The sequence below is a fragment of the Pongo pygmaeus genome, chromosome 4, assembly GCF_028885625.2.
Source record: "Pongo pygmaeus isolate AG05252 chromosome 4, NHGRI_mPonPyg2-v2.0_pri, whole genome shotgun sequence".
Taxonomy (NCBI): Eukaryota; Metazoa; Chordata; class Mammalia; order Primates; family Hominidae; genus Pongo; species Pongo pygmaeus.
In genome coordinates, this window is record NC_072377.2 from 168310550 (window position 1) to 168382638 (window position 72089).

A 72089-nucleotide genomic window follows, 5' to 3' on the forward strand; every position below is an offset into this window, starting at 1 on the left:
ATACATATATTATAATATATATAATATATATACATATACGTATATTATAATATATATAATATATATACATATACGTATATTATAATATATATAATATATATACATATTTCCAAAAGTCTTACTAGCATAGTGGAAAGCCCAAAAAGATCCTTTTCCTTTTTCTCTCTCTTTTTTTGTTCTTTCTATTGCTCTCCATTTTCCACCTACCAAATACTAACCAAATTACACTGTGACCAACTGTTTTGAATCCTCTTCCCTAAAGAGCTTACCGTTTCCACCTGTTTTTTACCAAAGATCCTTTTAAATTATATGCTTTGACGGATACTAAGCTGGAAATTTTGGCTCTTTGTAGTCCTGAATCCTACATGCAATTATCAAAGGGCTTATGGATTATTATTTTTCACCTAAAGCAGATGAGGAGATGTGCTGTGGCATCACAAATGCTAGGACATAAACGTTCTGAACCCTAAAGCTTGCAGTTTAACATTTATTGTACCAAGTACAATACCGAGTTTATCTTTGTATAAGGTTTTAGAAAAGGAGCAATTCTATGTACTTGGAGACTAAAGATTGGTTTACAATTTGTATTAAAACAAAAAGCTGCTGGTCCCAAATCCTTTCTCCTTCCTGGCCCCAATAAATCTGATTCTTGCCTCCAACAGAGGATGCCTTCCCTGCCCCTATCCTGTGGTTAGAGAGACAACTGCACTGTCATGGGGCTTATATTTGCCTGACCTTTTGCATACTCACATTAGGCAATGATGACTATTTCAGGACTGCAGAATACTAAGTGAAGAACAGATAGATTATATAGTGTGCCTCCTAAGTGGCCTGTTGCTATGGTTTCCCACTGAAAGAACAGAATTCTCGCTATTAGGTTATCTGAAATCTGCAGGACTGCACCAAAATGTTTCTGCAGAGAAGAGGACTGTCCATTAAACACAGCTCCATCTGATCAAATCCAGTCTCAGATCAGCAGGGAGCACAATAAGTTTTTGGAAGCATGACTTCAGCAGTAGGATTTGCAGGACATTTGTGGGACTGAAACTGAGGCATTGCCCTCTGTTGATGAGTGACCTTTCCTATATTTGTTATCTATGTCCTCTATGCCAAAAAGTTATTGAATCTGAACCACCTGGGCATGAAAATGGGAACACAATGCTCCTGTACTTAAAACCCTCCAAAGGCTTTCCATTGCTCTTAAGAGAAAAATCCAAATCCTCTTGAGTGCCTTGCAGTTCTTTGCATGGTCAGACCCCAACTGCTTCTTTATCCTCATCTCACCCCACTCCATTTATGCCTTCTGACAGGACTCTCCATTTTCGTTTTATAGCACTTATCGACATTTGAAATTAACTGTAGGTTTTTGTGCTTCTTTAATATATATCTACCCCATTAAAATAGAACTTTAAAGTCATGGGCTATGTCTTTGTTATCTTTGCTATATCCCCAACACCTACTATAAAACTTGGCACATTCTATCCTCATTTAATTAGCAATTAGAGGACTGAATGTCTACTTATTCATTGAACAAGTAATAAACTGAAAAAAAATTTAAAAGAAGACTTGCCCTTAGATAGCTTATGAATACAGTACAAGGAAATATGTCTGGGTAAACAAATAGCTATATACCAATGAAACAGCAATTTCTTGTTATCTCCTGGAGACCTGGTGCTGACCATGATGGGTAAGTAGTGCCCATGCATTTAACACAGGTGTGCTAGACACATGTCTGAAGGACATGCTAAAAGGTAACTCAACCAGTCTAGTAGTAACTCTTAGCTCATCAAAAATCTTCAACCACAATAAAAGAAGCCCAGAGATTCCATCAGGAAGACAGCAAATACTTTGAAGGGTATTTATAGGGATAGAGTGACATTTATCCCCTCTCTCTCCTCAAGCCACCTGAAAGGTTGGCAAGAGAATTCCTTAGGGAGATGGGAGGAGAGAAACCCAGAGTGTGTGGAGAGAAGAGGAGGTAGGTACTCACACAGAAAGGTAGCTGGACCAGAGTCCTCTTAAAAAGACCCTTGCTCTAGGATGAAGGGAAGCCAGCAGTGTACTGCCAATAGGCAGGAGCTATGGGAAAGTCAAGAGCCTAAGAGGGCAGAATGTTCTCCTTATTGGGTACTCAAAGAGTTCTTATAAGTGCCCCATGTCAGGAAGAGCCAGAAGTTTGCCTTGTCATGAAAGAAACCACTGGCAATCAAATAAACCAGCATCAGGCAAACAATACTTGCCCTTTCTTTGTAAATTTAGCACACATACTTGATATACACATATACATGCTCTCTCGCGTGCACTCTTTCTCATTCTCTCTCTCTCTCTCTTTCTGTCTCTCTCACACACATGCTCAATGTTTTACTCTAGAGGAGCCAGACCACAGACGAATTGGGGAGAAGAGGCGGAGAAGGTAGAGCAGAGAATGAGTCCATGGCCCTTCCCCACTGGTGGACTGAGGAATCGGTGGCAGGCCTAGGAGGAAGGTTGGCCAGACAGAAACATTGACTTGAATGAGAGATTAGAGTTTTGATCAAGGTTGAACTGAAATTCTTAACACCTAATGATGAGATTGTACTAATACCTGAAGGCATATAAGATTTGCCTAAGAAATCTTTTGCCATACGGAAGGAGAACCCAGAGGATGTAGGTGAAGGTAGTGCTTAGAAAATAATGAAGCTACAGAGACAGAAACTAGATAAGTGATTGCCTGGAGCCAGAGTGTAGGAGAGAGGATGGGGGGAGGACAGAAATGAGAAATGACTACTCATTGTTATTGAGTTCCTTTTCAAGCTAATGAAAATGTTCTAAAATTGATTGTGGTGACAGTTGTACAATTCTGTGAACATACTAAGCACCATAGAAGTGTACACTTTAAATGGGTGAATTGTATGATACCTGACTTGTATTTCAATAAAGCTGTTTTAAAAAAATAATAATGAAGCAGACTCCTCATTGCACCTTCTCACATCCAGTCTGTACAATAAACTAACTTCATAAAATAGAAAATAATAAGTTTAATGAGAAGAGTAAAAGTAAAGTACAGTAGGATTTCCAAGTTGAGGTAATCAGCTCAAAACCTTCTCTGCTTAGGAAATTACTTGATTTACCAACCAATGTTCTAGGAATATTTGGAATAATAGAATCATGCTTGTACTTATTAAATATGCAAGATGCATTCCTATTTTTCTCCTCCTTTAGCAAAAATTATTCCTGAAAAAGATAAATTTCTCATCAACTCCCAGGAGAATTGTGTATCCTGCAACCGTAGATAATTCATTAAGTCTTGTGACTATAAAAGGATGATATCTTATATCTGAATATATTATTGCATGCAAAGAACTTTTCAAGGACAAATGTTTCTCATTCAATCATAACCACACTGAATGATTGGTAGAGGAATTATATCTGCATTTTACACACAAGGAATGTTAAGACTAAAACAGGAGTCTGAAAATTATGGCCCACTGGCCAAATTCACTCTGTCACCTGTATTTGCATAGCCCATGAGATAAGAATAATTTTTACATGTTTAAGTCATTGAAAAAAAACAAAAGAAACATAATATCTCATGAATACTGAAAATAATATGAAATTCAAATTTCAGTATTCATAAACTTTTATCAAAACACAGCAAATGCTCATTTATTCACATATTGTGTCATGCTTTCATGCTGCAATGACAGAGATGAGTCTTTGTATGACAGAGATTGTATGGCTGGCAATGCCTAAAATATTTAGTATTTGTCTTTTAAGAAAAAGTTTGCTGACTTCTTCTCTAAAAGGTTGAATGACCTCTCATTTCACATGCTTAGTTAGCTGTAGAAAGAGACATAAGATCACTAATTAAGGTCATAAATCATAATATCCTGTTCCCTATACAATAACAATAATATTTGTAGTATTTATATGTTCATTTCCCTCTTCTGTTGGGCCACCAAACTTTCTTTTGGAAATGAAATCTTACAAAACTATTATTATTATCACTATCATTATTATTATTATTATTAAGACAGTGTCTCACTCTGTCACCCAGGCTGGAGTGCAGTGCCGCAATCTCGGATCACTGCAACTTCCATCTCCCAGGTTCAAGAGATTCTCCTGCCACAGCCTCCCGAGTAGATGGGATTACAGGCACCTGTCACCATGCCCGGCTAATTTTTGTATTTTTAGTAGAGATGGGGTTTCACCATGTTGGCCAGGCTGGTCTCGAGCTCCTGGCCTCAAGTGATCTGCCTGCCTCGGTTTCCCACAGTGCTGGGATTACAGACGTGAACCACCGCACCTGGCCCAAAACTATTACTGTGCTTGGAAGGCCCTTCCCCCATTTCTGACTTCCTTAACTCTTAAAAATCCCCTATGTCTCAAATTATAATACCACATCCTCAGATATCCATCATGTTAATCTAAAATAAGTTCTGTAGTCATCCAACAGTTTTTTTCTGCCTGCTGCACAGACAAAAACCAATTCACTGAGACAACAATATTGCAGTACAGAAAAAATATAATTAATGTGAGGCCGGCCACTTGGGAGCTCTGGAGTTCTCATGCAAATCAGTCTCATGGAGGCTCAGAGGTTAGGGTTTTTCTTTTTTTTGAGACTGAATCTCGCTCTGTTGCCCAGGCTGGAGTGCAGTGGTGCGATCTTGGCTCACTGCAACCTCCGCCCCTCCAGGTTTAAGCAATTCTCTGCCTCAGCCTCCGGAGTAGATAGGATTACAGGCACATGCTACCACACCGGGCTAATTTTTTGTATTTTTAGTAGAGATGGGGGTTTCACCATCTTGGCCAGGCTGGTCTTGAACTTCTGACCTCATGATCCACCCACCTAGGCCTCCCAAAGTGCTGGGATTACAGGCATGAGCCACCACACCCGGCCTAGTGATTTTCAAGAATAGTTTGCTGGGCAGGATGCTAGGGAATGGGAAGTGTTGATTAGTTGGGGATGAAATCATAGGTGTATGGAAAACAGTTCTTGTGCCCTGAGCAGCTTCTGGATGGGAGTCACAAGACTGGTTGAGTCATGAGTCATGGGACCGAGTAGAGTCAGCTGGTCATCAGAAAGGCAAAAGTCTGAAAACCATCTCAAAAGGCCAATCTTGGGTTCTATCATAGTGATGTTATCTGTATGAACAATTATAAATTTTGTGACCCTGGAACAAGGCCGGTTATCACTTAACCATGCCTACATCTTGGCAGAATTCAGACCCCTCTCATATTCCTAACCTTGGGGGCTTTCATTAGTTTTTACAAAGGTGGTTTAGTTTGGGGAAAGGTTATTATCATTCTTGCCTTAAGGGTAAATTGTAAACTAAATTCTTCCCTAAGTTAGCTTGGCCTATAGCCAGGAATGACCAAGGACAGCTTGGAGGTTAGAAGCAAGATACAGTCAACTATGTCAGATTCTCTTACTGTCATAATTTTGCAAAAGCAGTTTCAGTTCCATTTTATACTCTCTGACAGGACCTTGCAGTCAACTATAGAGTGCTATGAACCAGGAAGAACCTTAACAACCATATAATTCAGAAGTCAGCGAACTTTTTCTGTAAGGGCCAAATAATATTTTAGCTTTGCAGGCCATACTGTCTCTGCAATAACTACTCAATTCTGTCATCATAGCACAAAAGCAACTATAGATAATACCTAAATGAATGTCATTCCAATAAACCCTTATTTAGAAAAACAGACAGATGGCTGGATTTGGCCCATGAACTGTAGTTCGTCAAACCCTGATACAGCCTATAACTTTATCTTACATGTTGTGAAGCTGAGTATGAAGAGAGTACAATAGCATGAAGGTTTATGTCCCCTCAAATTCATACATTAAAATCTAACCCCCAATGTAATGATATTAGGATGTGGAGCCTTGGAAGGTAATTAGGTCATGTGTGTGGAATCTTCATGATTGGGATTAATACCCTTATAAAGGGACCATAGAGAGATCTCCACATACCTTTCCACCATGTGACCTCACTGTGAAAGGAAAGCTATCTATGAGGAAGTAGGTCCTCACCAGACACTGAATCTGCTGGCTCCTTGGTCTGGAACTTCCCAACCTCCAGAATTGTAAAAAATAATTTTGTTGTTGATAAACCACTCAATCTATGGTATTTTGTTATACAGACCAAATAGACTAAGACAAGGAAAGTGACTTGAGAATTAGAATCCATCTTCCTGACCCACAGCCTAGTCCAATGTGTTGCTACTGAGAGGTGACAGCGTGCTGGCAGCCCTCGCCGCCCTCGCTCGCTCTCAGCGCCTCCACTGCCTGGGCGCCCACTCTGGCCACACTTGAGGAGCCCTTCAGCCCCCCACTGCACTGTGGGAGCCCCTTCCTGGGCTGGCTGAGGCCAGAGCCAGTTCCCTCAGCTTGCAGGGAAGTGTGGAGAGAGAGGCGTGGGCGGGAACCGGGGCTGCACGTGGTGCTTGTGGGCCAGCGCGCGTTCCAGGTGGGCGTGGGCTCGGCAGGCCCCACACTCGGAGTGGCCAGCCGGCCCTGCAGGCCCCCGGCAGTGAGGGGCTTAGCACCTGGGCCAGCAGCTGCTGTGCTCGACTTCTTGCCAGGCCTTAGCTGCCTCTCTGCAGCAGGGCTTGGGACCTGCAGCCTGCCATGCCTGAGCCTCCCCCTCTCCCCAGCCTGTGGGCTCCTGGGCAGACCGATCCTCCCCAACCAGTGCTGCCCCCTGCTCCACAGCCCCAGTCCCATCAACCACCCAAGGGCTGACAAGTATGGGCGCATGGCGCGGGACTGGCAGGCAGCTCCACCTGCGGCCCCCATGTGGGATCCACTGGGTGAAGCCAGCTGGGCTCCTGAGTCTGGTGGGGACTTGGAGAATCTTTATGTCTAGCTAAGGGATTGTAAATACACCAATCAGCACTCTCTATCTAGCTCAAGGTTTGTAAACACACCAATCAGCACCCTATGTCTAGCTCAGGGTTTGTGAATGCACCAATCGACACTCTGTATCTAGCTACTCTGGTGGGGACTTGGAGAACGTTTGTATTGACACTCTGTATCTAGCTAATCTAGTGGGGAGGTGGAGAACATTTGTGTCTAGCTCAGGGATTATAAACACACCAATCAGCACCCTGTCAAAACGGACCAATCAGCTGTCTGTAAAACAGACCAATCGGCTCTCTGTAAAATGGACCAATCAGCAGGGTGTGGGTGGGGCCAGATAAGGGAATAAAAGCAGGCTGCCCCAACCAGCAGTGGCAACCCACCCGGGTCCCCTTATACGCTGTGGAAGCTTTGTTCTTTCGCTCTTTGCAATAAATCTTGCTGCTGCTCGCTCTTTGGGTCCACACTGCCTTTATGAGCTGTAACACTCACCGCAAAGGTCTGCAGCTTCACTCCTGAAGCCAGCGAGACCAAGAACCCACCGGGAGGAACGAACAACTCCAGACGTGCCGCCTTAAGGGCTGTAACACTCATTGTGAAAGTCTGCAGCTTCACTCCTGAGCCAGCGAGACCACGAACCCACCAGAAGGAAGAAACTCCGAACACGTCTGAACATCAGAAGGAACAAACTCCGGACACACTGCCTTTAAGAACTGTAACACTCACCGTGAGGGTCCGCGGCTTCATTCTTGAAGTCAGTGAGATCAAGAACCCACCAGTTCCAGACACACTACAACTTGACATTGTCCTAAAAAAAAGCTTAAACTGACGAATCTAAGATACTCAAAAACCCAAAGAAATTAATGGAGCCTCTAAATCTTTGGAAATTAGAGGGGGATATAATTTCATTTCTTTTTTGAAACATGCAGGAATAGGTAAGAATAAATACTGCTTTTGCAAAGCCAATCTTCCTTGCAAATAGCACAAATGTTACTATCTTGAGCATAGCTTTCCTATGAAACTGAACACAGGGATAAATATTGAAAAGAGCTTGCCTTCTCCAAGAAATTTTTGTGGTACACATGATTTTGAAGACAAATGTATTTTAAAATACCAGATCAATTAAAAATGCAATCAATTGCATTTGTTGAGCACCCACCATGTCAAAGCACAATGCCTAAAACTTCTTCATACCTAAAAAGACTGTCTGACCCTCAACAAGTAAAATTCACCACTTGTTCCTGCAATTCCATTCCCTTTTCATCACATTAAAGATAACTTTATTGTAAGGTGTTATAGGTTGAATTGTGTCCCCCTAAAATTAAAATGTTGAGGTTCTAAACTCCAGTCCTTGAGAATGTGACCTTTCTGGGAAATAGAATAGTTGTGTATATGATTAGTTAAGATAGTCATTACGGCAGGTCGTAACGCAATATTACTAGTCTCTTTTGAAAGGAGAGCATTTAGACAGACACATGCACGCAGATAGAATGCCATGTGAAGATGAAGTTTGAGATACAAGTGACACTTCTCCAACCAAAGAATACCAAAGATGGCCAGAAAACCATAAGAAGCTAGGAAACACAAATTAAATGGATTCTATTTCAGAGCCCTCAGAAAGAACCAACCCTGACAACACCCTGATCTCAGATTTCTAGTTCCAAAACTGTGAGACAATACATTTCTGTTGGTTAAGCCACCCAGTTTTCAGTACCTTGTTACAGCAGCCCTAGAAAATTGATACAAAAAGGTTTACACGTCTATATCTAGCCCCTAGAACAGAGGTCCCCAACCCACAGATCATGGCCTGTTAGGAGCCTGGCCGCACAGCAGGAGGTGAGTGGTGGGTGAGCGAGCAAAGCTTCATCTGTATTTATAGCCACTGCCCATTGCTTACATTACCACCTGAGCGCCACTTCTTCTCAGATCAGCGGTGGCATCAGAGTCTGACAGGAGCGCGAACCCTATTGTGAACTGAACATGCAAGGGATCTATGTTGCATACTCCTTATAAGAATCTAATCCCTGATGATCTGTCACTGCCTCCTGTCACCTCTAAATGGGACTGTCCAGTTGCAAGAAAATAAGCTCAGGGCTCCCACTGATTCTACATTATGGTGAGTTGTGTAATTATTTTATTATATATTACAATGTAATAATAATAGAGATAAAGTGCACGATAAACACAATGTGCTTGAATTGTCCCGAAAATATCCCCCACTGTCACCTTGTCCATGGAAAAATTATCTTCCATTAAACCAGTCCCTGGAGCCAAAAAGGCTAGAGACCGCTGCCCTAGAATATAAATGCTTTAGAACAGATATGTTCTTTTTATTTATTCATCCATTTGTTCCAAAACGCTTTTTACTAAATGCCAGATTCTGTGATTATTCATTGTTTTTATGTCCCAGAACTTATCACAAAACCTGACTTACTGCAGACATTTGATAAATATTTGATGGATAAATGAATAAAGGTAGATATAAGGTTTGGCTGTGTTTCCACCCAAATCCCATCTTGAATTGTAGTTCCCACAATCCCTATGTGTTCTGGGAGCGACCTGGTAGAAGGTAATTGAATCATAGGGGCAGTTACCTTCATACTGTTCTTGTGATAGTGAGAGAGTTCTCATGAGCTCTGATGGTTTTATAAGTGGCTTCCCCCCTCCCCCACTTTTGCTTGACACTTCTTCTTGCTACCACCATATCAAGAAGGACATGTTTGCTTCTCCTTCTGCCATAATTGTAAGTTTCCTGAGGTCTCCCCAACCATGCTGAACTGTGAGTCAATTAAATAGTTTTCCTTTATAAATTACCTGGTCCCTGTCCTTGTAGCAGAATGAGAGCAAAGTAATACAGTATACCAGGAGTGGGGCACTGCTGTAAAGATACCTGAAAATGTGTAAGTGACTTAGGAACTGGGTAATAGGCGGAGGCTGGAACAGTTTGGAGGGCTCAGAAGAAGATAGGAAAATGTGGGAAAGTTTGCAACTTCCTAGAGATTTGGAGGGCTCAGAAGACAGGAAGATGTGGGAAAGTTTGGAACTTAGATTGGGAAAGTTTGGAACTTCCTAAAGACTTGTTTAATGGCTTTGACCAAAATGCTGATAGTGATAATGGACAATGACATCCAGGCTAAGGTAGTCTCAGATGGAGATGAGGAACTTATTGGGAACTGGAGTGAAGGTTACTCTTTCTATGCAAAAAGACTGACGGCATATTGCCCCTGCCCCAGAGATCTGTGGAACTTTGAACTTGAGAGAGATGATTTAGGTTATCTGGTGGAAGAAATTTCTAAGTGGAAAGCATTAAAGAGGAAGCAGAGCATAAAAGTTTGGAAAATTTGGAGCCTGATGATGCAAAAGAAAAGAAAAGCCTATTTTCTGGGGAGAAATTCAGGCTTGTTGCAGAAATTTCCATAAGTAACAAGGAGCTGAATGTTGATAACCAAGAAAATGGGGAACATGTCTCCAGGACATGTAACAGACCTTCATGACAGCTCCTCCCAATACAGACCTGGAGGCCTAGGAAGGATAGTGGTCTCCTGGGCTGAGTTCAGGGCCTTCCTTGCTGTGTGAAGCCTTGCAACTTGGTGCCCTACACCCCAGCCACTCCAGCCATGGCTAAAAGGAGCCAATGTATAGCTCAGGCCATTGCTTCAGAGGGTGAAAGCCCCAAGCCTTGGCAGCTTCTACGTGGTGTTGGGCCTGCAGGTGTGCAGAAGTCAAGAAGTGAGGCTTGGGAACCTCTGCCTAGATTTCACAGGATGTATGGAAACACCTGGATGTCCAGGCAAAAGATAGCTGCAGGGGTGGAGCCTCATGGAGAACCTCTGCTAGAGCAGTGCAGAAAGAAAATGTGGAGTTGAGACCCCACACAGAGTCCCTACTGGGACACTGCCTAGTGGAGCTGTGAGAAGAGGACTGCCATCCTCTAGACCCCAGAATGGTACATCCACCAAAAGTTTGCACCATGTGCCTGGAAAAGCCACAGACACTCAACACCAGCCCATGAAAGCAGCCAGCATGGGGGCTGTACCCTGCAAAGCCAAAGGGCAGAGCTGCCCAAGGCCATGGGAGGCTAGCTCATGCATCAGCGTGACCTGGATGTGAGACATGGAGTCAAAGGAGATCATTTTGGAACTTTAAGGCACAATGACCGCTATAGTAGGTTTCATACTTGCATGGGGCTTGTAGCACCTTTGTTTTGGCCAATTTCTCCCATTTGGAACAGGTGTATTTACCCAATGCCTGCACCCCCACTGTATCTGGGAAGTAACTAACTTGCTTTTGATTTTACAGACTCATAGGTGGAAGGGACTTGCCTTGTCTCAGATGAGACTTTGGACTTGGACATTTGAGTTAATGCTGGAATGAGTTAAGACTTTGGGGGACTGTTGGGTAGGCATGACTGTGTTTTGAAATTTTTGAAATTTCGGAAGGGCCAGGGGGTAGAATGATATGGTTTGGCTGTGTCCCCACCCAAATCTCATCTTGTAATTCCCATAATCTCCACATGTCATAGGAGGGACCTGGTGGGAGGTAATTGAATCATGGGGACAGTGACTTCCATGCTGTTCTCATAAGATCTGATAGTGAGTGAGTTCTCACAAGATCTGATGGTTTTATAAGGGACTTTTTCCCCTTTTGCTCGGCACTTCTCCTTGCTGCTGCTTGGCACAGAAGGACATGTTTGCTTCCCTTTCTGCAATGATTGTAAGTTTCCTGAGTTCTCCCCAGCCATACTGAACTGTGAGTCAATTAAACCTGTTTCCTTTATAAATTACCCAGTCTCATGTATGTCCTTATAGCAGCATAAAAAGGAACTAACACAGGAGACAAAAAGGAAGGGAGAAATGGAAGAAGGAAAAAATACAAGTGAATGTACTCAAAGTTCTTTTCTTGAAAGTGCTCAAAGTAGTGTTAGGGAGACAAACCTTAGACATGTGAAAATGTCTTGTATTGCTAAGCAGTATGGAATAAATGGCCCAGATATTGAGTACCATCTGAACTCAGGAGACATCATAGGTAAAGTCAGATGTGAGGTGTGTATTAAAGTTTATTGTTTGTTTTTGTTTTGGAGTGTTTTATTTAGCAGCATTAATCAAATTTGAATTTGATGAAGAGACTCATCACATACGCATAAAAATCACTGTTTTTAAAAAGCACATTGATCTTCTTATAAAACAAGAAATGCTTAAGTAATGCATATAACCATTATCTAGTCATTGTTAGAGCTAGGATTTTTTAATGTTAGGTTTTCTTAATTCATGGCATATTTTTGTTTGAAGCAGCAAAATTCCGAAGTAGGATTTTGCTTAGGCCAGTGGTTTTCAAATTTTAGAGTGCCCAAGAATTACATGGAGAAATATGAAGCATGATGGACGTCCTGGGCCCCGCACTAGTCCATCTCAACTAGCATCTCTAGGGCAGAACCAGAGAATTTGCCTCTTAAATATTCATCCCTCATGTAATTTCTCTACAAGTGGTGTGTGGAGAACATGGCCTTAGGCCTTTGTTGTCCTGAAAACTGAACTTCTGTTTAATGGTAAAGACATTATAATTTTATTTAAAAATACTTTGCCAAGAGCAGTGGCTCACGCCTGTAAACCCAGCACTTTGGGAGGCCCAGGTGGGCGGATGGCCTGAGCTCAGGAGTTTGAGACCACCCTGGACAACATGGTAAAACCCTGTCTCTACAAAAAATACAAAAACTAGCTTGGCATGGTGGCAGTCACCCGTACTCCCAGCTACTTGGAGGGATGAGGTAGGATTGCTTGGGCCTAAGAGGTTGATGATGCAGTGAGTCAAGGTTGCACCACTGCACTCCAGCCTGGGCAACAGAGTGAGACCCTGTATCCACAAAACAAACAAACAAACCTCTATAGTAGAGAGTAAATAAATGTAAATATCTCAAAAACCATTGATTGTAGTTTGGGATTTTTTGTTTTTGTTTTCATTCTGAGTTTGGGTTCTTCTTTTGTTTTGGGGGGTTTTTTGCTGATTTTTTTCGAAGTCTGTATTTTTTCCAGTATCTTCCAGATACTAATCACCTTCCAAGATTGCAAGTTTTTTGTCTTCAACTAACAATTAATTCATTAATTTAAGGGAGAACTATGGCTTGGTTAATATCATCTGCCTTTTTTTTTTTAGATTTCTCAATGCATTAACTATGCCTCTAAAAATTAGAAAGTTTAAACATACACCAACTATTCTATGAAGTTGCAGAAAGGTTGAATGTTGTTTTGTTTTGAAGCCAATTTTATAATCTTGAAAAATCAAACTACTTCTTAAAATACACATAGTATCATAAATTCAAAACATCTCCCTAATCTGTATTTGGTACCCCAAGTTGATGACAGGGTCCACTGACCATTATTATCAATGAGTGTGTGCCAGCCATCAACAGACAGCACAGTATTTAAAACCTTAACAATTTTCATTCTTCCTACTCTCTGAGAAAATGTTTCCTGTAGAAGGACATTTACAATCATCAGGCTAGCAAGTCTCGATCACTGGACTGAACTATTAGCATATATAAAGTCAAATATGCCTTTGCAGATGCTCATAAACAAAATATCCATTCCTTTGCCCTCCTCACTGAAAAACACTATTTTTATATTGTTATGTGAAAAGATTTGGAGCCATGCTGATAAAAGCTAATTAACTGAGCACTTACTATTTACTAGGCACTATGATAAGCACTTCAAATTCAAATATCAATTTATCATCATGACAGCCTGTGATAGAGGTTTCATTATTATTCTCATTTTACAATTTAGAAAACTGGTGATTAACTGGCTGAGATCTAACAGTTATTAAGTAACAGAGATGAGGTTTGAATTTGTGGTCATCTGACTTCAACTCCTGTGCTACAAGTTTTCCTCCAAATTATCAGATTCTGGTGAAGTAGAATGAGAACTGGGCTGAGATCCAAGAGATAAAAACGTTCTTCTCTCAGCTGTGATACAAAGTAACTGGGTAGTTCTGACCATGATATTTACCCTCTTTGGGTTTCCGTTTCCTCTTCTATAAAGAGTGGTAATTGGACCACTAGATGAATAATAAAATTGCTTCCAACACTAATATACCATGATTTAAGAGCAGCCTCTTTGCACAAAAAGAGGACTAGAAAGACAATGGGAGCCATCTGGATGTGCAAATGATGAATGGCAAAAGCTTTTGGAGGGGATAGTCTCGGATTAGCATTCAGTGCCTTGGGGCCCACACACCACATTGCGAGTCCTACAAATTGCCTGCAGCTGCACTGACCTAGCCTCTTACACTGCAGAACCCTTGACAAATTGTTCAAGGTATTTAGCCTTGGGTTTCCCTAAGAACCCATCTAACCCATAAAAATTAGAGGTCTTGTAATTTTGCCAATTATGCTGTTAGAAGTGTAACAAAGCTTTTTTGTCTGAACTAAATTATCCCTTCATTCCAGATAGCAAGAATGCCTTTGCAAATTCTTTCTCGAGTAGCTGATAGTAGAGGATTTTCACATCAGCGAAAAAATGAAAACCATCTAAAGAAACAATCATAATGATATCATGATGGAAGAAAAGCTGTGTTAATCTCAGGAGCTATGTGTCTGTATCCACTTTTATAGGGCCATGCCTCAAAAATTCACAACCTCAATCCATAATGCCCAAGATTTCTACAGAATTTTAGGGATTTATAGTCTCATTGTTACTACTCACTCTTATTTAGAAATCCTTCTTAAGTCTCAGTCTCACTCATGCTAGCCTCCCATTATTTTCTTTCTACCCTACGTGAACCCAAACATCTTCCAAATTATGATTCCCACAGGGCAGCAATGGTGATGACAAAAGAGGATCTCTTCATAGCATACAGAGCAAACAGTCCTAAATCTAATATTACAAATCTCTGTTCTTAAAAATTTCAAAGCCATCTTTGCCATTGGGAATTTTTCAATGGCTATATTTTGTCTTGAAGTCCTGGCATCTCTCTTCAGGTTGCTTGGCCCTGTCTTCATCTCCCTGGACCCTTGGGATACTCTCTCAAAGTCATATATCCAAAATGTTTTTATGCAGAAATGCTGGCTACTTCTCTTGCATTATCCTTCCAGACCATGTCTAGTGCCTATTTCTTCATACCCAAAAAGAACTCTACTACTGGCATGCCAATTTCCAGTAAATTACTTTTAACTACATTGTCTGCTACCCAATCTTTGTACAATTATGTTATCGGAATATAAGTGGGATCTTTATGGCCCAGTCTCACCACAGTGTATTATTCAAACAAAGAAAAAGCAATTCTGATTCCGACTCTTCAAGTTAACTAAGAGATTTGATTTAAAACAAAATAATACTTCACTGCTTCACACTGATAGTGGCAGGAGGCAGACAAATGCCTAGGCAGATAGGGGTGGGTCCTCGGTGAAACCCCACCTTCAAACCAAAGACAGTGTAAAGCCTGAAAGCCAAGCTACAAGTCTTGAATAAATCCATGGACCAGATTAAGAGCCTCTCTTCCTATCTGGCATGCTTTCCTATCATTGATCCCTACCCCTTCACCTATTTACATATACTTACTCTTCCCTAATTTTTTTTTAACACTGTTGTGTCCATCTTTGAGTGGTGCCTTTGTTTTAGCCTTTTTTGCATACTCACAAACCAATCAGCATGCACTCACCCATTCTGAGCCAATAAAAGCCCTGGGCTCAGCCACACTTGGAGACTGCTCACCTTTGGGCACCTGACTTCAGAGAGGAGGCTGCCCTCTTGGATCCCCTCCCCACTGAGAGCTGTCACTCAATAAAACTCCCTTCATACTTCAGTTGTCAGTGTACCCTCATTATTCTTTGATGTGGGACAAGAACTCGGGACCTGCTGAATGTGGGTACAAAGAAAGACTGGAACACTGTAGCCCTCTGCCCTTCACTGGCAGAGGGCAGCTGCCCCACATGATGGGAAGCAGCACTGAGATGGAAGGAGCAGCAGGGCCAGTCCCCAGAGCTACAAGCCGGAGTGGGACAATGGGACTAAAAGAGCTTGGCATGCTGTAACACCCCCTATAGGGATTTGGGGTCACTGGCATCCCTGTTCAGGTGCCACTGTGTTCTCCTCATCCAGACACCACTGCCCAAGGCAAAAAACAGGTCATGTACACCCAGCCCAACTGCAGGTTGAGTGCAGATCCTGCAGCAAGCATTAGATACGGGCAGGAGCGCAAGCCAAGTGCTTCCTGCTGGGCCAAGTAGGTGGGATACCTCCTGCGGGAAGCCTGGGCCAGAGCAAGGCCTGGGCAGGGGTGTCACCAGCCACAGAGGTCTCCAGCTGGAAAAGCAGCTCTGAGAGAAATCCTGTGTCAACACCTTAAAATTCTTCTTCTCCCATTTCTCTCCACTGCCAACTTTCATGTTAACTGCCCAAAATTGTTCTCCCCATTCTTCACTCTTCATTTTTGAAAAAAAAAAAATATTACCCAATATGCTTATCTTCACAGACACTCCTATTTTCTCATTCCCCTCTAGAACCCCCTTTTGTAGTGGCATAACACTTTTTGTTAATTTTTTTTGCATTTTTAAATTTTGCAATACCTCTCAGCCCATTTTGAAATAAACCACTCCTCATTCTTAGTTCATTCATTGGTCTAATCAACATAACAGGTAAACGGAGAGATAGCATGGGTAGGAACAACATTTTCATCAAGTAGTGGAAAAGAAAAGGGCAGTGTGTGTACTTATGCATTTTTATTTTTGTCCCTTTTACAAATAAATTAACATTTTTGAATGAACGGAAAAACCAAAACAAATGAATTGCAGTAGACTCATGCAGTGACAATTGCCATGTCTGGAGTTCTTAGGATTTACAGAGATAACATGGCAGAAATAAATTAAAGTTCTTTTTGACATAATAAAAGGCACCTTGAAAAGAGGTTTAACTTGAGAACTGTACCTGGAAAATGACAGCTGTGAATTAATTTGAATGCAGCAACATATATTAAAGGAAACCAAAAACAACTATTTACTACACATACAAAAGAATCTTCTGTAGATCTAGGCAACATTCAGGCAACAGAACAAAACAGAACCCAAAATAAAGAAGTCCAGTCCAACTGAGTATTGACATCAAAATCCATATGCAAGAGGCCAGGCGCGGTGGCTCATGCCTGTAATCCCAGCACTTTGGGAGGCTGAGGCGGGCGATTCACGAGGTCAGGAGATCGAGATCGTCCTGGCTAACATGGTGAAACCCCATCTCTATTAAAAATACAAAAAATTAGTCGGGCGTTTTGCAGGCACCTGTAGTCCCAGCTACTAGGGAGGCTGAGGCGGGAGAATGGCCTGAACCCAGGAGGTGGAGCTTGCAGTGAGCCGAGATCGCACCACTGCACTCCAGCCTGGGCAACAGAGTGAGACTCCATCTCAAAAAAAAAAAAAAAAAAATCCATATGCAACAAAGCTCCTTAACCTGTTAAAGTTTATTGATTGCAAACAAAATAAATGATCCTGACTAATTTAAACAGAATAGAATATCATTATAAAAAATATGAAGGAATGCAAAGAATAGAGAGAAAGATTTAAATCTGGCTATCTCTCTCCCCTGCTGGAAATGCTTAAATAAATTTCTTCTAAGTATAATTAAGATCAAGACCAAACCATCAACATTGCCTACAAATTGTGAATGACCTGCCTCCTTCTTCCCACTCCAGCAGTTTATTCTACCTCTCTCTCCATGTTACTTTGTACAGTGTACTTCACACTGGCCACTTTGTGGTTCCTTATCTATCATTGTCCCCTAGCCACAGGGCCTTTGCACACGTCCTTCCCTCTTTCTAGATGCTCTTCCCTCCCACCTCCCCCACTTCTCGTCTACTCATCCTACAGGCAAAAGATAAAGCTGCACTTCTCAGGTTAATGAGTTTGGATGTTGATATCTACATAAAAGTCTAAATAAAACAACCAAACAAAATTATTAACTCCAACAGGGAACAAAGAGTGAAATAAAAGAAAAACAATTATTGTATACCACATGAGTAAGGCATGAATAGTGTTTACGGACATCAGTCATATTGCTGAACACTGAATTTTCTGACCAAAATTATGATATAACTCTATTGGGTGTGAGGTGTTGGTGCAGGAAAACAGGACAGTAATTACAAGTATTATTGGACTACTAGATGAATAATAAAATTGCTTTTATTTTAGGGGGAAACAGGGAGGGGGTGATCAGGAAGTGGAGGGGGAGAAAGCTAAATCTCTTCTTCCACAATGGAAAGGTCTCAAAACTGTGCCTTAAACTGAAAAAATAGCTGGAAGAGTTCAGTCTTTGCAGCTGGAGGATCACAGATGGGGGAAAGTAGAAAATAGCATATAAAGATGCTGCTGTGTTAAAATAAATCTTAAGAAATTATTGATTCTTAAAGCCAGGTATATATATAATTTTATTTTTAAAATGACACTATTTTCTAAAAGCTAAAGGGAAATTAAAATAGGAAAGAAACAAGAAAGGTAGGTGAGAGGCTAATGCATGTTGTCAAAACTTGTGCATCTGCTAGAGATGTGCCAACAATTTGACCATGTCTAATAATGTATTTTCTGAGAAAACTTTTAGGTAAAACTTATTATCAAAGAAATAGAAATCTTGGCTGTGCCTGGTGGCTCATGCCTGTAATCCCAGCACTTTGGGAGGCCAATGAGGGCAGATCACTTGAGACCAGGAGTTCGAGACCAGCCTGGCCAACATGGTGAGACTCTATCTCTAATAAAATACAAAAATTAGCCAGGCCTGGTGGTTCATGCCTGTAATCCACGCCACTCTGGAGCCTGAGGTGGGAGGATTGCTTGAGCCCTGGAGGCGGAGGTTGCAGTGAGCCAAGATCGCACGACTCTACTCCAGTCTGGGTGACAGAGCCAGACCCTGTCTGGAAAAAAAAAAAAAAAGGAAAGAAAAGAAATATAAATCTCTATGATTGCAATTAGCACCTTGTGTCCAATAATGTGTTCTTATTTGAAATTGTTTATTGACAAACTACTGGTAGAGTTTCCAGAAGTGGTAGGTCTCTGGGGAAGGTTTACCTAGAAGAATTTCTTCCCCTAAATGCATCAGGACCACAAGTGACATTTTTTTCAAGATGAAAAATTATGTTTAATGGCCCACATATGTTGTAAGACAATTATTTCTGATATGGAAAATAACAAGAAAGTCATGTGAGAAGCAAAGAAACCATATGCTCAGGAATCAGGAGAACTGAACTTTGGATTTTTCTATAGTTTGGATGTTTGACCCCTCCAAACCTCATATTGAAACTTGATCTCCAATGTTGGAGGTAGATCCTAATGGGAAGCATTTAGGTCAATACTCATGTGTTGACACCCTCCCATGGGGGTGAGTGAGTTCTCTCTCTCTTAGTTCCCCCAGAGCTGGTTGTTAAAAAGAGCCTGGCACCTTTCCTCTCTCTTGCTTCTTCTCTTGTCATGTGACCTCTGTGATCTTTGCACACATGGGCTCCCTTTCACCTTCTGCCATGAGTGGAAGCAGACTGAGGCCCTCAACAGAAGCAGATGTCTGTGCCATGCTTCTTGTACAGCCTGAAGAACTGTAAGCCAAATAAACCTCTTTTCTTTATCAATTGCCCAGCCCCAGATATTCCTTTATAGCAACATTATATGGACCAAAATACACCCGTATTGTCCAAAACAGTAGTCATTTGTCACATGTGGCTATTGAGTATCTGTAATGTTGTTAGTCCAAATTAAAATGTGCTGTAAACATGAAATATACAAAGGGTTACTAGAAAATTTAAAATCACATCTGTGGTTTGTATTATGTTTCTGTTGGACAATACTGCTTATTCTCAGTTCTGTCATTAGTGGTTGCATGGTAGTGATATGAATGTGAGTCATTTAACTTTATTGGCCCTTGATTTTCTTAAGTGGAAAATTGGTTGGGGGAGGCGGTTAGAAAGATGGCCTCCAAAGCCCCTTTTCATTCAGAAATGTTACAAAGAATCCCAAGGTGTGACACAAATTAATGACTTGAAAAGCCAGCATATTGTTCCTTCAAATGGCTCAACTCCATCATGGTGAGCTTCCCTCTCTGCCCCTGTCAACCCCAGCCAGACATCTTTACCAAATACTGTTCTCAACAGTCACTACTCTATGTCCTGTGCTGAATGCTTTACAAGTATTTCATTACATACTTACCCCTGCACTATGAAATCAGTAGTATTACACTGTTTCACAGACGAGGAAACTGAAACCTGAAACTGTTAACTGACTTTGAAAGGCTTCAGAGCCAGGATTTAGAGGAGTCAGGATCCATATTCCTCTGAATCCAAAACCTGAGCTCCTTATCAGTGTGCTCTGCTTTTCTTTACAGAAGCCAAATTGGTTTTCCTCTGGAACCTAAACTGTATTACCAACTTTTTGAGTCAGTACAACTTTTTTGTCTTGTTTTTCATCCCTGGATCCTCAGCACATAAAAAGGATGATTAATAAGCAGTACAGTATGATTAATACAGGATGATTAATAAATAGGACCATAATATTCTGAATTTCTGTGTCAGTTGGTTAAAAATTAAGATTACATTTAAGGTATGCCTGTAAAATAATGTGACATTGTTGGGTTTTTAAGAATATATATACATATCAGCCGTATCTAGAATGTAGTACATAAATGACCATCATCTACTTCAGAGGAGAAACTTTGAACAGTTATTTCAACATTGTTTACTTAGTGTTTTTTAATGCTCTTTATAAATTATCCTCAGAGCCCAGAATATATTTTCTTTGAATGTCTGAGGCACAAATTTAATCTCTTCTTTCATATACTGTTTATGTTAGGCCAGAGAACAAGATATCAAAAGTACTTGAGAGCCGACTTGGAAAGTCTCCTAATGGCCTACAATGGGACAAATTTGAGCATCAAAAAACAATAATAATAGTATCTGATTGAAATATAGCAGATAATTTTTAAAATATTTTTAAAAACCTATTGGTTGTCACCAGAATTTGCTGTGTCATCAACCCATTATTATAAAAAATGACAAATATATTGAATGTATTGAGCATTTAATTCCACTTTTCTGCATAAGTTATATTTCAGTATAACCAATTGTTGCTGAGGAAAAGGTCTTATGCAGAACATTTCTAGCAAATAAATACAGAAACAATGATAAAGTAAGAAAATCACCATTTGCAACCCCTAAGAAAATAATGGGTCAAGGCAATAATCATCATAGATGCTAAAACCATTAGTTAAAATTTGATGAGAAACTTTAAAAGGAAGAAATCATGCTGACTGCATTTGAAAGTAGAACATCCAAAATTATGTTTCACCTCATGTGATGCAATAAAAAGTACAAAGCATTTGCTTTTTAAAAAAGAAAGAAAGCTGAATGTAACCAAGCCTTCAGAGTTCTAACTTCCCATTTACAAGAAGTATAAAGGCTAGAAAAAAGTGAAACAACACAACACTAGAAGAAACCAATCAGCCATATCTAGGATGCAGTACATCCTGCAGGACAATAAGCTTTGTGTATTCAATAAATGGATGACGTTCTTTAACAAAAATTTTAAAAGGGTGAGAGTGGCATCAGCAAGATGGCAGAAAGGAGTTCTCTGGCTCCACTCCCTCCTCCACAGATGCCCAACTTGCAACTATCCAAGGGCAAAAATACCTTCATGAATATCCCAGAACTCTGGAGTGAAGCTGAGACATCCCCTTCAATTGCACAACTGAGAAAACCCAAGATAAAAGGTCCTCCCCAGGCCAGGAGGCAACTAAAGGTTACATTTACCTGCAGAAAGAGCATCTAGTCCCTCTGAACCCCAGCAGCTAAGAGGTGATCCAACTAAGACCGGGACAGGAGGCAATTGCAGGTTAGTGAGTACTCACCTGGCCCTGCTCAACTTCAAATGCAAGTCTCAGTGCTCTGCTAAAGCCTGTCCTAGGCCAGGAGGCAAGCCTACATACATGTATATCTGTGGAGCATAGCCTCTGGCCCTACCCAACTCAAGTGGCCAAGCAGCAACCTCAGAGACCTCATCCAGCCTGAGAACCCAGCATCCAAACCTGCCCAACTAGATTCAAAACAACAATACTGTCCAACCAGGGAAGAAACCTGTAATCCTGCCTAACCAGAGATGATTGCAAAGCTCCACCTGATGGCAGCATCCATCCAGTGGTCTCACCAGACCATGGAGCACAGCCAGCACTACCCATTTGACCACAGAGAGCAGGAAGCCACCTAGCCCATCTAGACAGCCTGATACCAAAACCTGCCTTTCCAGGTTTGCTACCAGCTTGCCCATCCAGGATTCTAGGCCAGACTAAATAGTAAAGATCTACCACCATCAAAGTATGCCTGCAAAGGCTGGAAGAAGTAGCTATCTCCTCAAATGTATAGGCATCAATGTAAGAACACAAAGATTATTATAAATCAAGGAAATATGATACCACCAAAAGAAACTAATAAACTTCAATAATTGACCCAGAAGAAAAGGAAAGCTATATAATGATTGACAAAGAATTTAGAATAATCCTTTTAAAGTTCAGGGAACTCCAAAAAATATTAATAGAAAATTAAATGAAATTTGGAAAACTCAAACATAAAAAATGAGTCTGACAAAGAAATATAACAAAAAATAGAAAACCTAGAGATAAAAAATACAATAACTAAATGGAAAATTTTCAGTAGAAACCTTCAACAGCAGAGTGATCAAATGGAAGAAACAATCAGTGAGCTAAAAAATAGGACATCTGAAATCATTCAACTAGAAGAGCAAAAAGAAAAAAGAATGAAAAAAATAAAGAGGGCCCATGGCAATCATGAGACACCATTAAGGGAACTAACTTTCACATAATAGAAATTGAGGAGAAGAAGAGAGAGAGAGAGAAAAAAAAAAAACCTACAAACCATATTTAAGTAAATAACGGCTGAAATTTTCCCAAATCTGGGGCAAGACAGCAACATCCAGGTACAGGGAGCTCAGAATCACCAACCAAATTCAAACCTAAGAGGAGTTCACCAAAGCACATTGTAATAAAATTATTAAAAATTTAAGACAAAGAATACAGAAAGCAGCAAAAGATAAGAAGCACATCATATTCAAAAAGCTCTAATACACTTTTCAGCAGATTTCTCAGCAGAAACTTTGCAGGCCAGAGAAGAATGGAATGATATATTCAAAGTGCTGGGAAAAACAACTGCCAATCAAGGATATTTTAACCAGCAAAACTGTCCTTCAGAAATGAGTGAGAAATAAAAACTTTCCCAGGAAAACAAAACCTAACAGAGTTCACCATCATTAGGCCTGTGCTATAGGAATTGCTAAAATACATTTTTAGGCTGAAATAAAAGCTAATTAATAACAAAAAGACACACAAAAGTAAAAAGCTCAATAATACAAGTAATACATAGTCATAGTCAGCATTGTCAAATACTGTTACAGTGATGTGGAAAGCATTTGTATCCCTACTATGTGAGTTAAAAGACAAAACTATTAAAAACAACTGTATCTAAAATAAATTATTAAATAATTATATATATAATTATATATATAATTATAAATTATTAAAGAATACAAATTACCAAACAAAGGTAAATCTTGACATCAAAATTATAAAAAGTGGGAGGTGAGTGTATAAGTGTAGAGTTTCTGTATGTGAGTAAAGTTAAGTTATCAGCCTAAAGTAGCCTGTTATAAGGATAAGATGTTTTATGTAAACATAAACATGGTAGCCACGAAGCAAAAACCTATAGTAGTTGTGCAAAATACAAAAAGGAGGGATTGAAAGTATACCACCGCAGAAAACCATAAAACTGTTCCTGAACCAAACTGAGGGTCAGGCTTCTATTTCTCGTGGCCCAATAACGAGATGCAGATGAACTGGAGAGGAAGAGAGTTTTTATTTCTGTAACTGGTTATAGGGACAAGGCCTGGAAAATATCACCAGACCAACTCAAAATTACAAAGTCTTCCAGAGCTTATATAACTTCTAAGCTATATGTCGATGTGTAAGTGTGCATTCATCTAAAGACATAAGTGATTAACTTCTTTTAATCTATAACTAAGATCTGAGTCCTGAAGACCTTCCACTGGAGCCTCAGTAAATTGCCTGATGGGTAAGTTTACTCAGTATATTTACTAAATGGGTCCGAGTGCTGAAGTGATTACACTTATCTTGTCTCCTGCTAAATCATGGAGATTTGGGGAGTTTCTACAGACCCCCAATAAAACTTGTTTAATCTTAAACAGATCCTGTTAAGAATTGCTTTATTTTTTCATCCTTTAAGACCCAGAAAAGGCCTAGGCAAAACTCTTAGTGAGCTTTTATTACATTCCAGCCTTTGTATAAGGGCGCTGTCCCTTTCAGATTTTAATATTTAACTTAAGCACTCAGTCAGTACTGAAACAGTTGTTACGGAGTTCTGTGTTATAGTGAGACCTGGCCTGTCACAAAACCACAAACAAAGACAGCAAGAGAGGAAGAAAGAAATGGAAGACATGCAAAACAGTCAAACACATTACTCACAATAGCCAAGACAGGGAATCAACCTAAGTGTCCATTAACAAATGAATGGATACAGAAAATCTGGTATATGTACACAATGGAATACCGTTCGGCCTTAAAAAAAAAATTCTGTTATCTGTGACAACATGAATGAATCCAGGGGACATTAAGCTAAGTGAAATAAGCTAGGCACAGAAAACAAATATCACATGATCAGCTTAGATGGGGAATCTTAAAAAGCTGAACTCATAGAAGCACAGAGTAGAATGATGCTTACCAGAGGCTGGCAGAGGGTGAAAGGCAGCAGGGGAAGGGGGTGTAACAAGTCAGTGAGGGAGCAAATGGAGAACTGTTGATCAAAGGGTACAAACTTTTAGATAGGGAGGAGAAATAGGTTGTAAGATCTGTTGCACAGCAGAGTAACTATAGTCAATAATAATGTATTATATATTTCAAAATTAATAAGAGAGTACATTTCAAATGTCTCACCATAAAAAAGATAGGTAAACAAGGTGATGAATATGTTGATTAGCTTGATTTAATCATGCCACATTGCATACAGATATCATAACATCACACTGTACCTTATAAATGTATACAATGGATTTGTCAATCAATAATATTGACAAAATAAATGAGAAAAGATAACAAAATTAAAAGAGACTATTATAGATTAAAAGGGTTAAGAATATAAATGCCAAATGCAATGTGAACACCTTGTTTGGACACTGATTCAAACAAACTAACTTTAAAAAAGTCTTTCTGAAGTAATCAAGGAAATGGAATATGAACTGGGTATAAAATAATGTTAAGAAAGTATTGTTCATTTCGTTAGTACAATAACGGCAGTGTGATTGTGTTTTTTAAAATGTCCTTATAAGTCAGGGATGCATAATAAACTAGTAACATAAGTTAGATGACATGATATTAGGACTCTAAAATATAAGATGTACCAGCAAAATTTAACACTACCACCAGCAGTAGTAGCAATGGTAGTTGTAGTGGAGATGAAAAATAAAGTGAACAAAATATTTATAATGTGGAAACTGTAAAATATGTATATTAAGGTTCACTTTCTTTTTCTCTCTACTTCTGTAATGTTTGAAAATTTCCATAATAACAAATAATTTAAGCCTCAAATAATTTGGAAGCATGTCTCATGAGTTAGGTGGTGATTAAAATGTGTTATTCTATTTCGGTCAAAAACAATGCCTGTCTCTACTATAATAAGCAGTTTTCCTGTGTGTTATTGAAGGCAATTTCAGAAGAGAAGAACTGGGTTTGAATTATCATTCTGGGTGATCTTGTGTGCAGAGATCTGTGTCTCTGCATACCTTGTTTTCCTTATAGGTTAACTAAGGAAGTTAAATTATTGGATCACCAAAGTCTTTTCCAGCACATTTCTAGAGCTGTTTTACTTAATGACAGATTATTAGACAAGGGAATAGCTTTTTATGGCCATAATAATCCTTTGAATATGTAAGTATTCATTTTCAAAATAATTTTTAAAAACAGCTTCATTACCTGTAATAATAACTATATTTAATATTTGATCACAGCAATTATACAAGGTCAGAAATATTCAAAACCAATTAATTCCATGAACAACAGCATATGAGAAAACTGCTTCAATTTATTGTATTCCAGTCAGAGTGAACCTATAATCCCTGGAAATTCTTACCTGCTAATAGTTATCTAATTCTGATTGTCTGCATGGCTCAGGTCACCAGATAACAGCTTAATTTACTACAGTGAATAGACTGCTTACCCTGTTACATCTCAAAGATTCTCCAAAACAGATATCTGGTACTGAATAAATTAAAAGAAACAATTTGGAGGTTTTCTGCTCTTCAAACAGTTATACTGATGACGTATAGTGTACTTAACCTTGTGAATCAGATATTTGACAGTAAATTAAACTAGCCATTATACCCCACTTTCCAAACACACAGAGGTGAAGTGAAGCTATCGGGATAATCCATTATTGGATTTTATATGGTTTGGCTGGGTCCCCATCCAAATCTCATCTTGAATTGTAGTTCCCATAATTCCCACGTGTTGTGGGAGGGACCCAGTGGGAGGCAGTTGAATCATGGGTCTGTTTCTTCCATATTGTTCTCACGGTAGTAAATAAATCTCACGAGATCTGATGGTTTTATAAGGGGAAACCCCTTTCACTTGGTTCTCATTCTCTCTCTTGCCTGCTGCCATGTAAGACGTGCCTTTCACCTTCCGCCATGATTGTGAGGCCTCTCCAGCCATGTGGAACTGTGGTCCATTAAACCTCTTTTTCCTTAGAAATTACCAAGTCTCAGGTATGTCTTTAACAGCAAACAAACTGATGCAGTTTTTTGTTTTGTTTTTTTGTTTGTTTTGTTTTTCATTCCTTGCCACCCTTTTTTTCCACAATTCCATTCTATACTTCATCAGTTCCTAGGAACTTTTCCAATATAGTCAAACAAAACACTCCTTAAGAGTAATGTTTCTATACCCTTTCTTTGATAATTTTACATAATTCAATTGCTAAAATACCACTGGCAGAACTTTATTCTTAAACTATTTTTATAATGCACAGCTATTGTTAGTATCTGGTGTCGTCCCTTTTTACTTAAGCTGATTATAAAACTAGAAGTCACTGTTTTTTAACATGGGAGGAAATATAACTTGCAATCACTAAAGTAATTAAATATTTGTATTGGGACATGGCAGATGTAATTAACCTCGACTCCAAATAGATTTAAAGCTAAAATATTTGTGTAATGACTAATTACCTTAAAAAATAAAATTGCAATTATCTGACTCGATTACTCAATATGAGTACTTTTCCCGCTTAATTGCAAATAATGAACTAACCTGTCAATAATTGTACATATTAAAAGATGTCAGATCTGGAAGAGAGTTGAATTTCATACTGAAGTTTTTAACTTTTTAGAAGTATCTCTGTTTTCTTGCTCCAACTTAGGAAGAACATAATCACATTCGGATTTAGAATTTTGAGAAAGTTTAGGCAATTGCCTTTTGTTTAAGCCTTTTCAAGGTAAAACTATTTATTGTGTTCAGGAAATTAGAGGTCTGATGAATTTGAAACAAAGCATTGCTTTTGAATTCCTTCATGCATTTCATATCAGAGTATAAAATTCCTACTAGATAATCCTGCATTTAAATGTGTAAACTTTCCTTGAAATAAACTTCCCAATACAAGCTATCATTATCGCTTTCAAAAGCCCTTTGGGACACAGCTTGAAATTTTTGTATACTTTAATTGCTCAACCAAAAAAATATATACTTCAACCTCCAGCAGGCCACCACATTGCCTATCTTCAAGCAACATAATGGCATTCGGCACCTAGAAATGATGTTCCTAGGGCTGTGCTGCATGGCTGTGTGCAGTGCCCCTCACTTCAGGCAAACGCATGCTCCATTTAATCAAAATGCTCTACCAAGAGGCAACACTCAACAGATATTTGTTAATTCACTAGTAGTGCCTATAGCAGTAGGTTATTTGAATATTGGTGGAATCTTAGAAGACTTAGATACCAGAATTTCTTAATAATAAAAAGTGTGAAGTGGGTAGATATTTGACAATCTTTGAATTCATTTCTTAGGGAAAGATTACCAAACGAGATTTGTAATTCAAATCCACAGCGTGATAGTAGGCATTGATCATGCAAATACAATAAATACCAAAATTCTGTTTTGCTCTTGGAGAAAGACTGAATTAATAACCACTTCAATGCCTAGCACAAAAGAAAGCTTTCTGCAAGTGCCTTCCTCTTAACAAAATATCGTCATAGACATCTTAATCTTTTCTTTCTCCTTTTACAATAATTTGGTATTATTATCAATATTGTTATTTTTTATGATGATTATACATTGGATTTGGAGACATCCAATAGCTTGACCAGGTCACAGCAAGTGGTAGCCCCAAAACTGATATCCATGCCTTCTAATTCCAAGACTTGAGCACGTTCTATCCCAAACCTCAAATTCCATTTGAGTCATTCTTTAATTCTATAACCTGATTTCTAGTCACTTGAAAGTAAGAGCACAATGAAAAGAGAACTAGGTTACTTAAAACAATTGTGATAAAGAAAACTGCCAAAAATAAAGATATGCAAGTCTTTTTTCCCACCTACTGATTTGAACTTTTATAAAACGAAGGGCATGAAACAAGGAACCTACAGGTTGGCCTTTCTCATTAACAAACTTTTTCCCCTTCAGTGACTGGCAACAGTTTGTGGAGAAATAGAATAGTAGAACTGGAAGCATTCTTTAGAGTTGAAACTTATTCCAAAAACCTGAGTTCTCACCTCTGGGTCCCCCTTAAACTCCTCTACCCTTCACCTTCTCAGATCTCCTCCTGGGCTGAGATTCCCATGCCACAGCCTTCCCTAAGGAGGGGCTCTAGCACATGAGAGCTCAGAGACACAGCGGGCAGAAAGAAGGCACAGGGCTGTGGCCGGATGTGCCAGCAGGTTGGTGTTTAGGAAAAGAGGAGGCTGAGGGAAAGCACTGTTTTCCCAGGGAGCAGGCACCAGCCCTGCTTCCTAGATTCCTCTTCCCTAAGTCCCTCCTGGCAACCCTTCAGTTTAGCACCCTCTTTATTCTCAGATCCTCCCACTCTCTAGATTTCATCCCTTCCATCCCTGGGCCCAAACTCTTTTTCAAAAGAAGTGCCAGAAAGCCCAGCTCTGTCTGCCTCTCCCCTGTTCCCACAAACACTTTATTTTCCTGAACCCCCAGCCTGAGAACCGCATCCTCTGCCCTGGCCTCTCCACAGGCTGCACCTTATGCTTTCCTGGCCATTGCATTCACCACTGACTTGCATTCCTCATATACTTACCTCAGTTAAAAGGAAAGAGAGGGAGAGCCTTTTTAAAAAATATTAGCTTAGAAATAAACAAATATTATGCCACATCTATAATAATGGAATATGACCAAAAAATGAAAGATATGCACATAACTGAAGTCAGGAAACATTGAACTAATCTGTCTTCTTTGGAAATGAGAAAACTTAAAATCTAGTGATGCTACAGGAATTGCTCAAAGTCACAAAAGGGATTAGTACCAGAGGCTGAGCTATCCTTAGCATTTTTGCAGTGTGTCTCTGAAAGCAGAAATGCATTCAGAATAGCTGTGTTTATTCAACACAAAAAGACACAGCATGCCTATTATAAAGAGACCCAGTTTCCCGCTCATTTGGACATACTTTAATGTCCTTTGTTTAAAGACTTCCTAGCTGCTTCGATTCTCCCATTTTCAATCACAGCTTCAAACTGTAGAAAAGCTATTGTTAAAATGTGGGGAAAGACCCCAGGGACACAGGCAGGTGAACAACACATACTGGGGCCTGTCACGGGGTGCAGTGGGAGGGAAAGCATCAGGAAAAATAGCTAACGCATGCTGGGCTTAATACCTAGGTGATCGGTTGATAGGTGCAGCAAACCTCTGTGGCACACGTTTACCTATGTAACAAACTTGCACGTCATGTATATGTACCCCAGAATTTAAAATAAAATTAAATTAAATTTTAAAAAAGGATTTGGGGAAAGAAACGTGGCTAGCAAAATATTACCTTCAGTAGGCCCTATTAGTATCTTTTGAATTTACACACACACACAACACACACACACACAACACACACACACACAACACACACACACACACACACGACTCAGAGAGTTACCTCATTGATAGATTTAAGTAAGAAAAGAAAACTGCATCTTTTTTCTTGTGGTGAGAAGGAACTGAAATGGGGACTAAATCATAATGGGGCTCTTCAAAAATGCTGAACAACAATATTTGGAATTTTTATGCAGACCTCCAAATGCTGCAATCATTCCACTGTAAAAACGTAGTCAATTTTTTTTTTTCTAAGAAGGAAAGTAAAGATAATAAAGACCTGTTACCTAATTCTGAGCTGAGGCTGAGTCACTGTGTAAACACACTTCAACTACTGGCCTGCTTTCTCAAGGGTGAATCAATTGCTTTGAACAATGAATGTACTGAGTTCTTTCCAATTTTATCCTGCAGAATAGTACCACTCATCATTGTTCTATGAAAGCGTGAATATAAAGAGTCAATATCTTCTGGGTTTGTTGGCTATCATCTGTTTTGGAATTTGAATTTGTCCAGCAGGCCTAAAAAATGAGCAACAAAGAGAAAAGGAGAGTTCACATGGTGCCATGAAGGCACAAACGATAAGAGACTCGGAGACCTGGACTCCCTCTGTGGCCAAAACCACATAAAATCCCAAAGGCCATGGAAAAAGAAAATTTACCAACTTATTCACACACACAAAAAAGCAACGAGCTGGCCGGGCAAGGTGGCTCATGCCTGTAATCCCAGCACTTTGGGAGGCCAAGGCAGGGGGATCACCTGAGGTCAGGAGTTCGAGACCAGCCTGGCCAACATGGTGAAACCCCGTCCCTACTAAAAATACAAAAATTCGCTGGGCGTGGTGGCAGGCACCTGTAATCTCAGCTACTCAGGAGGCTGAGGCAGGAGGATCGCTTGAACCCGGGAGGCGAAGGTTGAAGTGAGCCAAGACCACGCCATTGCTCTCCAGCCTTGGTGACAGAGTGAGACCCCATCCATCAGGACATAGGCATGGGCAAGGACTTCATGTCTAAAACACCTAAAGCAATGGCAACAAAAGCCAAAATTGACAAATGGGATCTAATTAAACTAAAGAGCTTCTGCACAGCGAAAGAAACTACCATCAGAATGAACAGGCAACCTACAGAATGGGAGAAAACTTTTGCAATCTACTCATCTGACAAAGGGCTAATACCCAGAATCTACAATGAACCCAAACAAATTTACAAGAAAAAAACAAACAACCCCATCAACAAGTGGGTGAAGGATATGAACAGACACTTCTCAAAAGAAGACATTTATGCACCCAAAAGACACATGAAAAAATGTTCATCATCACTGGCCATCAGAGAAATGCAAATCAAAACCACAATGAGATACCATCTCACACCAGTTAGAATGGTGATCACTGAAAAGTCAGGAAACAACAGGTGCTGGAGAAGACGTAGAGAAATAGGAACACTTTTACACTGTTGGTGGGACTATAAACTAGTTCAACCATTGTGGAAGTCAGTGTGGCGATTCCTCAAGGATCTAGAACTAGAAATACCATTTGATCCAGCAATCCCATTACTGTGTATATACCCAAAGGATTATAAATCATGCTGCTATGAAGACACATGCACATGTATGTTTATTGTGGCACTATTCACAATAGCAAAGACTTGGAACCAACCCAAATGTCCAACAATGATAGACTGGATTAAGAAAATGTGGCACATATACACCATGGAATACTATGCAGCCATAAAAAAATGATGGGTTCATGTCCTTTGTAGGGACATGGATGAAGCTGGAAACCATCATTCCAGTTTCCGATAGCAAACTATCTCAAGGACAAAAAACCAAACACCGCATGTTCTCACTCATAGGTGGGAATTGGACAATGAGAACACATGGACACAGGAAGGGGAACATCACACACTGGGGCCTGTTGTGTGGTGGGCAGAGTGGGGAGGGATAGCATTAGGAGATATACCTAATGTTAAATGATGAGTTACTGGGTGCAGCACACCAACATGGCACATGTATACATATGTAACTAACCTGCACGTTGTGCACATGTACACTAAAACTTAAAGTATAATAAAAAAATGCAATGAACTAATTTCACAGCCTTTCTTTTTCAACAAAACTCTGCTTTCAGGAAAAAACTAGAGCACTACTGTTCCACTGTCCCCTCAATCACTTAGTAACCAGCCTTAGGCAACTCATTTAAGCTTTATCAACTGCATCTTCCCCCCACGCACCTGTAAAATAAGATTGTGCTACTGTCACCTACTGTTCATATGAGAATTAGATGAGATAATACATCTAAAGCATTTAGCAATATGCCTGGCATGAAGTAAGATCTCAAAAAATGACATCTATTACTTTGAGTATATGACAATGACGTGTTGCTGAAAGATGGCTTGAAAATTAAATCAGCTTACATGTGGTGAGACATAAAGGGAAAGGTAAAAAGGTTTTTTTTTAAAAAAAAAAAAAAAAAAAACCAGGGAACATTCCCCTTTCTTTAGGATTTTGCTGAAGAATGATTCCAGGTTTACAAATAGTCCGTAGCTAAGGCCAAAGGGTGTTTTCTTAACTATTCTCATAAAACTCAATCATTCCTCATACTCATGAATCCTTTATTGACCTAAGTAGACTAGGGTTACCTTTGGCAAATAAATATTCTGGAGGCCCAATTAAATTTGAATTTCAGGTAAACAATTTTTTTTAGTACAGGTACAGTATTCCATTAAATAGCTGAAACATATCTTTACTAAAAAATTATTAGTTATATATCTGAAATACAAATAAAATTGGGAATCTTGTATTTTATCTGAGAATCCCAATGAACACCTGGACTCCAAAAACCAGGAAAATCTAGATGGTGCACCCACAGCAACCCTCAAAGACCACAAGCGTGAGCCTGGGGGCTGATGAGAATACTTTTTTAAATTAGAATATCACATATACCTTCACTGGCTTGAGTGAGTTTTTTCCTTGTAATCAAAAGGCTTGACTGCCAAAACACGTGTCTGTTTCAGTTTTTCTGTCTTAAAAGATGGAGGCGTAATACTCACCAGGCTCTTGTAAAGAGAAAATAGATACTAAATGTGAAAGTACTTTATAAACTAGGTTTTGGGGACTTCCAGGTAAAAATACTAGATTGAACACATGCTCCCTCCAGAAACCTTGCTAAAATAACAGGATAGAAATTGTTTAAGGCATGAACCCAAAAGGAAAGAGAACAAAACCCAAAAGGACAGAGAGGATACACCAGCAACAGCAACCCTCCCAAGGAGCAAGGCAGGTGAATGAAGCTGTCTTGGACCTTTTAGACCAGACCAGCTAAATACCACTGAGTGACCATCAAACAACAGGTGAAGAGGAGCAAGCCCCCAGCTAAGTTCTATTCAAACCTTTAACAAAGAAGATGATGAGATAATAAAATAGTGCTTGTCTTAACCCATTAATTTTGGGTGAATTATTACACAACACTGGAACACACAACAGAAGGCAGAATGGAATAGATGTCATTAAGACACAGGGCTATATAGGACACAGGTGGAGACCCATTGTTAACTAAACAAATTAAAGAAGAGTTTACAAAGATAGTGGTATCTCAGCTGGTCTTAAAGAATAAATAGGCTGGGCGTGGTGGCTCACGCCTGTAATCCCAACACTTTTGGAGGCCAAGGCAGGAGGATCACTTGAGGTCAGGAGTTTGGGACCAGCCTGATCAATATAGTGAAACCCCATCTCTACTAAAAAATACAAAAATTAGCCGGGTGTGGTGGCAGGCACCTGTAGTCCCAGCTACTCAGGAGGCTAAGACAGGAGAATTGCTTGAACCCAGGAGGCAAAGGTTGCAGTGAGCCGAGATCGCACCACTGCACTCCAGCCTGGACAATAAGAGCAAAACTCCGTCTCGAAAAAAAAAAAAAAGAAGAAAAGAAAAGTGAAAGTTTCGCCAGGTGCAGTGGCTCACGCTTGTTATTCCAGTACTTTGGGAGGCCGAATTGGGCAGATCACCCGAGGTCAGGAGTTCAAGACAAGCTTGGCCAACATGGCGAAACCCCGTCTCTACTAAAAATACAGAAATTAGCTAGATACGGTGGCATGCGCCTGTTGTCCCAGCTACTTGGGAGGCTGAGGCTGGAGAATCACTTGAACCCGGGAGGTGGAGGTTGCAGTGAGCTGAGATCACACCACTGCACTCCAGCCTGGGCGACAAGAGCGAGACTCCATCTAAAAACACAAAGAAAGAAAAGAAAAGAAAGGAAGGAAGGAGGGAAGGAAGGAAGAAAGGAAGGAAGGACAGAAAGGAAGGAGGGAGGAGAGGGACGAAGGGAGGGAGAAGGAAGGAAGGAAGGAAGGAAGGGAGGGAGAAAGTTTCTTTCCCCCAATCCCTCCTTATTAGTATTTAAAATCCCAGGGAAAGCCTCTGACTGGCTAACTTGTCCATGTCCCCTCCCTTAGACCAATCATTGTTACCAGCTGATAGGGTAATATTATTGGCCAGTGCCCAAAAACTGAGTTAATATAATCTACAGTCCCAACAGAATCACTTGTTATGAAGGAATGACAGTTCCTACTAACGATGAAGGAACAGTGCTGTAAATCAGAATCAGGATGAAAGTATTATAGAGCCGATTAAAAATAAAACAAAACAGGCCAGGTGCAGTGACTCATGCCTGTAACCTCAACACTTTGGGAAGCCAGGGCAGGAGGACTGCTTGAGGCCAGAAGTTCATGACCAGCCTGCTCAAGATAGCAAGACCCCTCTCTACAAAAAATTAAAAATTAGCCGGGCATGGTGGTGCACACCTGTAGTCCTAGCTACTTGGGTGGCTGAGGTGGGAGGATCACTTGATCCCAGAAGTTCAAGGTTGTAGTGAGCTATGATTGTGCCACAGCTCTCTAGCCTGGGCAACAGAGCTAGAATCTGTCTAAAAAAAAAAAAAAAAAAAAATGTCCAGCACTTGGATATAATGACTGACTTTGCAGATTTACAATGTGAACAATGGACCCTCACACTTTTAAGGGCTGCATAAGTATTCATTCCTCATGCCCTCCTTTCCCTATTCTACCCCAGTCGAGGCCAATTGACTCCAAACTTAAGAAATCATAATCCTGAAGGAGTTAAACAACTTTCCTACCATGTAAAGGTCAATGAATAGATCTTGCAACAGAATTCACCAATTCTGCATTCCTGACATGTGCAGCAAAGGCAAAACATTCAAGCACGGATACATACTTCTTGAGAATGCAAAATAAAAATATAGGCAACAAAAATAATGTGGAAAGTGGATAAATTTTCCACTCCTGCACAGCAGATTTTATTTCCAAACATCTCATTCCCTCCCAAAAAACTGCAGTGCAGATTTTGCAAACACGATGGGTTACATAAGTAGGATTATGTACTCTTCATGCAAACTCTGAAGCCAGCTGTCCATCCAGTTCTATTTCCCAGATAGGAAAAAGCATTACAACCCAGTTGCAACACAATGCTGGATAGATATTGATAAATTCTGACTCTCTCATTTCAAGTTAGAAAAAGGAAAATATATTTTAAAAACTTATTCACCTAGATTCTTTTAATGAAGTCAATGGCATTTAGACTATAGGATTATGGTTTTATAATTATATATTCAGTATGAATATCAAAAACCCATATAGTACATTTAAGTGTTATACGTTTGTTTCCTAAAAAATCCATATGTTCAAGTCTTAACCCCCTGTACTGCAGGACGTGACCTTATTTGGAGAAACGGCCCTTACAGAGGTAATCAAGTTAAGATAAGGTCATTAGGGTAGGCTTTAATCTAGTATGACTGATGTTCTTATAAAAAGTGGAAATTTTGAGATAGCAAGACACAGAAAGCAAATGCTACATGAAAATTCAGGCAGAGAGCAATGTGATGAATCTACAAGTCAAGGAACAGCAAACATTGCCAACAAACCACCAGAAGCCAGGCGAGAGTCTCCCTCTCAAGCCTCAGAGGGAATGAACTCCGCCAAAAATGTGATCGTGGATCTCCAACCTCCGGAACTGTGAGACAATACATGTCTGTTGCATAAGCCACTCAGTGTACAGTACTTTGCTATGGCAGCCCAAGGAAACCAATGCATTAAGCAAGAAACATCATGTAAGAAATGAAAGAGGGAATACATTCCCTCTGAAAACAGCTTTAATCTTTTATTCCTACATTTACTCTAACGAAGAGTTTAGTCTATTCTCTCCAGACCAAATAATCAGAAATTGAAGTTACTGTCTTCACAACACAGGCCCAAAATTCCACTATGTTTTATAAGTAAAGTTAGATCCCTTCCTGGTCCCTAAATTATGCAGATAACAGTCTCAACCCTCAGTTTTGGCTAGTCATTGGGAAGTAAGCCTTATTTCAAGTAGAGGAGTTTAGACCACCTTTCACCAAAAAAGACTACATTTCCATTTCACTCTGTTTGCTGGTCCATAGAGAAGAGACCAGAAAAAGGCTAGGTTTTCCCCTGCTAACCTGTGACTGCCTGCTAACCAAATCAGCCCGAGATTTACTGTCTGCCCTAATCCTCCTGCTCAGTTCTATGAGGGTTCATGTTCCTTCTTATGCAAGTGCTGGGGGGTAAAGAAGGGAAGATCATGTTGGAAACACAAGAGTAGCAATCCTTCCCAGCTACTCGGGAGGCTGAGGCAGGAGAATGGCGTGAACCCGGGAGGTGGAGCTTGCAGTGAGCCGAGATCCCGCCACTGCACTCCAGCCTGGGCGACAGAGCAAGACTCTGTCTCAAAAAAAAAAAAAGAATAGCAATCCTTACTATCTGTAATAGTATACATGTCAGGTAGGGTTGGGATCCAGTACCTGCCTAGGAGACTAAGGTTTTTCAACTTTTCTATTTCAGATGCATTAGCCTCCCACCTAGCCAAGAAAATAAATCAGAACTTTAGTGAAGAGTTATAAATCTGATATCCCTGACACTATGACTCCAATCAGCTTTTTCCATAGTCAGTGTACAGTTTTGGCAGAATTATATGGTCCCTAGCTACTTATTCATTGGCCAATCTGATCATGAAATTCAATTGTTTCTCCAATAGGTAGCAAGAAAGCAGGATGCAGTGAAGGCAGTTATCAATTGGCCCTCAGCCTGGAAAGTCTGGACTTTGTTGCCATTCCAACCTCCTTGGGAGTCACTAACAGGCACAGAAATAAAACTGGGTTCAGGGTTATTGCATCATTCAAAAAACAAGGGTTCTAGGAGAAGCCTATGGTCCTGTTCTTGTCTCTGTTATCTTTTTGTTACAAAATGTGGCTGTTTGTCAATTGCAGAAGCTCACTGAAGAATGCAAACAGCATGGTAGGTGTGCCAACCTATGCATTCAAAATGGCAAATGCCAAATTGTATTGTATAGGTAGACGGTATGGAGAGCATTTGGAAAAGGCATTGAGGTGCATGTGTTCTCAGCAGAAATAAAAGTTCAAAGCTTCCAGGAATCTTTTAAATTTCAGCCCCTCTATTCTCCCAAATCTGCCCAATCCATCTGGCTGACATTCCTTTCACTTCAGGTTTCACTATTGCCTCTTTGCATGCCCCATTCCTTTGAGATTTGACTCTTCACACATTGCCTTTTTTTTTTTTTTTTTTTTTTGGTTTGGTTTGGTTTGTTTTTTTCTTGGATCCAATACCTTTATTTTACATGTAGAAGCTGAAACCAAAAAGAAACTTTGGGTAGTCTGCTCCAGGTCAAACATCCATGTCAGGAATTCTGATTCCCATGACAATGACCTGTCAACAACATTATACTTTTGAGCCACTGGAATTTTATTTAACTAATTGTGCTGCATTTAATTGTGTTTGTTATTTAAGGTATTCACAGTTATATTAGTTTAGACGTCAGTTTGAACTCAATAATTGTAGACACACTTGAATACTCCATATATGTTAAAACAAATGAACACTGGAGCTAACAGCAAAATAGTGTCCAGTGGAAATTATATGAACTTTAAGGAGTCAAGTGTCCTCCTTACTTTAAGGAGTAAAGTTTCATTTACAACTACAAATATATTGCATCAAGTGATATTACATTTAAACATCACAGGACAGCCAGGCACCGTGGCATGTACCTATAGTCCCAGCTACTTGGAAGGGTGAGGCAGGGGTATCAGTTGAGCCCAGGAGTTCAAGTACAGCTTGGGAAACAAAGGGAGACCCTGTCTCAAAGAAAAATGGCAGTCATCCAACATTTTTAATTTTTTATTTTCCTTTATATTCTTGAGAATCACATTAAAGTAATACATTCTGAAATAATTTGCTTTATAGTCCTGAGAGTCACATAGAAGTAAAACATTCTTACCTATTGATTTTGAAATCACTTCCACTAAATTTCTCTATTCATACTACCTCCCCACTCCTACCTCAGCTCTACTCCTGTAGCTGAGAATCTTCTGTGTCATTCCTACAGCACAGCACCAGGTCACCAGCCAGGTCGGTCAAAGCCTTGATTTATTGTGTTTGAGGAGTGGGGGTAGGGGGACTTAAAACAACAGGAATTTATTCTTTCACAATTCTGGAGGCTAGAAGTCCAAAATCAAGGTCAGTAGGGACCACAAGCTCTAGGAAAGAAATATTTCCATGATTTGTTCAGCTTTTAAATCCCCAAGTTTTCCTTGCGGCATCTTAATTCCAATTCTGCCTTTATCTTCACATGGTGTATTAGTCCCTTCTCATGCTGCTAATAAAGACATACCCAAGACTGGGCAATTTATAAAGGAAGGCAGTTTAATTGACTCACAGTTCAGCATGGCTGGGGAGGCCTCAGGGGATTTAAGGAGACTTACAATCATGGTGAAAGGGAAAGCAAACATGTCCTTCTTCATATAGTGGCAGCAAGGAGAAGTGCCCAGCAAAAAAGGGGAAAAGCTGCTTATGAAACCATCAGATCTTGTGAGAACTCACTCACTGTCACAAGCACAGCATGAGGGTAACCACCCCCATGATTCAATTACCTTGCACTGGGTCTCTCCCACAACATGCGGAGATTATGGGAACTACAATTCAAGATGGGATTTGAGTGGGGACACAACCAAACCTTATCTTTCCACCCTTGACCCCTCCCAAATCTCGTGTCCTCACATTTCAAAACACAATCATGCCTTTCCAACAGTCCCCCAAAGTCTTAACTCATTCCAGCATTAACTCGAAAGTCCAATTCCAAAGTCTCATCTGAGACAAGGCAAGTCACTTCTGCCTATGAGCCTGCAAAATCGAAAGCAAGTTACTTACTTCCTAGACACAATGGGGGTACAGGCATTGGCTAAATGCTCCCATTCCAAATGGGAGAAATTGGCCAAAAAAAAGGGGTTACAGGCCCCATGCAAGTCCAAAATACAATAGGGCAGTCATTAAACCTTAAAATTCCAAAATGATCTTCTTTGACTCCATGTCTCACATCCAGGTCATGCTCGCTAATGCCAGAAGTGGGCTTCTACAGCCTTGGCCACATGGCCTTCTTCCTCCTTATGTGTCTGTGTCCTCTACCTCATCCTCTTCTTTTTTCTAATTATTACATAATGAGTATAAATAATTCTGCTACTCATGTGATATTTTGATACATATATAAAATGTATAATAATCACATCAAGATATTTAGGATATCCTTCAACTCCAACATTTATCATTTATTTGTGTTGGGAACATTTCAAATCTTTTCTTGCTATTTTGAAATTCAAAAAATTATTGTTAAAACTATAGTCATTCTACTGAGCTATTAAATATGAGAATGTATTCCTTCTATCTAACTGTATATTTATACCCATTAACCAACCTCTCTGTATCTTTCCACCATGCTTTGCAGTCTCTGGTAATTACCACTCTATTCTCTGCTCCGTGAGAGTCACTTTTATAGCTTCCACACATGAGTAAGAACATGCAATATTTGTCTTCCTGTGCCTGGCTTATTTCACTTAGCATAATGACCTCTAGTTCCATCCATGTGGCTGCAAATGAGATGATTTTATTACTTTTGATGGCCAAATAGTATTACATTTTGTATATATACCACATTTTCTTTATCTATTGAATTGCTGATGGAACTGTTGATTCCATATCTTGGCTACTATGAATAGTGCTGCAATAAATATAGGAATACATGTACCCCTTTAATATATTGGCTTCTTCTCCTTTGGATAAACACTTAATAGTGGGATTGCTAGATCCTGTAGTGGTTCTATTTTTAGCTTTTTAAGAAATCACCATACTGTTTTCCATAATGACTGTACTAATTTACATTCCCACCAACAGTGTGTAAGCATTTCCTTTTCTTCACATCTTGGCCAGCATTTGGTATTTTTTGTCTTTTTGGAAATAGCCAATCTGACTGGGGTAAGATGGTTTCTCTATGTGGTTTTGATTTGCATTTCTCTGAAAATTAGTGATGTTGAGCAATTTTTTTATATACCTGTTGGTCATTTATATGTCTTCTTTGGAGAAATGTCTATTTAGATTTTTTGCCCACTTTTAAATGGGATTATCTGTATTTTTGCTGTTTAGTTGTTTGAGTTCCTCATACATTCTGGATATGATTCTTTTGTTGATAAATAGTTTCCAAGTATTTTGTCTCATTTTGTAAGTTGTCTCTTTACTCTGTTGATTGATTCCTTTGCTATATAGAAGCTTTTTAATTTAATATAGTCCCATTTGTCTATTTTTTGTTTTGCTGTATGTGCTTTTGAGGTCTTGCCTCAAAATCTTTACCTAGACCAACATCCTGGAGTATTTTCCTGTTTTCTTCTAGTAATTTTATAAATTTAGGTTTTATGTTTAATTCTTTCATACATTTTGAGGATTTTTTTAATATCATGAGATATAGAAGTCTAGTTTCTTTTTTTATAGATACTCTATGTATACTCTACATATTTTTACATATATAATATATATACATATACTTTATATATACTTTTTAATATATATAATATAAAAGTATTTTATACTTTTACTTTAAATTCAGGGGTACATGTGCAGGTTTGTTACTTAAGTAAGCATGTTTCATGGGGGTTTGTTGTATAGATTATTTATTTCATCACCTAGGTATTAAACCTAGTACCTATTCGTTATTTTTTCCTGATCTTCTCCCTCCACATATCCTCCAAACTCTGATAGGAAGTCTAGTTTCATTCTTCTGTAAATGGATATCCAGTTTTCCTGGCACTACTTATTGAAGAGAGTGTCCTTTTCCTGTAGTACGCTCTTGGTGCCTTTGCTGAAACTCATTTGGCTGTAAATATGTGGATTTATTTCTGGGTTCTCTGTTTTTGTTCCATTGGTCTATGTGTCTGTTTTTATATAAATACCATGCTGTTTTGGTTATGATACCTTTGTAGTATATTTTGAAGTCAGACAGGGTGATGCCTTCAGCTTTGTTCTTTTTACTCAGTATTTGAATTTTACTCAAAATTCAAAAATAAGAACATTATTTTTTCAAAGCCAAGTAACAGAAGAGTATATAAAAAAGTCAATTTTGTGCATATATTTTTACATTTATTTATATGCTCACATAAAACATACATGGCTTATGTAATTATACACATATGCTCCTGATCTCATCTGTATTAAATTTTTTTTAATTATACTTTAAGTTCTGGGACACATGTGCAAAACATGCAGGTTTGCTACATAGGTATACACGTGCCATGGTGGTTTACCACACCCATCAACTTGTCATTTACATTAGATATTTCTCCTAATGCTATTCCTCCCTAGCCCCCCATCCCCCAACACGCCCCAGTGTGTGATGTTCCCCTCCCTGTGTCCACATGTTCTCATTGTTCAACTCCCACTTATGAGTGAGAACATGCAATGTTTGATTTTCTGTTCCTGTGTTAGTTTGCTGAGAATGATGGTTTCCAGCTGCATCCATGTCCCTACAAAGGACATGAACTCATCCTTTTGTATGGCTGCATAGTATTCCATGGTGCATATGTGCCACATTTTCTTTAGCCAGTCTATCATTGGTGGACATTTGGGTTGGTTCCAAGACTTTGCTATTGTGAACAGTGCTGCAATAAACATACATGTGCATGTGTCTTTATAGTAGAATGATTTATAACCCTTTGGGTAAATACCCAGTAATGGGATTGCTGGGTCAAATAGTATTTCTAGTTCTAGATCCCTGAGGAATTGCCACACTGTCTTCCACAATGGTTTAACTAGTTTACACTCCCACCAACAGTGTAAAAGCGTTCCTATTTCTCCACATCCTCTCCAGCATCTGTTGTTTCCTCACTTTTTAATGATCGCCATTCTAACTGGCGTGAGATGATATCTCATTCCTTTGACAAACCTGACAAAAACAAGCAACAGAGAAAAGATTCCCTATTTAATAAATGGTATTGAGAAAACTGGCTAGCCATATGCAGAAAACTGAAACTGGACCCCTTCCTTACACCTTATACAAAAATTAACTCAAGATGGATTAAAGACTTAATGTAAGACCTAAAATCATAAAAACCCTAGAAGAAAACCTAGGCAATACCATTCAGGACACAGGCATGGGTAAAGACTTCATGACTAAAACACCAAAAGCAATGGCAACAAAAGCCAAAATTGACAAATGGGATCTAATTAAACTAAAGAAACCTAGGCAATACTATTCAGGACACAGGCATGGGTAAAGACTTCATGACTAAAACACCAAAAGCAATGGCAACAAAAGCCAAAATTGACAAATGGGATCTAATTAAACTAAAGAACTTCTGCACAGTAAAGGAAGCTATCATCAGAGTGAACAGACAACCTACAGAATGGGAGGAAAATTTTGCAATCTATTTATCTGACAAAGGGCTAATATCCAGAATCTACAAAGAACTTAAACAAAGTTACAAGAAAAAAAACAACAACCCCATCAAAAAGTGGGCAAAAAATATGAACAGACAAAAGAAGACATTTATAAGGCCAATAAACATATGAAAAAGGCCTCATCATCACTGGTCATTAGAGAAATGCAAATTACTCAGTATTGTTTTGGCTATTCGTTTTTTTTCGTGATTTCATATAAATTGAAGGGTTTTTTTCTACTTTTGTATTTTAAAAACAGCATTGGTACTTTGATAGGAATTGCATTGAATCTACAGATGATGTTGGGTAGTGTGGTCATCTTAACTATATTAATTCTGATCCAAAAGCATGGGATGTTTTTCCATTTGTGTCCTCCTCAATTTCTTTCACCAGTGTTTTATATAGTTTTTCTTGTAGAGTTCTTTCACCTTCTTAGTTAAATTTATTCCTAGGTTTATTTTGTTTTCTTTTGTTTTATTTGTTTGTTTGTTTGTTTTGGTAGCAATTGTCAATGGGATTGCTTTCTTGCTTTCTTTTTCAGCTAATTCATTATCAATGCAAAGACATGCTACCAATCATTTCTACATACCAATAACATTGAAGATGAAAGCCAATCAAGAACACAATCCCATTTACAGCAGCCACAGACACACATGAAAAAAAGTACCTAGGAAATACATCTAATCAAAGAGATGAAAGATCTCTACAAGGAGAACTACAAAACACTGCTAAAAGAAATCAGATATGACCCAATCAAATTGAAAAATATTCCATGCTCATGGATTAGAATAATTAATATTGTAAAAATGGCCATCCTGTCCAAAGCAATCTATAGATTCAATGCTATTCCTATCAAACCGCCAACATCATTTTTAACAGAATTAGAAAAAAGTCTTCTAAAATTCATATGGAACCAAAAATGGGCCTCAATAGCCAAAGCAATCCTAAACAAAACACACACATACACACACACACACACACACACACACAAAGCTGGAGGCATCACATTACCCAATTTTAAAACTATACTACAAGGCTACAGTAACAAAAACAGCATGATACTTGTACAAAAACAGACACATAGATTAACAGAACAGAACAGAGAACCCAGAAATAAAGCTGCACACCTGCAGCCATCTAATCTTTGACAAAGTTAACAAAAATAAGGAATTGAGAAAGGACTTCCTATTTAATAAAAGGAAAAACTGAATATCTATATGCAGAAGAATAAAACTAAACCCCTACCTTTCACTGGATACAAAAATAGATTAAAAATTTAAATGTAAGACCTCAAACTATAAACATCCCAGAATAAAATCTAGGAAATGCCATTCTAGACATTGGCCTCAGCAAAGAATTTATTACTGAGTCCTGAAAAGCAATTGCAGCAAAAAGAAAAATTGCCAAGTGGGACTGAATTAAACAACAGAGTTTTTGAAAATAAAATACTTAGGAATATACTTATGCAAGCAGGTGAAAGACTTCTGCAAGAAGAACTGCAAAACACTGCTGAAATAACTCATAGGCAACACAAACAAATGGAAACACATCCCATGCTCATGGGTAGGTAGAATCAATATTGTCAAAATGGCCATACTACCAAGAGTGATCTACAAATTTAATGCAATTCCCATCAAAATATCATCATCATTTTTCTCAGAACTAGAAAAAAAATCCTAAAATTCATATGAAACCAAAAAAGACCCTGCATAGCCAAAGCAAGACTAAGCAAAAAGAACAAATCTGGAGGCATCACATTACCTGACTTCAAACTATAGTATAAGGCTATAGTCACTAAAACAGCATGGTACTGGTATAAAAATAGGCACATATACCAATGGAACAGAATAGAGAACCCAGAAATAAAGCCAAAAACTTACAGCCAAATGATCTTCAACAAAGCAAACAAAAACATAAAATGGGAAAATAACACCCTATTCAACAAATGGTCCTGGGATAATTGGCAAGCCACATGTAGAAGAATGTAACTGGATCTTCATCTCTTACCTTATACAAAAATCAACTCAAGATGGATCAAAGACTTAAATCTAAGACCTGAAACCATAAAAAATCTAGAAGATAACATCAGAAAAACCCTTCTAGACATTGGCTTAGGCAAAGACTTCATGACCAAGAACCCAAAAGCAAATGCAACCAAGACAAAGATAAATAGATGGGACTTAATTATACTAAAAAGCTTCTGCACTGCAAAAGAAATAATCAGCAGAGTTAACAGACAACCCACATAGTGGGAAAAAATTTTGCAAACTATGCATCCAACAAAGAACTAATATCCAGAATCTATGAGGAACTCAAACAAATCAGCGAGAAAAAAACAAATAATGCTATTAAAAAGTGGGCTAAGGACATGAATACACAATTCTCAAAAGATATATAAATGGCCAACAAACATATGGAAAATGCTCAACATCACTAATTATCAGGGAAATGCAAATCAAAACCACAATGTGATACCACCTTACTCCTGCAAGAATAGCCATAATTTAACAATAAAAAATAATAGATGTTGGTGTGGGTGTGGTGAAAAGGGAATACTTTTACACTGTTGGTGGGAATGCAAACTAGTGCAACTACTATGGAAAACAGTATGGAGATTCCTTAAAAAACTAAAAGTAGATCTACCATATGATGTAGCGATCCCATTACTGTGGATCTACCCAAAGGAAAATAAGTCACAATATGAAAAAGACACTTGCGCCCACATGTTCATAGCAGCACAATGCACACTGGCAAAATATGGAACCAGCCCAAATACCCATCCATCAACGAGTGGATAAAGAAAATGTGATATATATATATATACACACACACACACACCATGGAATACTACTTAGCCATAAAAAGAAACAAAATAATGGCATTTGCAGCAATCTGGATGGAGTTGCAGACCATTATTCTAAGTTAAGTAACTCAGGAATGGAAAACCAAACATAGTATTTCTCACTTTTAAGTGGGAGCTAAGCTATGAAGACACAAAGGCATAAGATTGATACAATGGACTTTGGGAACTAGGGGGAAGGGGTGGGAGGAGGGTGAAGGATAAAAGATTACACAGTGGGTACAGTGTACACTGCTCAGGTGATGAGTGCACCGAAATCTCAGAAGTCACCACTGAGGAACTTATCCACGTAACCAAACACCACCTGTTCCCCAAAAACCTATTGAAATAAAAAATAAAGGGTTTTGTACAACAAAAGAAACTATCAACAGAGTAAACAGACAACCTACAGAATGAAAGAAAATACCTGCAAACTATGCATCTGACAAAGGTCTAATATCCAGAACCTTTAAGGAACTTAAACAACTGAACGAACAAAAAACAAATAACCCCATTAAAAATGGGCAAAATACATGAACAGATGCCTGTCAAAAGAAGACATACAAGCAGCCAATAAACATATGAAAAGATACTCAACATTACTAATAATCAGAGAAATACAAATTAAAACCACAATGCCATATCATCTCACACCAGTCAGAATGACTATTATTAAAAAGACAAAAAATAACAGATCCTGACAAGACTACAGAGAAAAGGGAACACTGAAATGTTGTTGGTAGGAATATAAATTAGTTCAGCACTGTGGAAAGCAGTTTGGAAATCTCTCAAAGAACTAAAACCAGAGCTACCACTCAACCCAGCAATCCCATTACTAGGTATACATGCGAAGGAAAAATAAATCATTCTACCAAAAAGAACATGCACACGTATGTACAGCGCAGCAGTATTTACTATGGAAAACACATGAAATCAGCCTAGGTGCCCATAAATAGTGGATTCAATAAAGAAAATGTGGTACATATACACTATGGAATAGCGTGCAGCCGTAATAAAGAATAAAATTATGACTTTTGCAGCAACATTGATGGAGCTGAAGGACATCATTCTAAGTAAATTAATGCAGAACAGAAAATCAAATGCCCCATGTTCTCACTTATAAGCGGGAGTTAAACACTGGGCCCTTATAGATGTAAAGGTGGGAACTATAGACAATGGGGACTACTAGAGGATAGACAAGGGGCAAGCAGCAAGGGTTTAAAAAGTACCCTTTGGGTACTATGCTCACTACCTGGGTAACAAGATCATTCATACCCCAAACCTCAGCATCACACAATATGCCCATATAGCAAACCTGCACATGTACCCCGACTGAATATAAAATAAAAATTGAAATTATTTCTTTAAAAAGAAGAAAAAAATGCTACTAATTACTCCCAGCCCAGCTGATTTCTCCTGAGGAAGCTACTGATGTTTTTGATGTTGATTTTATATGCTACGACTTTACTGAATTTGTTTATCAGTTCTAAGAGATTTTTGGTGAAGTCTTTGGTGGAAATCTTTTCTTTTCTTTTTTCTTTTTTTTTTTTTTTGTTTGTTTGTTTGTTTGCTTGTTTTGAGATGGAGTCTCACTCTGTTGCCCAGGCTGGAGTGCAGTGGCGCCATCTCATCTCACCATAACCTCCGCCTCCCAGGTCCAAGTGATTCTCCTGCCTCAGCCCCCTGAGTAGGTGGAACTATGGGTGTGCACCACCAAGCCCACCTAATTTTTGTATTTTTAGTAGAGACGGGGTTTCACTATGTTGGCCAGGCTGGTCTTGAACGCCTGACCTTGTGATCCACCCGCCTCGGCCTCCCGAAGTGCTGGGATTACAGCCGTGAGCCACCATGCCCAGCTGGTAGAAATCTTTAGGTTTTTCTATCTATTAAGATCATGTCATCTGAAAAGAGGAACAACTGGACTTCCTTTTTTCCAGTTTGTATGCATTTTATTTCTTCCTCTTGCCTGATTGATCTGGCTAGAACTTCCAATGCTATGCTGAGTACGAGTGGCGAAAGTAAGCATCCTTGTTTCATTCCAGTGTTGTTGTTTTAAGCTTGCTCTATATTAAGAAGAATATGTGATTTTGTCCCCATTGACATTCATTACTAACTGATAGATGCTGCTCAGGTCTTATGTTAATAATTATTCTGAGATCTTAGTGGAAAAGCGTATCACAGAAATCTCAGCCATAGTCACTGAAAAGAGGAATGGAAAAACAACTGATATATATTTGCCAACCATCCTCTGTATTACTAAACCCTATGCTTTGGTTTAATTATTTCCTCAAATACACACATAAACCTCCTTTTAAAAGAGTTATTACAGTCATGTGTTCCTACCTCTGATAGTTGCCATGTGATCCAGGCAATTGTATCCATGTGGTAGCCACCTGGTGTTGCAAGCGCAGACATTCAAAAATGGGGTTTGCAAATTTAACTTGTAAAAAGAAAATGGTAACCTGAAAAAGTATAAATATTAACACACACACATACATACACTTGTTTATTAACCATATTGCTTCAAAAGATTCTGAATAAAGACAGTACCAAATAATTCATCTTGATAAACCAAAAGTGGGGACAGATAAGGTCTAAAACATGAAGGTAGGGTCTGGAAGTTTAAGCCTAGTAGAATGGAAGGACAGACCAGGCTTAAGAACATAGAAGAGACTCTGAAAACAACAGAAAAGGAAAAAACACCAAAATCAAGCCTCTTTATTTCAGGATTTCTGAAGGTAGAAGCTGAGTCTAAGGAACATCTTGTGAATGAGATGGTGTTAGACTCTGTCCCAAAATGAATAACCCTGAAACTGAAATTCACAAAGAGAAAAATCACATGAATTAGAGCTTCCGTAGTCTATCTTTAAACAGAATTTTTGGGGGAAAATCTATTTAAAACAAGCATTTAGAAAAACATCCTTTTCCTGGCATGATTATTATGTGCTTCATGTTGGCAGGAAGACTTCATTTCCAGTGATATTTTCCAATTGTTAAAATAAAAAAGTTCCTGCTGCTTTCTTTGCAATCCATAATTTTGTATTTTTAATTTAGATAAGTGTCTCAAAGCAGAAATAAGCTGCATATTCATGAGCCCCGATTTGCTGTAATCATTATTTCTGAAGCTCTGCATCAGTGAAGACTCCAAGTATTTGAGTCCTTGTTCTTAAGCAATTATAACAGATTGGCCTGGAACTGAGGGAGTTGGGAGACCCCACTTCTTCGTTTTTCTCTTTGACGGGCTCTATTGGTCTATCTGAGGTCAACTTTCTCTGCTCCCAAACAGGGCTGATAATTAGTTGCTTCAACATTGGCAGAAGGGATAAAAGTCTATTTAATATGTTAATTAGAGAATTGTTAACCTTTCATCAATCAGCCTTTGGTCATAAACAGCAAAGGGAAAACCAGAGGAAAAGACGGATATATTAAAATGATCTAAGCAAAAAGTAAAGGAAATTTGGAAATATACGCCAATACACAGATAGGCAAACAATGTATGATCTCAGTTAAAAACAGAGAGTAGAACATTGGTTATCAGAGTCTGCTGGAAGAAGCGAGGAAGGGGGAAAGGGAAGATGTTGATCAAAGAGGACAAAGTTTCGGCTAGACGGGAGGAATATGTTTTAGTGATCTATTGCACTGAGCAGCTTAAAATAATGTATTGTGTATTTCAAAATTGCTAAAAAATAGATTTTTAACATTCTCTTCACCACAAAGTGGTAAGCTGGTGAGTTGATGGATATGTTAATTAACTTGATTGAACCTTTTTATAACGTATACATAGATCAAAGCATCACATTATACCCCATAAACATACACAGTTATTATTTGTTAATTAAAAATAAAAGAGGCCAGGTGCGGTGGCTCATGCCTGTAATTCAAGTACTTTGGGAGGCTGAGGTGGGCGGATCACCTGAGGTCAGGAGTTCAAGACCAGACTGGCCAACATGGTGAAACCCCATCTCTACTAAAAAAAAAACAAAAATGAAACAGGCATTGTGGTACACACCTGTAATCCCAGCTACTTGGGAGGCTGAGGCAGGGAGAATTGCTTGAACCCAGAAGGCAGAGGTTGCAGTGAGCCGAGATTGTGCCACTGCACTACAGCCTGGGTGACAGAGTGAGACTCCATCTCAAACAAATAAATAAATAAATAAATAATAACAAATAAAAATAAAAGAAAAAATAAAAAAGATTTTTAACTTCAAAAGAAGCAAACACACCAATAACGTTTTGTATATGTGAAAAATGTGGATGTAGGGATAAAAAAATTAAAACATGGCCAAAGAGTAAAGCCAAAAATAGTAGGAATTACAAAAACATCTAGAAATCATCTATCTTCCCATCTAAAACTTGGTTTCTCTTTGTGGAAATAGCCCACATTTGTGATTCTAAGAAATGGGAGTTTCAATGTCACCTGTGCTACTTACTAGCTATCTGCCTAAGGACAAGTTCCTTAACCTCCTTATGTTTTGCTTTCTTCATCAGAACTGATACCTTCATCTGTGAAAGGGAATGATCACACTTTCCAAGCTTGTTGGGAAAATTGAATGAGATGTAAGTAAAGAATACAGTATTGGGTCAGGCATAGTGGCTCACACCTGTTAATCCCAGCAATTTGGGAGGCTGAGGCAGGCAGATAACTTGAGCCCAGGAGTTTAAGACCAGCCTGGGCAACATGGCAAAACCCCATTTCTACAAAAAATACAAAAATTAGCTGGGCATGGTGGTGTGCGCCTCTAGTCCCAGCTATGTGGCAGGCTGAGGCACAAGAATAGCTTGAACCCAGGAGGCAGAGGTTGCAATGAGCAGAGATCCTACCACTTCACTCCAGCCTGAGGGACAGAGCAAGATGTTATCTCAAAACCAAAAACAAAGAATATAGTGTTGAATCAGCACAAAGTACACACTCAATAAATGTTAGTATCTTGCCTTGCTTGATTTCTCCTTTTTACCCTCTGGCTAAATAGCTTTTGTGTTTTAAAGGCCTCAGAGCTCCCCTCACCAACAATTCCAGACTACAAGTATCCCACTTAGGTTTCTCTTCAAAAAGATAGTACTAGAAGAAATCTCTAGTAAACCGTATAAAGCGCTTACCCCAGTAGCTGGACAAAGTAGTAGATCAACAAATTTTTATTACTGTATGTCTATTCGTCTATTCTAATCTTTCCATTTTCCCCAAGAAAATGTCAGCAAAAAGAAACAGAGTACATTTGGAAATCGTGTCCTTTTTTTTTTTTTTTTTTTGGTAATTATTTGGCAACAGTTATGTGGACACATCATTCAGTTCCCAAATCAATTTGAATCAACAGCTAGGTTCCACACAAAACCTTCATTTTTCAGAAGATGTATTTGAAGCACAGAAAGGTAAAAGCCCCCTTCCAGAGGTCACATAACAGTGGAAATCTGAGATTTTTAAGACCATGAGATCAAAAAGAATTATGGATTTGGGGGCAACTGCTCAGCTTCTTCATATGGCTATATCTTATCTTTAAAAAACTGTATCTTTAAAAATCCAATCATTTCTGTCTTAAAAACGATTTTTTTTTCTGTTTATTAGGCAAATTTAATTTGAGATATATGGCCAGGTGTGGTGGCTCATGCCTGTAATCCTAGCACTTTGGGAAGCTGAGATGCGTGGATCACCTGAGGTCAAAAGTTCCAAACTAGCCTGATCAACATGGCGAAACCCCATCTCTACTAAAATACAATAATTAGCCAGGCCTTGTTGCTCATGCCTGTAATCCCAGCTACTCGGGAAGCAGAGGCAGGAGAATCTCATGAACCCAGGAGGCAGAGGTTGCATGAGCTGAGATCCTACCACTGCATTCCAGCCTAGGTGACAGGGTGAGACTCCGTCTCAAAAAAAAAAAAAAAAGATATATATTATCCACATACATAAAGCTACAGTATATCCATTGATTTATAGAATTAATCTATACTAATGAAATAATAATCTTTTTCTGTTGTTGAGGGCAAGGATTACATCTTAATCTTCTTTCTATCCCTAAAAGTGCTTAGTAAAATGCCTCCTAAAAAGTATTTGCAAAATAAATAGAGAATTGTGTTTTTTTGTTTGTTTCCCTACTCTTCCTGACTCTCTCCTTACTGTGCCGTTCACCAAAGACAGAGCTGCTCTTTCCTATCTCTCAATCTTTGCACCTGCTGTTCCCCTCCCTGGAATACTCTTCCTCATCTCTTCAACTGACTGGCTTATTCTCATCCTTCAGTTATTGGCTTATGAGTCACTTCCTCAGCAGGGGCATCCTGGATCATCCATCGTGAACCCAAGCAACTTATTATCTTACACCTTGGCGGCTCATTTACTTGTGCCCATCACAGTGTGAATGACCAGTGCTGTGTTCTACATAAGCTAAATAAGACAAGGAAGCTTAACTAACTGATTCACTGCTATATGCCAAGCATTGTGCCACCAACTTAAAAACGGCTCAACAAATATTTATTGAAAAAATGAGCAAAAGAAGCTAAAGCAGAGACCAAGAATGAATTTTTTACCTGGTATTAGGAATAAAGGAGCTGACTCTTACTTGTCTTATGTTAGAATTAGAAAATATGGACTCAGTGCACTTGATTTGCTTTCTTCGTTATTACAAAATTAATCAATTAATTAAATTCATTGCAGTGTGCAAGTTTAGTACATTGGTGGGTTCTAAAATCTTCACTCCCCAATCTGAAGCACTGGCTTGATTCTAGGCAACTATTACACCCTCTAAAATTAAAACTGGTTACTACATTGGAGATTTTGTGTTTCTTTTGATAATTGAGCTCCACTGGCTATTCAAGAAATCAGCACTTATGCTTCAGTTTTTTCTGGTTTGGTTACAGAGAAACAGCATGTTGGTTCTCAGGACAATGATTAAAACGGCATTTCCCCCTCACCTCTACTATCTTTCATTTTTTTTAATTTTTTTATTATTATATTATACTTTAAGTTTTAGGGTACATGTGCACAATGTGCAGGTTAGTTACATATGTATACACGTGCCATGCTGGTGTGCTGCACCCATTAACTCGCCATTTAGCCTTAGATATATCTCCTAATGCTATCCCTCCCCCCTCCCCCTACGCCACAACAGTCCCCAGAGTGTGATGTTCCCCTTCCTGTGTCCATGTGTTCTCATTGCTGGGTACTGTACTGCTATAATGGCCTGTCAGCTCTGATCCACTTACGTACTATTTTTCTATGTAAGTGGATCAGAGCTGACAGGCCATTATAGCAGTACAGTACCCAGCTGACATTATTGACCGAAAAGCAACTACCTTGCTTATTTTCTGTTGACTTAATGATGGGACAGGCACAAATAGAGCTTGGTGTGTTTGCTTTTAGCCCTTAATCCCATCGTGGTGTTCAACCACTACCACACTGCTCATGTAGACAGAAATATCCAGCTAAACATAAAAACCAGCCCAGGGATCTTTTGAGATGATCACAATCACTCTTACATCTACAGTTTTCCCCCTTTCATCATATCAATCATAGGAAAATGCATCTCAAATCCCTCATTAAAAATAATTTTGGCTGTAATAACATCCTAAAACATTTTATAAATTTTATTTGCTAAATTATTTGACTGTAAGTAATATATTATACTTCGTTTATACAAGCAATCATCCCAAATACTTAGAAATGCTTACAAGGAAAGAAAATTAATCTAAAAAAGATTTTAAATCGAATAGAATTCTTATGACTAATATATTAAAGAATCATTAAAATTGGCAAAATATGTTTTATGAGTATTTGATTTAATATTCCTTCTTTTTTGTGCGTTTTTCTTGTATTTTTGAGCCACTTAAAACAATTTTTTTTTCAGGTCTCAAACACAATTCTCACAAAGCTTCTAAAACCCTCATCTGTCTGCCAGTAGTGCCTGAGCAGAAAAATCAGCCTTACACTTGACTAATTCCTACAAAAGTCAGAGTTAGAACTGATCACTTTCAATAATCATTCTCTATATGAAAACTGCTGGTGGATTATCCTGAAAATGTGTAGTAAAGTAAAATAAATCAAGTAAAATAAATAACTTTCATCAAGTAGAGAAATGAATAGGCTCTTAATCTCTTTCAGAAATATTTTTGACAGCCATAAATACGAGGTCTATAAAATAGTAAGCCCTCAAATATTTTTACTCATATGAGTTTCTTTAGAATGGCTCAGAAATATCATCAGTTTTTTCCCCCTAAATCAAACACCCACACGTCTTTACCTGGTGGTGGAAGTGATTATATTAAAATATTTTTCCCTGAACTTGTATTTCTTTGTGTTTAACTGTTTAGAAACTTCTGACATGCTGGAATCTCTCTGCAAAAGTTGTCGTAATCAGTTTCAAAGAGACAGTTTACATACAAAACATTCTTTCCCATATCACGAAAAGAACTTCTAGTCACCAATATTTTTTAAGAAAGTGTATGTGGGGTGCAAATGAGAAGATAAAATAATCCAGAGCATGACATATTCATATTCTTATTCCCTAACCATTCAGTTTTAGCATTTGGTGTAATTTGAAGCAACCTTTCAAATTGCATTGTTGATTAGGTAATTTTCCTCTGCAGCTATCCAATTTTGCTGAAGCTCATCTTGAATTGAGTGCATTAATATTAAAGTTTGCAAAATAGCAACCTTGGAAAAAATGTGCACTCTGACTTTTCCCCTTACAGAAGTGACTTCATCAGTGGCTCCAGCTCTCTGATGCCCAATCAACTGCATAATGATGATGATAATTATTATTTATTGAGCACTTGCAATACGCCAACACTGCCAAGCACTCTACATGCATTACTTCATTTAATTTCTACAACAACAATATGAGACAGATATTATTATCTCCATTCTATAGATGAGGGAGCTGAGGCTCAGAAAATTTAAGTAAACTACAAAATCTCACCAATGAGAGACAGTATAATCGGAATTCAAAGCCATGCTGTGTGACCCAAAAGTTCACACTCCTAACTAGTTTTTTATTAAGTGGATGGTTTAATCCAACTAGTTGTTTAATAAGGACAAGCAAAATTCTAAAAGATGATGATTTTTTTTAACTAGTCCAACAATTTTGACATTGTGATGACAAAAACACTACAGCCTGATCTCCCAACAACTGAGCTGATTATTTCTTATCGTCAATTATTGAAAACGATTTAACTGGTAGTAAATACAGATAAAAGCTTTCTGAATGTGGTGTGGAGGGCTCAGGTATTCTCATTTCAGTGGCATCAGCTTAAAATATGTACTCTAAGAAAGTTAGAGCTTTTCATCTTCAAAGTAAATATTGATTGACCTGTTTTTTTTTCTCTAACTTTTGAGAAAGATGTGGAAAGAGAATAAAAGGGTAAGCTCAGCTAAGAACATGATCAAGGAGAGGATCAAAAAATATAACTCCAATGTTCTGTGCTCTTTGGCTTTAAATTTTTCCAACGAACTAATAAGCTATTCTGATATCTATTTGAGTAACTCCACTGGACTTGAGTGATTTGTCAGAGAAATTGATAGCCATAGAACTGCGAATATCCTTTTCCACTTGTGAAAATCTGCATTGTCTTTTTGAAGCTTTCTTCTGTGTGATCTTTATTAAACATAAGCAAGGGAAGCACAAAATTCACTAGAATTCAATGAAGCTTCTCATTTACTTTCCTATATGTTATCCCTCTTTCTCTCCCTCCCTCTCTCTCTTCCTCCTCCCTCCTTACACACACACACACACACACACACACACACAAAACGAAATGACCTTTACTTCACCGTTGCGTGCACACCTCAGCTACTTATGGGCTTTTATGACTCTAACGTTATTTATTTCTGTATGCCTTCATCAAAGATTTATTGAGTACTGCTATGTCCCAGGCACTATGAACAACATCAAGTACAGAAGATGAATGATCCATAACTGCCATTGAATTTTGAAGGATCTTTAGTTTAAAAGAGTCATTTTAGAAAAAAAAAGAGCTAACATTTTTCCAAGCATTTATATGCCAAGCCAAGTGATCTTCATTTATTCTCTGCCTTAGTCATCACAAGAGCCTCAGGAGGTAGGTACAATTATTTTCTTTCATTTGTCAATCGAGATAACTGAAGCTTACATAAGCCAAGTAATTTACAGAGGATCACAGAGTTACTGACAGAACTATTGCTGCCGTTACTAAAATAGTAGAAGCTCACTTATATTAAGCATCTACTATGTACCATGAATTGTTCTAAGCACCTGATATAGTTTACTATATATAGTTTACTACTCTTATTACCCACCATTTACTGATGAAACAGTAGTACAGAGATGTTAAATAAGTTCTCCAAAGTTACCAGTAGAACTGGGATACCAGTTGTCCTTTTTTTTTATTTATTTATTTTTATTTTTTCTTTTTTTTTTTTTGACGGAGTCTCCCTCTGTTGCCCAGGCTGGAGTGCAGTGCAGTGGCGCAATCTCGGCTCACTGCAACCTCCACCTCCCGGATTCAAGGGATTGTCCTGCCTCAGCCTCCTGAGTAGCTGGGATTACAGGCACGTGTCACCATGCCTGCCTAATTATTTTTGGATTTTTAGTAGAGACAGGGTTTCACTGTTAGCCAGGATGGTCTTGATCTCCTGACCTCATGATCCACCCGTGTCGGCCTCCCAAAGTGCTGGAATTACAGGCATGAGCCACCACACCAGGCTCCAGTTGTTCTTAATAACTCACAGACTCGAGTCTGGCTGTGCCAAAACTCATGCTTGTAATCAGTATGAAACTGAAAGATAACGTATGGTCTCCATGATTAGGACAATATTCCAATCTGCCTGGTCAAAGGATACTAATGAAAGAGAAGATCTTGAAGAACATGGTTTATTCAACAGATCAAACATAAGACTTTGTGATCTCAATCTACAAATTGTTTTCTGAAGTTACAAAATTCAGCAGAGACGTGGGGGCCATGAAAGTCCAATTCCATGGCTCAAGTTTGCCACATTTTCCTTATCTACAGCAAAGGGGTAAGTGACTAAGAGTCATCTGTTACCTAGTAATACTTTCCAGCTAAGAGTCATCTATTACATAATAATACTTTCCAGCTTTGAGCAGGGTGTTCCACAAGTATCAGGAAAGCAGAAATCAGGTACATTCTAACTTAATGTTTTGTTTCAAAACCCGATCACAGTGACTGGTGCACAGTAGCCACTCAATAAACTGTTATTAGATAAATGTCGGAAAAAAGCTTTCTGAACAAGCACTTTGTAGTATTTGCAGGGCTGGGCCTGGGGCGAAGCAAATGAGGCTCCTGTCTTAGCACAGAATTTAAGGGGCATCAAAAAATTCCTTTGGCTTTGGGCTCCAATATGGTTCAGCACAGCGTTATTACTGATCCTGTTCTTATGAAAATTGCAGATGTTTCACTCGTCATAAATTATTTTGCACCAGTTTTGCCCCAGCCCTGATTACACACATTCTTCCTGATAACTTCCTGCCACTTACTAGCTGTTTTATCATATGTAAGTTACTGAAAGTTTTCTGAGACTCAGTGTCCTCATCGGTAAAGTGGGAATAAGAATTTTTAATTTGTCATACTGTTGTAAGGAGTGAATCAGGTGGCATGTGTGCAATCTCTGACTCAGCGCGCAGCATAAAATTGGAGCTCAATAAACATGACTTCCCTTGCCTGACAAGAGAAGTGTCTGTTAAATCTTTTCTTTACGTGGTTAATTATTTTATTTAATTTTTCTTCCCCAAGAAGATCAACCAATCCTTACAGGATCTCTCATTCAAACTGGTTATTTCTCCCAACAAGTTGCCTCTCGGGCAGATTGTCTGAGCTCAGGGGTTTGAGACCAGCCTGGGCAATGTGGCAAAACCCTGTCTTTACTAAAAAAACAAAAAATTAGCCGGGCATGGTGGCCACACTCCTGTAATCCCAGCTACTCAGGAGGCTGAGGCAGGAGAATCACTTAAGCCTGGGAGGCGGAGGTTGCAGTGAGTCGAGTTCGTGCTACTGCACTCCAGCCTGGGCAACAGAGCAAAACTCTGTCTCAAGAAAAAAAAAAAAACACACACACACACACACAAAGGTGCCTCTATATGATGCCGAGATATCAGGTGATTCAGAAAAGTCAGACAGATAAAATGGCAGCCAAATGTTGCTTTATTATTGAGATGGACTAATACCATTCATGGTTTCCGCCCTGTGGTTTTGTCAGCCTATCTGATAGACACAATCCAGATACAGTAGAAACTCTCTTACTAGACTCAGTAGATTAATGCAAATTCTTGAGCACCTCTGCAAAACCTACTGACTAGTGGCCAGGGCAGGCTGAATGTTTGAGGCTTGTATGTGACTTCCTGGAATGCCCACACACTTCTGCTGCCTCCAGCTGTGTTGCATGCTTACTGAGTGTGTTTGTAATTAGACAGTAAAATTTAATACATAAGGCAAAGAAAACAGTGCAAAAAGGGAGAAAAGTTGCTATTTCTATGAGAACTAAGTTGAATGCTTTGGGGAAACAATCAATAAAGGCAACGTAAGCCAAGAATATTAACAAATGACTCGGGCAAGGAGCCTGTCTTCCTGGATTCACAAGGAAGTAGACGATTTTAGGTACTAATGCAATTTTAATACAAAGTAGAAAGTGGTGCCTGCTATAAGAAAATCACACCTAAATTTCTATGCAAATAGATTACAGTTTGGAGCTTAGGGGTTACAATTCTAACATTCAGTTAGAATCAGAGATTTAATTTCTAAATCCTAATTAAAACTGATTTATTTCCAGCCAAGCACGGCGGCTCACACCTGTAATCCCAGCACTCTGGAAGACCGAGGCGGGTGGATCACTTGAGGTCAGAAGTTCAAGACCTGTCTAGTTAACGTGGCAAAACCCTGTCTCTACTAAAAATACAAAAATTAGCCAGGCATGCTGGTGGGTGCCTGTAATCCCAGCTACTCGGGAGGCTGAGGCAGGAGAATCGCTTTAACTGCGAGGCGAAAGTTGCTGTGAGCCGAGATTGCACCTCTCCACCACTCCAGCCTGGGTGAAATAGTGAGAGATTCTGTCTCAAGAAACATAAAAATAAACTGATTTATTTTCTATAATAAATCTAGACAAGGCTAACATGCCATCCTGCAAATAAAACCAGTGGAACTTAGAATGTTGCAATACTGAGAATATATTTAAAAAAAAAAAAAACTTGTGTATAATTCTTATTTCATCATAAAACCTGGGGTTGAATCTAGCTGTACTTTCCTAAGATTGCAATAAATCTACTAATTGCAATGACTATTCCTCAAGAATTTAATGAGGGTTGGTTTACTGGCAAATTCATTTCTACCTTTCAGCTGGGTGGTCTTGGGCTCTTGCTAAGCCTCTCTGACCGTCAGTTTTCTCCTATGTAAAACTGCGGACAACAACACTTATTTCATGAGGATGCTGTGAGAATTAAATGAAACAATTTATGTAAGCGCTGGCACATGGTAGTTACCCTTCTCTGCCGCAAGGCAGTGCCCCCACGGGTTTAATTAAAGCTTTGGCTCTTTGCCTCTCAGTGAACAAAAAACTTTGAGTGTCATAATTAATGGATGAAGTCCAAAAAAATAGAATGTCAAAACCACGCGCAGGATAAAAACGAATGAGCTGGCATCCTTTTCAAATTCCTAGGCTCATTTCCCCCCCTAAATTTAGACAGGGCTGGCTGCTTGAAAAATGGCGTGAGACTGCCATCTAGTGGCTACATGGAGGAACACCAAACCCCTTGTGTTCAGGAACCAGAGCTAGAGAATCTTTCCAAAAGGCACCTCTAATTTTAAAAACACCCCCTCAACACAAGACTTGATTGGCAGCAAAGTGCCAACTTCCTTAATCACAGCAACGAAACTACTAACACATTCTTCGAGTTCTCCTCCACTGTGTGCCCCACATTCCCAGCCAAGACCTTGCTGTTCTGTGCTCTCATAGGCTTTCATCCTTCAAAACCAGCTGTCAGCCAGCTGTTACGTTAAAAAGAATCTGATTCATTTACATTGTAATCTTATTAAAAATAATTCCTACTGCAAAGTATCCCCATGGGGATTTGCATTTTAATTTGATTTCACTTAGATGCTTTTTGACTTTGCGTTGGGTTTTACTATGTATTTAGCTAAGGATGCAATTCTTTAAGGCAGTGTCTCTCCAGCTGCATCAAAGTGCATCAGAATATTCTGGAGGGCTTTTTAAAGCACAGAATATGGGGACCCCATCACTACACTTTCTGAAAATGTGACTTTCTAATGAGTTCCCAGATACTATTGAAGGAAATCAAAATATTTTACCCCAAAGTATATTTACTTGACATAGTTTGGGAGATGGTTGTCAAAGAGCCCGCAAGCAGAAGTGGCCCTGCAAGGCTGTCTTTAGTGGGGAAGACTGGCATCTGTGGAGAATCTACATTAATGCAGCTAGGTCCTCCCTTGTCCAGATGTAGGAAGATTACCTGAGAGTCTGACACCTTTAAACATCAGAAAGAAACATTTACCACCTATCTCTCTGAAGGTTGCTACTTTGTTACCCAACAAGATCACCTTTTCTAAACAAGCCTCTTCTTCTCCCCGTCCCATAACCTGTCCTGCCACTATAACCTGATTGACCATCATAACCTGGTTTCGGCCATGCAGTGAGCCTGCATTATTTCTGTAAGCTCAAGATACATTCCATTACGGGGCTGGGCAGTCACACCGTAGTCCTTCCCACATACACGTTAATAAATTTTGTATGCCTTTTCTCTAATTCATCTGCCTTTTGTGAGTTCATTTTTCAGCAAACCTTCAGAGGGCGAAGAGGAAGTTTTTTCCTTGACCCCTAGAATATGATGTTGTTTATCTGGGGACCACAATTTGGGAATGATGGACCAACTTCTAATGACACAATTTCATAATGAGACACAGCTAATGAGCAAGACCATTTTTAAAAGGCATTTCTGCAGGCTGAGACAAGAAATTAACATGTGAACAATACAAATTATTTTAAATTACCAGGCCCAGAGAGACATTAAAATGAGACCAGCATCATGCCCTTTGAACTATGTATTCATCTCTTGAAACTGCTTACTCTTGCTATAAGTAGCTATAAATTATCTAACAATGCAACAATGGACACCATAATCCACACTGTTTAACTTAACAACGTGTAGCCAATCATTAATCAATGTTATTTCTATAAACCAATGAGAATTCCTGACAATTTTATATCAGCCGCTCCCTGTCCCCCTTTTTTTGCCTTTAAAAACCTCCCTGCAGGTGGGTGCTGTGGGTCACGCCTGTAATCCCAGCACTTTGGGATGCCAAGGCGGTGGATCACCTGAGGTCAGGAGTTCGAGACCAGCCTGACCAACATGACAAAACCCTGTCTCTACTAAAAATACAAAAATTAGCCGGGCATGATGGCACACACCTGTAATCCCAGCTACTCGGGAGGCTGAGGCTGGAAAATCGCTTGAACCCAGGAGGCAGATGTTGCAGTGAGCCAAGATCGCACACTGCACTCCAGCCTGGGTGACAGAGCGAGACTCTGTCTAAAAAAACAAAAACAAAAACAAACAAACAACCTTTCCTATGTTACCACCTACATTTCTGAAATTCTCCACTGCCACCACTGCACTTGAGGTAACCACCCCCTCTCTCCAAGTCTCAGTCAGTATTTATGTCACTTCCTCCAGGATAATCTCCCTGAGCACCAGTCTAGGTTCGGGGCCTGTCTGAGGACTTTCACAGCACCCTACACTTCCTTCCACACTCGGCCCATGACCACAATAAATGTAAATTGAGTGTTCACTTGTTCCAGTCCCAGCCCAGATGCTGAGGGTTTTACCATACACACATTGTATCTCAAATGCCTGGGGCAGGCCCTGGCTCAGAATAGGTGTTCAGTGTTTCTTAAACAGATGAACAAATGAACAAATAAAAATGAGCACATGAGTAGCTGCCCTCTCCACTTGGCCCCTTCTATAAGACATAAAAAAGATGGGTAGCTCTGAGTAAAGTGTTTTCCAGTTCAGAGATGTCTGGCCTTGGTAGGAGAAGGCTGACTTCCCAGAGTATCGTGAGTGGCTGTGATCTGAATAACATATCACTGCTGAATGTGAGCCAGGCTTACACTCAGGACATGATGCAAGCGACGCTTTGCTTAAGTTCAACAAACACACTGAAGCCTTATGGTACATCAGGCATTGTGCTAGAGACACCGAGTATAAAGATCTGCTAATTACTCCTGTGAGACAGGCGCACAAACAGAATAGTACTGCAGGGTCCCAGAGGAGGGAGAAGCAGCGTGGGCCAATCAGGAAAAATGAATTAGGCCTTTGTAATGAGTTGCATAGTGGCCCCTGAAAGATGTATCCAGGCCCCAGCCTCAGTATCTGCGAACATGATGTTATTTGGAGAAAAGGGCTTTGCAGATGTAATTAAGTAAAGAATCTTGCGATGAGATCATCCAGATTTAGGAAGGCCCTGTGTTCAATGACTAGCATCCTTCTAAGAGAAAAGAGAGGGAGATTTGAGAAAAGGAGAAATATGGAGATGGCTATGGGAAGCTGGAGGTAGAGACTAGAGTGACAGGCCAAGGAATGCCAAGGATTGCCTGGTAGGTATTTATTATTTCCCACTCACTACAGGATTTTTTTCCTTTACTTTTTCCTTTTACCTAAAATCAGCCACTTTATAACTAGAACACACTGTGTATCCAATGGTTGAATTCCAGGCATTGGAACGCCTTTTGTTGTTGGTAAAAGACTCCCTGTCTTCTTCCACAGATCCTGTAAACTACTTAACTGTGCAATGCTGTTTACTCATAGCATTTTTTTTTTTTAAATGGAGTTTCACTCTTGTTACCCAGGCTGGAGTGCAATGGTGCGATCTCAGCTCACTGCAACCTCCACCTCCCAGGTTCAAGCAATTCTCCTGCCTCAGCCTCCCAAGTAGCTGGGATTACAGGCATGCATCACCACACCCAGCTAATTTTTGTATTGTTAGTAGATGGGGATTCACCATGTCGGTCAGGCTGCTCTCAAACTCCTGACCTCAGGCAATCCACCCGCGTTGGCCTCCCAAAGTGCTGGGATTACAGGCAGGAGCCACCACGCCCAGCCTCTCATAGCATCTCTTAATAGAGAACCCTGTAAAATAAGATATTGAAAATGAAAATAAGATAAATATGTATTTTTAACCCAAACAAGATCTTGTCAGGCTACTTACTTTGAAACACATGATCTTCTTCAGTACTTGCCCCTAATGGCAGTAGTCTTAGTAAAGATTTAATTTTATAGGAAACATGTTCCTTTTCAGCCCCCAAGCCAAATGTCCTCATCACCCTACTCTCAGAAACTCTATCCACACTTTGCCCAAGCCCCCAGAACTCACCAGTCTGAATTTGATCCATCTCCAAGACCAAGCGAGGTGGTGCTCACACACCCCTGATCCTCCATCTGTGAGAGCAGAGACCAGAGAAGCACTTGATCTGCCTAAGACGTCAGAGGTGAGTTCAGTGAGCGCTCTCTGAGACAGTTCCTAAAAGTAGAGCCTGGGCTTCTGGTCCAATCTAGGGAGACAGCACATGGTCCTCCAGACTTTGCTGACCTTATACTGGTCTATATGATCTAGGTTCATCAAAGTGTTGCTTTTGCCCCCTCTTCAAATTGTGCTGTCTAAACTTCTGTTTCTCCATCTTCATCACTATCATGTCTCCTTGGGGTTGGAATCTCAAGAAGCCAACATATTGAAATGTTCATAGCAATAAATGGTCTCCATAATCTTTGTAGTGAATAAATCAACTCTATTTTGCTATCCCAATAAGCTTTTAAATATCCTAGTTTCATATGAATTTACATCAGGCCATAATGAGGCAATGGGACAACATTTAAACCACATATAGACTAAGTGGCGTTTAGCTCACCAACTCAAGTGTGGAAGAAATTTCACATTATTTCCTTTAAATCTGCTTTTCTCATTACGTCCTTCTGTAGAGTTCCATGGGAATCTGGGGAGCTTATAAATACTTGAAAAAGTCAACGAAAGTTATTTAATCTTCAGCCCATTGTGATTGCTGCCACTATCCTCATTGTCTGATTCTGCAGGGCCCCTTGAAGTGGGCGGCTCCACCGCAGCCATGACAGTGGGGTGCAAGGCACTTTGCCAAGCCGCCCTAGGTTTCAGGCTCCCGGAGCTGAGCACTCCATTGGCAGTTTCTTCTGCAGCTTTGCCATTCTCTAGGTAAGGGCTAGGGCTGCTGCCAAGATTCCATCACGTCATATTGCTATTGTATCATGGCCTCTTACCACTCTAGGAGAGGGGCTGGAGCGTCCCTAATTATGCAGCTGAAAGTCCCTCTCAGGCAGTCTGAAGTCTGGCTTTGCTAGAACTCTGTGCTGGCCTAGAATAAACAGGCCAAAAGTGCCCACGTGCCTGCTACCCCTACAGTCTGAAATTTCTCCAGTGAACACTGCTGTTTCAGGCCTGATAATGTGTGCCCCCTGGTCATTTGCCCTTATTTGTACATCAGATGCCCTATCCCAGAAAAGGAGATGATGAATCTCTGGAGTATGAATCACTTCATTATTTTATATCATTTTTTAAAATTATCTGATACTCTAAAGCCACGCAAAAAGATTAAGGGCATATTTGAACTACCTTTTAACAAGGCATGCTGAATATATGGTTGATTGTCACATAGTTCAATAAAAATTCACTAAAGCAATAGTGAAATAAATGTAAGAAGTCTAAATTCAAAATGTAAAGAGAATGGGAGAGGAGACAATGAAGAAGAAATTAACATGTTTTTTTGAGATTGAAAGTTGATATAGGAACGGTAACTGATTTACCAGAGCTGAGAAAGCTTAAAACATGACTTCAGGAAAGAGGTTTCCAAAAAAGAAATCCTATTCAGGAAAGAAAGAAAAAAAGGAAGGGAGGGAGGAAGGGAGGAAGGGAAAAGGGGAAGATAGGAAGAGGGGAGGGGAGGGAGGGAGGGAGGGAAGGGGGAAGGAAGGAAAGAGGGGAGGGATGGAGGGAAGGAGGAAGGAAGGAAAGAGGGAAGGAAGGAAGGGAGGGAGGGAAGGAAGGGAGGGAGGGAGGGAGGGAAGGAAGGGAGGGAGGGAAGGAAGGGAGGGAGGGAGGGAGGGAGGGAAGGAAAGGGAGAAAAAGAAGGAAGGAAAGAAGGAAGAGATGGAGGGAAGGTGAGAAGGGAAGGAGAGAGGAGAGAGAGAGAAGCTCACAGAAATTGAAGGCTCCAGGTAACCTAGAAGATAGACTGAAATGTATGTCATCAGTTGATAATCTGTATAAGGAGCAGTTAAGCTCTCAGATCCCCATGCCCTCATCACAGCCAAGCAACTGCTCTTCCCCAACCCCCACAGCATACTGCAGTGCTTGTTCTCAAAGGACACTGCAGCACAGAGACCCTAGACTCTGGAACACCTGGCACCCAGAAAGCAGAAGGCATCTAACTAAAGACAGGCTCTGAGAATGCCAGCTCCCTTCCCTACCTCACTCTCAAAACACTTTCAAATAAACTTAGTTTTAAGAAAATATCTGCTGACAGAATATCAGAGGATCCCTTGGTGGAGAAAATAAATGCCCCCCAAGAAGCTCTATACATAATTTTTGTGAAATAGTTTTGTGAATAGATCTCTCAGTTGTCTAATCATCAATATGCCGGAGGTGATGATGCTCAGTCGCTTTGGCATGATTGACATTTTGGATCATAGAATTCCTTGTTGCTGAGGCTGTCTTGTGCATTGCAGGATGTTTCAAAGCATCCTTGGTTTCTCCTACTACTTGTCAGTGATGGCCATTCAAAAATGTCCCGAGACAGTGCCAAATGTCGCCTGGGGGAAAAAAATCATGCCCCATATAAGTACTGCCACCCCACAAGAAAACCCATTAGCCCATTAGTCAACAAATACCACAAACATACACACAGCTCCCAAACAGCTTTCTAATTACTCACTTCTAATGATGAGCAGCCAACAGAAGCTCCAAAGCAAAATAAGACAGAAACTAAAACAAACATAACAAAGAAACTCTTAAAAATCAAACGGAGAATTTCTATGTGTGTTTAAAATTGTCTGTGAGAAAAAAAGTTGTTAAGTACAAAATAAATAAAAATATGGAGATAAATGTAACAAGCAGTTAAAATGCTAAGGACTTTTGTCTCAAAAATGAGGTTTCGGTGGCTCACGCCTGTAATCCCAGCGCTTTGGAAGGCCAACACAGGCAGACTGCTTAAGTTCAGGAGTTCAAGACCAGCCTGGCCAACGTGGTGAAACCCCATCTTTACTAAAAATACAAAAAATTAGCTGAGTGTGGTGGCACATGCCTGTAGTCCTAGCTACTCAGGAGGCTGACGCAGGAGAATCACTTGAACCCGGGAGACAGAGGTTGCAGTGAGCCGAGACTGCACCACTGCACTCCAGCCTGGGCAACAGAGCGAGACTCCACCTCAAAAAAAAAAAGCAGGTTGTGGAGATGATTTGAGTGGCATCAATAGATATGGAATTACCTGTCACTATTAGTGCTGAGAAAACATAAGGTGATAACTGCCAAATGTGTACACAGACAAGTGATATAAAAATTTAAAACAGAGGACCGCACTTAGCTTCAGGAGATTCTGGCATCTCATAGGAAAAGGGATCAAATTATAGATGATATACGTCTGAAAATTCAGTAAAAATAGTAGGTTGTGCATAGTGTTTTTGCCATAGTAGTGAAGGCACGGATTTCTTTTGTTTGGTGTTCTTGGGGACAAGATGACAAATGTAAAAGTCCCTTAACTAGTGAGAAATCACCAGCCTTCTTTGGATCTACCCCACTTAGGGAGAGGAGATGGTAAAGTGACGAATAAAGGGAAAAGTGACTGAGGACAGAAAGGCAAGAGGAAGCTGCAGAGGCAGGAGATGGAGGGAAAGCGCAGATCTGCTGGCGCGGGGTCTGGGGTCTCAGGTCTCGGCCGCCTGGGGAGCGACCTGCCTGAAGAGGCGGGTTGCGATGGCAGTGCTGGGCTACAGACCCCGCCTTATTTGCGGGGAGGAGAGGACGGGTGGAGTCACTTGCCGCATTGCCACAGCCCCTCCTCCTAGTTTTAAGAAGAACCGAAGCATTGTTTCTGCTTTAACAGAAGTCACTCGTTCTTTTTTTTTTTTTTTTTACACATATATATATTTTTTAATACAGTGCCTTCCCTATAGAAAGCACTTTATTATTATTATTATTATTATTATTATTATACTTTAGGTTTTATGGTACATGTGCGCAATGTGCAGGTAAGTTACATATGTATACATGTGCCATGCTGGTGTGCTGCACCCACTAACTCGTCATCTAGCATTAGGTATATCTCCCAATGCTATCCCTCCCCCCTCCCCCCACCCCACAACAGTCCCCGAAGTGTGATGTTCCCCTTCCTGTGTCCATGTGTTCTCATTGTTCAATTCCCACCTATGAGTGAGAATATGCGGTGTTTGGTTTTTTGTTCTTGCGATAGTTTACTGAGAATGATGATTTCCAATTTCATCCATGTCCCTACAAAGGACATGAACTCATCATTCTTTATGGCTGCATAGTATTCCATGGTGTATATGTGCCACATTTCCTTAATCCAGTCTATCATTGTTGGACATTTGGGTTGGTTCCAAGTCTTCTTTATAATTGAAAACAACGACGGTGGGCTCTGGCACCTCTTTCAGCTCCTTGTACTGTTGGAAAAAAAAGTCTGGGAAAACGTGTACCTTGTTTTTTAAATGGAGATGATTGTGATAACCAACAGGCATACGATAGGTTATTTGCTTGCTTTTTCCCCCCAGTACATTGAGGATTCTTTGTAGCTACTTGAACTCATTTTAAAGACATTTTGAAAGAACTATAAGTCAAGCTATAAAGTATTTGGCTTTTGCAGGACTAAAGCACGCCTTTTGAGTCAAACACAGGTCTTTCAGGCACTAAAAACAAGTAGGAAATGAGAAAAAAAATTAAAACCAGAAGACTTCAGGAAAGTGACAAATTGGAAAGCGTTCTAGAAGACTCATAGGACGACTTTATGTGAAAGAAGCACTCTAGGAGCTTTAAAAGCTTATGGGCAATTTATATTATAAAAGGATTTTAGGCTCAAAAGTGTTGGGGGAAGGCACAGAAAAAAACAGTGTCATATTCTTAAATTGGCGGGGCGAGCAAAGGTGGTGGAGAAGAGCTCGGGAAGCTGCTGCAGCCGGCAGAGGAGGAATCCCAGGTTTTGAGAGGAACTGGCCACTGTAAGTGGTTCAATGTGCGCATGGGATTTGGATTCATCTCCATGATAAACCGAGAGGGAATCCCCTTGGATATTCCAGTCGATGTATTTGTACACCAATTCCTGTGATGTCACCAAACCCTCAAAAAGAAACACATGCCTAGGTGCTGTACTTTGTCTCTCTTTAGACATGTTGATAAATGCTGTGAGATTCTGCTGTTTGAGGATGAGACAGGATCTCGCTCTGCTGTCCAGGCCGAAGTACAGTGTTGTGACCATAGCTTGCTGTAACCTTAAGCTCATGAGCTCAAGTGATCTTCCCACCTCAGCCTCTCATGTAGCTAGGACTACAGGTGTACACTACCATGCCTGGCTAATTTTTTTCTTTTATTATTTTTTTGGTACAGACAGGGTCTTATTCTGTTTCCCAGGCTGGCTTTGAACTGCTGGCCTCAAGTGATCTTCCTTCTTCGACCTCCCAAAGTGCTGGCCATAACACCTGGTCTTTCTAAACATTTTCAATTGTATATTTTTATTTTACAAAGCCAGAGACATAAATAATATTCAAGGCATCCAGAAAAAAAAATTTAAAACAGAAAAAGTTATTTTTCTCTCCTCCTAAGAGACTGAGTGAATGATCTTAAAGGGCTGGTAAGAATTGAGAAGGGTGGAGGGAAGTGTGGGGCGGAGGAAACATTTCAGGCAGAATTCTGTTTAGATGAGACCCCACATGCAAGTTGGGAAAGGTCCAAGCATATGGAGACAACAGAATCAATGTTACTAGAGCAGTAACAGGGAAACCAGGGTCGGATTTGAGTTTCCTCAACGGGAAGATAGGAGGGCTCCAGTGGAAAATCTCCAAGGTCATGTCAAACTCTAACTAGAATGTTACTAACTAGAATATCTAACTAGAATGTCCAACTGTAATCTAATGTAGAATGTCTAAATTGAATCTACTGTAACTCTAAAAATTGTTAAGAGTGATATCAACCCAGTATTTAGGATTAGGAAGTATCTTTAGGGTTCTAGTCCTGGAGATAGAATATGTTCATATCCAGGCCTTTGAGAAAGTGACAAGATGAAAAGTATCAGTTTATAATGTCATTATTTGAAGATAATTCATAAAAGAAACATTAAATCCACTAAAAATGGGAATATCATTTCTTATTAAATAATGGAAAAATTTTATAGGGACAATCATATTGCAAAGAGAAACTAAAGATTATTTTTAAAAAATCAATCTTACACTTAAAAATTTGTTTATAATAACAATTATGTCCTAATTCCTACAAGAAACAAAAATAGAATTAAGGATTGACTTTTTGCTTTTGGCATGATCCTTTTGATAAAATTATATGAAAGCTCGTATGTCAGTCTTTCTTTCCTATTCCATTTTCAGACTTTTGAAAAGTCTTCTAGAGTTTCATCAATTTTCCCAAGGACTTTACCTTACCCTTTGATATTCAAATCCCTCATTTCTAAAGTATCTGTGTTGCCATCATCCTTTTTTTCTTTTTTTTTTCAGACGGAGTCTCGCTCTTTTACCAGGCTGGAGTGCAGTGGTCCGATCTCAGCTCACTGCAACCTCTGCCTCCCGGGTTCACGCCATTCTCCTGCCTCAGCCTCCTGAGCAGCCGGGACTATAGGCACGTGCCACCACGCCCAGCTAATTTTTTTTTTTTTTTTTGTATTTTTAGCAGAGATGGGGTTTCACCATGTTGACCAGGATGGTCTCGATCTCCCGACCTTGTGATCTGCCCACCTCAGCCTCCCAAAGTGCTGGGATTACAGGCGTGAGCCACTATGCCCAGCTGCCATCATCCTTTTACAAGGTTTGCAAATTTATGGTGTAATCTATTTGGGTTCTATTTACATTACATATTCTGCTTGACATTGACTGTTGCGGGAAGTCAGGGACCCTGAGTGGAGGGACCAGCTGAAGCCATGGCAGAAGAACATGGATTGTGAAGATTTCATGCACATTTATTAGTTTCTCAAATTAATACTTTTATAATTTCTTATATCTGTCTTTACTGCAATCTCTAAACATAAATTGTGAAGATTTCATGGACACTTATCACTTCCCCAATCAATACCCTTGTGATTTCCTATGCCTGTCTTTACTTTAATCTCTTAATCCTGTCATCTCATAAACTGAGGAGGATGTATGTCACCTCAGGACCCTGTGATGATTGTGTTAACTGCACAAATTGTAGAGCATGTGTGTTTGAACAATATGAAATCTGGGCACCTTGAAAAAAAGAACAGGATAACAGCAATGTTCAGGGAACAAGAGAGATAATCTTAAACTCTGACCGCTGGTGAGCCAGGCGGAACAGAGCCATATTTCTCTTCTTTCAAAAGCAAATGGGAGAAATATCGCTGAATTCTGTTTCTCAGCAAGGAACATCCCTGAGAAAGAGAATGCATCACTGAGGGTGGGCCTCTAAAATGGCCGCTTTGGGGGGCAGCCATCTTTTATGGTCGAGCTGTAGGGATGACATAAGCCCCAGTCTCCCATAGCGCTCCTAGGCTTATTACAATGAGGAAATTCCCGCCTAATAAATTTTTGGTCAGACTGGTTGTCTGCTCTCAAACCCTGTCTCCTGATAAGATGTTATCAATGACAATGCGTGCCCGAAACTTCATTAGCAATTTTAATTTCACCCTGGTCCTGTGATCTCGCCCTGCCTCCATTTGCCTTGTGATATCTTATTACCTTGTGAAGCACGTGATCTCTGTGGCCCATGCCCTATTCGTACACTCCCTCCCCTTTTGAAAATCCCCAATAAAAACTTGCTGGTTTTACGGCTCAGGGGGCATCACGGAACCTACCGACATGTGATGCCTCCCACAAACGCCCAACTTTAAAATTTCTCTCTTTTGTACTCTGTCCCTTTATTTCTCAACCCAGCTGACACTTAGGTAAAATAGAAAAGAACCTACGTGACTATCGGGGGCAGGCTCCCCGATAATTGACCTGATGGGTGGGCTAGAAACAAATGCTAATGATTGAATCACTTAGATGAGACTAATTTCGTAAGTGTTTGGTTCATTAGTGAGTACATTCATTTACACATTTATTGTAACTGTGGGGTAACTTGGATCCTGAGCACTTACTTAACAAGAACTCCCTGTACCTATCACAATAGTCTTGAGATTACATATAAATTAAAGGCCCTTTGTCCAGAGAATTGGTAAAGGAGAATTAGTCAAGTATTCTGGTTAACTGATAACTTTGGGTTTCCCTAACCTTTAACCTTCAACTCATGGGAGTAAACAGGGAGTGACAACAACGGACTGTAACAGCCGTCAAAACCCCACCTCTACTAAATATACAAAAATTAGCTGGGTGTGGTGGTGCCTGCCTGTAATCCCAACTACTCGGAAGGCTGAGGCAGGAGAATCACTTGAACCAGGGAGTTGGAGGTTGCAGTGAGCTGAGATCCTGCCACTGCACTCCAGCCTGGTGACAGAGTGAGACTCCATCTTAAAAAAAAAGAGTATGAAGCAACAATCTCTTTCTTCTCAAATCAGAATCATAACTAACTCTCACAACCCAATATTCACTTAGTGCTCTATTCCAGTAATTTTCAGTATTTGGTGCCAGTAATTAGACTGGTATTTGCATAAAAGTGTAAACTGTGTCCATTTGTAGAACTTTCTGACTGGCAAAGGGACAAATAAAAAAATTTTGGAGTTCTTTTCCCCACCAGCTATGGAACTTTCTCAATGGGCACATATTGACCATGGAAATTATCAGGCCTGGTTACAGAAATGTCAGTCACTTAAAACAGCATGAAGAAGGCACTGCTGATATTCTTGGCACTCAGTTGCAACTGAATCATTCTTTCTTTATAGAATTTTAGATGACTTTCAAGACCATTTCCTTTTCTGACTTTCCTTGACATACTACTTTTTTTGATATACATCTTACAAACTGTCTAATCTTTACTAATTTTATAATTAGGTGATTTCAGAGTTTTAAAAGAGAACCCACACTGATAATATTTTGATCATTTTGGATGGCAATATTTCTGTACAAGTTGAAGCAGCGGTGACAACAGGCTTCTTAAAACACTGTCTTCATATTTTGAGATTATTAAATTTACAAAAATAAATTCTACTTTGCATGGAAAGCTGGGCTCACTTGGTCCTTACAAAAGTTGATTGTTTCCACCGGGTGTGGCAGCTCACACCTGTAATCTCAGCACTTTGGAAGGCCAAGGTGGGCGGATCATGAGGTCAGGAAATTGAGACCATCCTGGCTAACACAGTGAAACCCTGTCTCTACTAAAA